Here is a 72,089-nt window from a genome sequence, read left to right as displayed (position 1 = left end):
GTTTACATCATAGTAGTTATTTCCACTAACTTTTATGAACCAAAGTTAAATGAAATATGCTCTTGTACATTTCTGAAGGAGAACTATTTTGGTCTTAACCTTTTATTAGAAACAATGAATGGACAAAGCGTTCCCTGGGGTACATTGGAGCAAGTACTCAGATCCCAAGTACTTAAAAGCAAGCATTTAACAAAATCTATCATGGCACTTACTCGTAATGATGATATTTTCAACAAACAAAAGAAGACAGAAACAAAAGAATAAAAAAGACAGAAATAGAAGATACAGTGGAAGGGATAGAGAGCCCATGGATTATTTTTCTGTGGCTAAAGTAATTCAGATTATAAACGGTATTCTTAGTCTTTATATCATGTACAATTTGAATTACAAAGAAAAAGCTAAGCTTGTGAAATGCCACGTACCGTAGGTATGATCGAGTACCAAAGTGTACCCTTTATTGCGTTAATAATTATTCAACAAAATTTCTGAATTGATTTTGTGTGCATGTGTAGTGATATTATTGGACATGCTATAAGAATTTTAATAATGTGCCTTTGGAGTGTCTACCCACGGGATAGGTAAACAGTCTACAACTTACTAAAATCTGAAATCATGGAACTTCAAAGCTCGAGGAGAGAACTAAAAGTCATCTAATTCAACTCGCAAACAATAGAATAATTCCTTCTAAATCATCTTTTACAGGTGTCCTTCCACTGTATTCTTGCTCACATCCAGTGATAGAGATTATTGTACTTACTCAGATCTCCCAGGCCAATCCATTTCTTCGTTCTGTAGTTTTAGTTGCTGGAAAGTTCTTAACAATAAGACACACATGTCATTTTCACACATTTTTCCAATTTGTCATTCATAGAAGAGGACCAAAGGTTTGAAGAAAGTTCCCAGATGTGTTTTAATTGTTTTACTCCAGGCTAAATATCCAAAATCTTTCAGCAATAGATAATAAAGTACACAATTGGGAAATTATTGCCTATTTTGATCAGGACACTTTATTTCTGCAAATGGGAACAACATTAAGCACTGTTAGCTTTTTTAGCAGCTCAGACCACTTTATTGTTCCAACTGTATTTTCATGTATCTAAATACCCTAAATCTCTTTCCTGTAAACTGCCATTTGGCCAGTGATCCCTTTATGCACCTGCACATTCGTATAAAAATAATTGGCATGGATCTGTGCTATTCCCAAACACCATGATTTGTCTTAAAGGTGAGTGAGAAAGAAATGAAGGCAAATAGAGTAAAGACCAGAGAATCTACCACTGAATTCACTCTTCATTTTCTTCATTCTATGTTCCTACTCTTCTTCCAAGAGCAGGCATATGTTATTCTTCATGTTTTCTCCCCACCTAGCAAAGAACCTAGCACAGAGCAGGTGCTCAGATTTTGTTGGTGTGATGATGAACTTATCTGAATTCTCATGCCAGACAATTCAATAGTGGCAACAGGAATCAGGAATGTGCCAGGTGGCAACTGGGATTTCAACAGGACATTAATTTATGGAACATACACAAGACTTACCATGTGCCTAGAAAAAAGGTAGGAGTTGCTTAATCTCTCAATTTTTCCCTCTTCTGTTCAGCAACTACTTTTGTCAAGTGCAGAACTCAGGTGGTTCTTTATAAGAGGCTTTAGCTACATTATAGATTTTTAAAACTTGTAGGCTGTTCAGAGAACATAAGTTTGAAATGTTCTTTTGGAAATACGAATTAAAAACAACTGATGTGCACATGAACTCACGGGCAGTGTATGTATTAATGCAAGACACTTCCCTAAAAACTGATGTGCTCAATTTGCAGCTTATTGATGTCTCTTGATTTTCACTGTTTTTGACGATGACCTTCTGGATTTTGGCAACTTTTGAATGAAAATAAAAAATAAAATTCAGGAGTGCCTGGGTGGCTTAGTCGGTTAAGCACCCGATTCTTGGTTTAGGCTCAGATCATGATCTCAGTTCATGGGATCAAGCCCCGTGTTGGGTTTGCCACTGGCAGCATGGATCCTGCTTAAGATCCTCTCTCTCCCTTTCACTGCCCCTCCCCCACTTACGCTTTCTCCCTCTCTCTCAAAAATAAATAAATAAATAAATAAATAAATAAATAAATAAATAAATTCAAAATTAGTAATATTTAGAAAATTGCTGCTAGTGGCAGGTGGTAAACATTTATGTTTTATTATCTTTGTATCTGATTCACTTCTTGCTATATTTCCAACTCCAAATATTATTGGCAGATTGTCAGTCAGGGTTCTTCAGAGAAACAGAGCCAATAAGAGATCTATATCTAGATAGATAGATATAGATAGATGATAGATAGATAGATAGATAGATAGATAGACAAAGAGGTTTATTATAAGAATTGGATCACACAGTTATGGAAGCTGACAAGTTCTGAGACCTGCAGGGTGAGTCTGCTGGCTGGAGACCCAGCACAGGCAATATTACAGGTTCTAGTTTGAGCCCAAAGGCCTAAGAACCACAAGAATCAATAGTATAGTTTCAGTTCAAGACTGACACGCTTAAGATCTAGGAAGAGCTGATGCTTCAATTTGAGTCTGAAGACAAGAAAATACCAATGTCCCAGCTAGAAAGCAGTGAGGCAAGAAGAATTTCCTCTTATTTAGAGAAGGTCAGTCTTTTTGTTCTATTCAGGCCTGCAACTGATTGGATGAGGCCCAATCACATTAGGAAGGACAATCTGCTTTACCCCGTCTATTGATTTAAATATTAAATTCATCCCCAAACACCCTCACTGAAATGCTCAGAATACTTGACCAGATACCCAGGCATCCTTGGCTCAGTCAAGCTGACACATAAAATTAACTATCATACAGATCAAAATATTTGGACCAAAGGATTAAAAATGAGCATAAGGAAAACTGAGGAGAATTCATTCATTCACCTATTCAACAAATACTTAAATGTGTATTGTGGTAAAAGGTAAATAAGACATAGATAATTCTCTTTATTATGGAGCAAAGAATACAGATTTGAAAACAAAAGTTTGTGTTACAGAAAGATGCTGTTGGAGGAAATAACAGGGAAGCCACCTGGACTGGAAAGCGTAGTGGGGAGACTCTAGGAAGAGGGTCTAGGATGCTCAAAGTCCTGGCAAAAGTGAGTATCAGAACACTGAGTAACTCAAAACCCATGGAATCTGGATTAGGAGAATAGTAGAGGGGTGAGTGAGGGCTGACGTCAGAAAGGTGGGCAGAAGACAGGTCTGGAAACCTTGTGGGTACCTTAGAGGAAGGGGACCATTTCCTGAGGGTGTTGACAAGTTACTTAGAGGATTTAAGCAGACAAAGAACTGATCCACTCTGCATTTTTGAATGAAAACCAAGAGAGGACAAGATGAAAGGTAGAAAAACCCAGTTATGAGGCTGTAATATAAAAACAGCGAGGGGTATATGGTTGGCTGGGCCAGGACTGATGGTGGAGATGGATTTACATGCATAAATCTGAGAGACATTGAAGAGGCTCAACAGACAGAGGGTGGTGATAGGATGGTTGTGCAGGTAGAGGGAGAGGTACGGATGCAGTTGGCCGTGAAGTGAATGTAGACTCAGAGCCTTGAGGACGTCTGAAAGCCAGTGTAAACAAGAAACCTTCAAGAGATGGGGGGACAAATGGTCAGATAGGCAGGAGAGCCAAAGAATGGGGTCTGGCCAACAACAGAAGAGAGAAGGAGAAGGAGGATATGTTTGGTATCCAACTCCACTTGAAATTAAAGCAAATGAAAAACAGAATCAATGACCATTGTATTCCAAGATATTCAGGATGGGGGAGTATAGGCAGGGATAGGAGGATGTTCAACTGAAATATACTGAGTGCAGCTTGGGAAAATGATGACAATGGCATATGTGACTTGTCTTAAAAGTGGCTATAAAGTAGAGGGAAAGGACTGGCCTGTAGCCAAAGAGGGGTAAGGGCTCAAGGAACAATTTTTATCTTCTAAATTGGGATGTTTTTGCATATATAAAATGTTGGTGGGAAGGAACCAGGACAGAGATTGAAGGTACAAAAGAGGAAAGGCATATAAGGTCTTATTACAGCATGATTAGGAATAGCTGATAACTACCAACCTTGATGAGAGCTCACCATTTGTTTTCATTTTTTAATTTTTTTTTAATGTTTATGTATTTGTGAGAGAGAGACAGACAGACAGAGTGTGAGTGGGGGAGGAGCAGAGAGAGAGGGAGACACAGAATCTGAAGCAGGCTCCAGGCTTTGAGCTGTCATCACAGAGCCTGACGCGGGGCTTAAACTCATGAACCGTGAGATCATGACCTGAGCAGAAGTCAGACGCTTAACCAACTGAGCCACCCAGGCTTCCCTCACCATTTGTTTTCTAAGCATGACATGTATCAGTTTGTTTAATTTCCACAGCAACCCAATCATAGGTACTATAATAATCTGCATTTTTACATACGCTATTACTGGCACATGCAGGAGTTAAACATCTTGCCTGAGGCCGCAGGCAGTAGAGCCAGGATATGGACCCAGGCAGTCTGGATCCCAAGCTGCATTCTCTAAAAACCTACCTAGGTAAGTGGAGGAAAACGGAGGAGGTGAAGGAAAAGGGACAGGTAGAGAAGGAAAAAGAACCCAGATTGGCATTACACGAAATGTACCTGCTGCCCAATTTATGCAATACAATAAAGAACCCAGAGAAAGCATCTGAAACCAGTTCTACTCAAAGAGAATTCAAATTCATGTCTATTGATTAACTTTTGTAATTTTGATTCAATTGTGTACTCGTTCATTCAGTAAAAATTTATTGAGTATCTACTATAGAAAGGGCACTGAGAATGCTCTGGTATTAAAAAACCAAGCAAGTCTGACATGGATCCTCCCCTTGATAACCCTACCTTATTGTATTTGTCAGCTCTGGCTGCCATAACAAAACACCATAGACTGGTTGGCTCAAACAACAGAAGAAATTCACTTTCTCTGTTCTGGAGGCTAGAAGTCCAGCAGGATTGGTTTCTAGTGAGAGGTCTCTTCCTGGCTTGCAAATAGCTGCCTTCTCACTGTGTCCTCACGTGCCAGAGAGAGAGCAAGGACTCTGTTGTCTCTTTTTATAAGGACACTAATCCTTTCAAGATGGGGTCCTAACCTTATGACCACATTTAAGTTTAATTACCTCCCTGAAGGCCCTATTTCCAGATATAGTTACATGGGGGGTTAGGGCTTCAACATATTAACTTAAGGTGGGGGTGGGGGGAGGTGGATAAATCCAGTCCATGGCATATATTCTCTCTTAATTCCCACAATGACCCTGTATGGTGGTGGTTGTTGTTATTACTATTATTATTAATCTACAGCTCATAGATGAAATCATTGAAATCTATCTGCCACCCAGCTACTCAGGAACAGGAATGAAACTCCATTTCAGCATTTTTTTAAGCAACGCATCAGTCTCTCAGAAAGTCCAAGGCAGTATGACTTTTTGGGGGGCGGGGGGGAAGACTCTGAAAAAAGGACGATCTTGTTTGCTTAATCCCTCCATAGTTACATAAATCAATCATCACTGGTTTTTATTCTCTCTAGAGATAAGTTCTATTTTGTCCATGCCTAATCTTAACCTTTCTTAGTATTTATACACAGATTTCTAAGTGAGCACCTCCCCATTTTTATTTTTTTTCTCCAGAGTCTACTTCTTACCCAGAAAATTAGCTGTCTGGAAACATTGGATCGCAGACACTGTGTCTCCAGGACTTTCTGCAAGTTGACACAGAGGCTTTAAAGGGCAATGCTACTCAGAGCCAATTCACTTAATTTCATACAATATATTTTAAGATTGGTGTTTAAAATAGTTGACCAATGGTATTCGAGAGTACAAAATCAGTTTTCAATGTATTACAACTTTTGCTGGGTAATCACATTTCCATTAAGTCTATAGGGTGTTCATTTCCATTTCAGGAACATGAATTCCTAATATTATTTCTAGATGATCTATAAATAACTCCAGATATGCTTGCCAACGTGATGCTTTGCTTTTGATGGCATAAAATCGAAAACATAAATAACAAGGTATTTTGGTTTTTTTAGCCAAAGGAAAGAATGTTTTTTAATCCAGAAAATCATATATTACTTTGGAAGCTGCGTGCAAATCAGGCAATTTAGACACAATATCAGAAGGAAAGGTGATCTCCTAGGAACTGTTTGCAGCTTAAATGTTCAGTATGTTCTTTCTTCAATTAAAGCACAGTACAGTAAGGGGACACATCCTCTGAGTCACCCTTGGTGTTAAAAGTTATCAGCCGGGGCGCCTGGGTGGCGCAGTCGGTTAAGCGTCCGACTTCAGCCAGGTCACGATCTCGCGGTCTGTGAGTTCGAGCCCCGCGTCGGGCTCTGGGCTGATGGCTCAGAGCCTGGAGCCTGTTTCCGATTCTGTGTCTCCCTCTCTCTCTGCCCCTCCCCCGTTCATGCTCTGTCTCTCTCTGTCCCAAAAATAAATAAACATTGAAAAAAAAAAAAATTAAAAAAAAAAAAAAAGTTATCAGCCTTCCCAAAACACTAGAAATAGTCTGAGTGAAAACTTCTCGTTGAGGCAGCTAGGTGGAATCTTCGCAGATAAATAAACTCCAGATTTTTAAACTTTACAACACAAACCATATTTTGGAGCTAATATGTTTAATTTAATGGTAAGAAATTCTGTCAAGCGTCAACTTACTGCCCCCAAATCATTTCAGGAGGTCAATAGAAACTTCTCAAAATGGAAAAGGTCAGCGCTTGAAGTGAGCTATTCAAAATGGCCTTTCTACAAAACCACTTTCTTTTCCAATACCAAACTTTCTTGAATAGGCGCATTCACTAAAGCAGATAAATGTTGATAAATAATTTGATAGTCAACTCTACTCTGTAACAGTGCGGGCCAACAGAACATTTGTTTTGTGTTTTGGCCTCTCACAAAATACACTTGGGAAAAGGTTGCCCTAAATATATCAACTAACAGTCAGCCTATGCCATGGTTCACTCTGATCATCTTACTGTTGGTAACTCTGCAAGAAAAGCATGGCTTTTGCCCGCGATTTCAATAGTATTCAAACAGCTTCTCAAAATTTAGGAGTGGCTTGGATTCCTCCTTCTTGCATACCTTATGTGCAGTGAGGGGTCGAGAAAGTCAAGAAACTCCTCTGAACTTGTCATTTGCATTAATTCCTTTCTATTCCCTCAGCCTCCAGAGGGAACAGGAATGAATGTACTATAAGAATCTTCTACGTTATCTCCCTAACCCCAGTGTCCATACCGCTCAATATCTACACTAAAAGGGCTAAACTTAGAGGACAATATCAGGAGCTACATCTTCCCATTATAGACCCAATACCTGCAGTTGACTTTCAGCAAAGCTATATCATCCATCATATTAAATTATTTTTTGTTATTGTTTTATGGTTTGCTTTATATTAATGTATAGATGTGTTTCAGTTTTATAGTTGCATTGAGCTATAAACACAAGGTATCATCCTTATTTTATGTTTATTCATTATTTAATATCCATGATAATTTTTTCTTCTCTTTTGTGGGAATTTCTGTAAGTTTCTTTCATGTAAGTGTCAGCAATACACTTCTGCAATTTCCAGTCTTCATACACTGTTTTTTGGAAGAGCTTGGTGCTTTAAATCATGGCTTTATCTAAACAAAACTGTCACACAAAACAGGCAGTGATTTCAGGTGGAGATACAGCTGCACGTCTGACCTGAGCTTAGCATTATAGAAGCTCTTCTTACCACTGCATTTCTTATGCTCCTTATGAACCTGGGAGGACACTAGGAGAGAATAAAAGAATGGAAAAAATAAACTGTATAAGCTTGAAATTAAAGCAAAATCCTCTGTATCAACTTATCGTAAAGCTCTTAGGAAACCAAAACGTTGAAATGCAAATATAAGATTTTGTGCATTAGAAGGAAAGGAGTGTAAGTGCAAGTTTCACTTATCAGTGGGTGTATGGGACTAGAGTGAAAGGAGAAGGTGTAAAGAAAGCCCATCAGTGTTCGGAAACAATAGGATGTCCTTCCCTATATCTGATGGTGCTTTTTTAGAGTCCCATAATCTCCTAATCTCTTTTTGTTGTTGTTGTTGTTATTTTCATTTTTCTTTCTTTCTTCCTTCTTTCTTCTTCTTTTTCTTCTTCTTCTTCTTCTTCTTTTTCTTCTTCTTCTTCTTTTTTTTTTTTTTTGTATACATCAGTAGTTTATCACATTTTTTTTAAATTTAAATCCAAGTTAGCTAACATATAGTGTAATAATGATTTCAGGAATAGAATCTAGTGATTCACCACTTACATGTAACACCCAGTACTCATCCCAACAAGTGCCCCCTTAATGCCCTTCACCCATTTAGCCCATCCCGCTACCCAATACCCTTAATCTCTTTCTTTTTAAAGGCTTTCCTCTGTTGTTGGCCATCTATTCTCCCTGCCCCCTTCTCCCTCTTAGGTGTTGTCTGTAGAATTTACTCAGCTAGATATGGTACCAAACACTTGGGCCCCACCGTGATCAGTTACTGTTTGATTAACAAATGACCCTCTCCTGTGGGGTCAGTCCCTATTGGCATCCAGATAAATGGAGGTTTAGATTAATCTTGTCTTTTTGTGCTCAGTCCTCCTTGAATTCTTCTTTTATTGAGCAAATAAATGGTGATACAAAATTTGTGCAGGGAGATTGTGTAGGTAAATTGTAAATTGAGCATGTAAGTGTGTAAACTAACTCTTCAATTCACTTCCCTTTAAAAACTGGCTTCAAATTAGAGAGGGAGATTTAATTTTTTTTCACTTTATTTATTAGAGAAAGAGTGAGATAGAGGGTGTGAGCTAGAGGGGAGAGGGGCAGAGGGAGAGAGAGAGAATCCCAAGCTGGCTTCATGCTGAAGGCAGAGCCCAAAGCAGGGCTTGATCCCATGAGCCTGGGATCATGACCTGAGCTGAAATCAAGAGTCTGCTGTTCAGTCAACTGAGCCAGGAACCCCTAGAGAGGAAGATTTAGCTATGATTTATCAGGGATGAAAAATTATTCCATAAACCACACTAACCAAGAGCATTAGCCTTTGCTGTGGCTTCTCTGTTGTGTAGGAGACAGTACTTTTCTCTTTCCTCCCCATTGTCCCCACCACCCATGGGCCACATCTAACTTAATTCCAATGCTCAGAGGCCCTTCTTAATAAATACTTTTTAATATTGAAGAAGACCAAAGCGGGGGGCATCACAACTCCAGACTTTAGCCTCTACTACAAAGCTGTAATATCAAGACAGCATGGTATTGGCACAAAAACAGACACATAGACCAATGGAATAGAATAGAGACTCCAGAATTGGACCCACAAAAGTATGGCCAACTCATCTTTGACAAAGCAGGAAAGAACATCCAATGGAAAAAAGACAGTCTCTTTAATAAATGGTGCTGGGAGAACTGGACAGCAACATGCAGAAGAATGAAACTAGACCACTTTCTTACACCATTCACAAAAATAAACTCAAAATGGATAAAGGCCCTGAATGTGAGACGGGAAACCATCAAAACCCTAGAGGAGAAAGCAGGAAAAAATCTCTCTGACCTCAGCTGCAGCAATTTCTTACTTGACACATCTCCAAAGGCAAGGGAATTAAAAGCAAAAATGAACTAATGGGACCTCATGAAGATAAAAAGCTTCTGCACGGCAAAGGAAACAATCAACAAAACTAAAAGGCAACCGAACGGAATGGGAAAAGATATTTGCAAATGACATATCGGACAAAGGGCTAGTATCCAAAATCTATAAAGAACTCACCAAACTCCACACCCGAAAAACAAATAATCCAGTCAAGAAATGGTCAGAAAACATGAACAGACACTTCTCTAAAGAAGACATCCAGATGGCCAACAGGCACATGAAAAGATGCTCAACGTTGCTCCTCATCGGAGAAATACAAATCAAAACCACACTCAGATATCACCTCACGCCAGTCAGAGTGGCTAAAATGAACAAATCAGGAGACTATAGATGCTGGAGAGGATGTGGAGAAACGGGAACCCTCTTGCATTGTTGGTGGGAATGCAAACTGGTGCAGCTGCTCTGGAAAACGGTGTGGAGGTTCCTCAAAAAGTTAAAAATAGACCTACCCTATGACCCAGCAGTACTACTGCTAGGAATTTACCCAAGGGATCGAGGAGTGCTGATGCATAGGGGCACTTGTACCCCAATGTTTATAGCAGCACTCTCAACAATAGCCAAACTATGCAAAGAGCCTAAAGGTCCATCAACTGATGAATGGATAAAGAAATTGTGGTTTATACACACAATGGAATACTACATGGCAATGAGAAAGAAGGAAATATGGCCTTTTGTAGGAACATGGATGGAACTGGAGAGTGTGATGCTAAGTGAAATAAGTCCTCCAGAGAAAGACAGATACCATATGTTTTCACTCTTATGTGGATCCTGAGAAACTTAACCGAAGACCATGGGGGAGGGGAAGGAAAAAAAAAGTTAGAGAGCCAAACCATAAGAGACTCTTAAAATCTGAGAATAAACTGAGGGTTGATGGGGGGGTGGGAGGAAGGGGAGGGTGGGTGAGGGGTATTGAAGAGGGCACCTGTTGGGATGAGCACGTATGGAAACCAATTTGACAATAAATTTCATGTAAAAAATAGATACTTTTAAGTATATTTTTTACCTATTGGGATTAGGCTTAAAACAAAGGAAACCTGCATAAATGATACATTTATTTATCTCAAAATTCCATGCTTGTTAAGACTTCCTTTAAAGTCTGATTGGAATTATGCTGTCCTTCCAAGTTCATTGATGAGAGTAGGTATTAAGTACCCTTTCACTATAACCACAAGGAAGTAGGTAGCTGCATCCTTCACAAACAAATTCTGTCCTTCATCAAGCATATGGATAGACACCTGACTGGGATGGGAATGGAGAGCTGAGACACTCCCATCAGAGGTAGAGAGGCAGAGAATCCGGTAGGAGTGGCTACAGGGTAAGACTGGAATCGGGGTGGGGGCGCCTGGGTGGCTCAGTAGGTCATGAGCTCACAGCTCCTGAGTTTGAGCCCCTCATCAGGCTCTGTGCTGACAGCTGGAGCCTGCTTTGGATTCTGTGTCTCCCTCTCTCTCTGCCCCTCCCCCACTTGCGCGTGCTCTCTCTCTTTCTCTCTCTCTCTCAAAATAAACATTTAAAAAAAAATTTTTTTTAAAAGGCCAGAATAGGGGTCAGGCTATTTAGAGATGTGTATTCTACGCCAAGATTGGATTTATCCTATGGATGTTTAATCGAAATGAGAGAGTGAACTGTCTGTAAGCAGATACGGATTTTAGAGGATTAGTCTGATCAGCAGTGGGGGAGAATAGTGAAACCAGGAGGTCGCTGTGATAATCCAGGTAAGAAATACTGAGGGTCTGAGTAAGGCTGTGGCAGAGTGGACAGGACAGTTATTTGGAAGGTAGGTTCTGGAGACTTCGTGGGTGTGGTAGAGGAAGGATTGGAGGGGCTGGGATGGCAAAATGTTTAGTCTTAAGCATGTGCCAGATGAAACACTGTGTCATCCTCATTCTTTCCCTTCTCTTTCTTTCTCTTCCTCCCTCCCTCCCTTCCTTCTTCTCTTTCTTTCTGACATACAACATTATATTAGTTTCAGGTGTACAACATGATTCACTATCTGTTTATATTGTAAATACATAGGAGTTACTAGGTAACTCTAGTTAACATGTATATAGTTACAAGTTACATCTTGTGGTGAGGACTTGTAAGATTTAGTCTCTTAGCAAGTTTCAAATATGCAATACAGTCACCATGCTGTACGTTATATCCCCATGATTATCTTCATATTTTTGTCTAATATTTTTGTCTTAAAATGTAGTAGTGTTAAGACTGACAGAGTTGCCACGTGTAAAAACTCCCCCATGACTTTACTGTATTCTGTTTAAAACAAATAGCTGGCATAATTTATTTTTCCTGTTTTTAATTTTACTACACATTCATTTTGCCAGATGCTGGCTTCCCTCCTCTTTTAAAGGGCTGTGTGTATATTGTGTGTGTTTAAAGACCAAAGGTGCCTAACAACCTTGTAAGTTTGTGGTTCAGAATGGGGTGAGGTTGGAGAGCACCTCAAAGTATCTGTGAATGGAAACCGACTCATCTTGGGCCACCTGAGGTCACAAACCTGATCCCTGGAGGGGCACTGGGGCGCTCCGGGGTCATTCCTTGGCTCACTCCCCAGAAATTGCGGCTGTCAGAAAATCCTTTCATTAGCACAAATACCCTAATATTTTCACAGCGACTGAGAGGCACAAAGCAACAATTGTAAATTAAATGGCTTTATAAGGAATCTCTACACAACGCAGATCTGGGCGATTTCGATCTGCTCCCAGGAAGAAATAGCAGGATTTAAAGTCTGGGGCTGGCAAGTTCCAGGACCTGGGGTCAGCAAATAAGCAGAAGCGGCACCTCCGGGCCGGGTGCGCGGTCTGTCTGCTCCCCCTGTTCTATTACCCGCCTTCAGGCTGCTGCACACGAGGTTTCAGAGCATGTATTTTCAGCAGGAGAGGGAAGACAGGTCTCCTAATTGCCGCTTGCAAGAAAGCACTACGAGCAGGCCTGTGTTAAGGGCACTTTTCAGGAAGGCACAGATGGCTATGACTCCTTCAGTGGACCCTAATTTTCTACCCCCGTAAGTATGTGTGCGATCTGACTCTGAGCCTATTTGCAGACCGACCCCGTTCTACAGTTTCTCAACCTCCACGGGAGTTCTAACAGGGGAAAGTCCTGGTACCTGACCTACTTCCACATGGGGGGAAACAAAGAGTGAAAAACCCATTCAGCCGTGGGTTATAGCAGTACAAACAAGAAAGAGGGAAGGATTTAGTAATAGAATATATCCCTGACTGGTTTTATGGTTGTATAGAAACACTTTTTCTACTTGTCTTTCTTATCTGTTATCTCAGAGTTAAAAGATATCCGCATTAAAACAAATACAGCATCGTAGAAAAATAACATAATAATATTACCTAATAAATGATAATATAAACATAATACATATAAATATATTAATAACTTTCTTGTTTTAGTCTAGGGGTTCTTTTGATTACTTCGCAAGGTATATTAAGGGATTTATACAGTTGAACTCTTTAACATTTGTTAATAGATAAGCATGTATCTGAAAGTAATTTGCTTAAAATTTTCAAACAGAAATTTGCAAGTCTTTCATCTTTTAAAACGTCCCTGTTTTCTTTTTGAATGTATTTATCATTCAGTGGTCCCTAAGCAATGGTTACATTAGCACATTATAGTAGCATATTTTTAAAATATGCTGTTATAAGTTTATAGAGTATGGATATGGTTTAATTCTAGGAATATTAATTATTTGTGAATTTTTATCATTCAAATATTAATGTAGTCTGAGAGCAATATACTTTAATGCTGTACTTTATTATTTTTTAAGTTTATTTATTTTGAGAGAGAGTATGTAAGAGCATGCAAGTGGGGGAAGGGCAGAGAGAGGGAGAGAGAGAACCCAAGAAGGCTCCCAGTGGTCAGCACAGAGCCCAACACTCACAAACCATGAGACAATGACCTGAGCCAAAATCAAGAGTCGGTTACTTAACCAACTGAGCCACCCAGGCACCCCAGTGTTCTACTTTAAAGTTCAAAGAAGTTAGTTCAATTTCGTTGTCTATAACATTTTATTTTCAAATGGGTATGCCCATTTAGGTGTGCAAATTTCAAAAACTACAAAAGAGAACAAGAAAGCAAATAAATCAGATTAAAGTGTTTTGATACATTCAATACTGCATTGCAATATTGATAAAAAGTAGAAGTTTGGGGTTCGAGAGTGAACGGCTGTAAAAGAATTCTTGAGACGTTTTTGGTGCAAACAGGTGATTTTGTTATAGCACAGGGATGGGATGTGTGGGCAGGAAGAGCTTTCCTGGGATTGCAAGGAGTGACTGATGATACACTTGTAAGTTTGTAGAGGGAGGGGATCGACATAAAGTAACTTTCTAGGCCATTTTGACCCTTTTAGGACCTTGAGGGGCAGCTGCTGTTAAGATCAGGTTACTTTGAGTCTTTAATGAAAAACATGAAGGCACTAAGGCAGCCAGAGCTCCCTGAAGAAGGTCATGCTCTGTGTGTTTTAGGTGCCTGTCCATGGGCTGCAAGCTGTAAGGAGATTTAATTCAAACTGCATTTTTCTTGCCTTTGTTCTCATCAATATGCTTTTAATGCTTACATATTTTCTGTGAAAATTCATGGTTAAAACTAAAGAAATTGCTTGCGTTTAGCAAAAAGCAACTAATTGAGACATCTCAACTGATTTATGTATATTCATCATTAGATATTTTGATAAGAGTTTCTTGTCATTTATGTATCTTACTAGTTAGCCAACGTGGTAGATACAACGATTGTTAATTAATATTTGCTCCCCCCACCCTACCCTCATGGGTATCCTGAACTTTTCTGACCCTTGACTTTGGGCTTGGCCATGTGGCTTGCTTTGATCAATGGGAGATTAGGAGGATGTGATCGTCAGAGGCTGGAAAGCACTTGTACAATTCAGTTTGTTTTCCTGCACTTTTGCTGTCGACAGGAGAACATGCCTGGGCCAGCTTGTAGGTAAATGGAGCCCATCAGCCGCTGATGAGCTGCCCCAGATAACCCTAGCTAACCCCAGCCATCCGCAGACACATGAGAAATAATACATAATTGCTTCTTGAGGCACTGAGTTTGGGGACGGTTGGTTGCACACCATCCTTTCGGCAATAGCTAATGTAGAGGCCACTTGCAGGCAACCAGCTTGCACGATGGAAACCTGAGTAAGAAAAAGGGCCCACAGCCACCACTGAGCTACGTGCAAACAGACAGTGCAAAGGGGCTCATTAAGCAACCCATCTCTAAATAGCCGTAGGCCACAGCTCACCAATTAAACCAGGCGCAGTTCCCAAGCTTACCAAAATAGGGTTAATTCCATGCCTTCCCTTATTCCCTCACCCCACCCTATAATTGTGGCCCCTCACCACCACCTCATTGCAGACCGTCTCTCCTTTACTGCTCTGCCAACCGCTCCCCTGCTGTGTATTCAATACACTTCTGTCTCTTTTGTTCTGCGTTGGGTGAATCTTTCACCACCTGGGCTGCCAACCTCCACCCGTTCAGAGAGCCCACAGACAATCCAAACGGACACCAATAAGAAATGCAAGGGAGGGGCGCCTGGGTGGCTCAGTCGGTTGAGCGTCCGACTTCGGCTCAGGTCACGATCTCGCGCTCCGTGAGTTCGAGCCCCACGTCGGGCTCTGGGCTGACGGCTCAGAGCCTGGAGCCTGCTTCCGATTCTGTGTCTCCCTGTCTCTCTGCCCCTCCCCCGTTCATGCTCTGTCTCTCTCTGTCTCAAAAATAAATAAACGTTAAAAAAAAAATTAAAAAAAAAAAAAAAAGAAATGCAAGGGACAGATTGCCGTGCCTGGGTTTTGAGTCCCACCTCTGCCACAGACTAGCTGTGTGACCTCGGCCCGTTTAATCTCTCTGAGCCCGTTTTGCAGCCTTTTCTAACTTGGAACATAAAAACGGAAGGCTCCGGAAAGCAGCTTCTCTGGGAGAAAAAGAACTTTGCACTAATTGGCAAGTTTGACAATGTAGAAATTATACTGAGAGACTAATTGAGGCTGTAGGAGGATTTAATGGTAGTTATGAAGAAAAATATATAAATGAAAAAGAAAGGAGTCAATGATCACCTTCATGAAAAGCAAAAGTTATATAAAAAGGAACCACATAGTACATGACTCGGCTCAACAGTAAACAATCAAGATAATTTCAATGCTGAGTACTGATATAAACAAAAATCGTGCTAAGTTGAAAGGAAGGAGCAACTGGAATATATTTATATTTACCCTCAAATTTCTCAATATTAGCACTTTAGACATTTTGGGCCACGTAAGTCTTTGTCGTGGGAGACTACTTTGTGCACTGTAGGATGTTAACCTCATCGCTGCTCTATCTACTAGAAGCCAGCAGCACTCTCCCCATGGTGAAAACCACTGGTGTGCACTAAGAGAGCAAGACGTAAGGTCTAAAACTGTTGAGGTCCTTAAGCTATAAAAGTGTGTTTGGGAGCCTCAGTCGGAAGAGCATGTGACTCTTGGTCTCAGGATCACGAGTTCAAGCCCCACATTGGGTGTAGAGATTACTAAAATAAATAAATAAAACTTCTTTAAAAAAGATAGGAAAGTGTGTTTCAGTTACTGATTTTGTACCATCTGTTCCGCATGCAAGAAGTCCATTCCCTCTTCCCTTCTCCAGAATCCTGGAGCACGAGAAATGCCCACGTTCAACTGTGCTGTGTAATCAAATTTAGACTGACTTACCATTTAGTCAGGCTAAAATAAAGGATCCTTAGATTAATAACAATATGACTACATCAGTTTCCTAGGGCTACTGTAATAAATCACTAGAAGCTTGTTGGCTTAAAACAGCAGAAATATATTTTCTTACAGAAATGACCAGAGCAGGAAGCTTTTATACCTCTTAGACAAAGAAACAAGCTTGCAAGGAACGGACAAAACAAAGGGGTGGGGGCTTCAGGTAGTAAATGGCAAAGAAGCAATTAGAAAGATAAGGGTTTGTTTAACAAAATCTATTTGTAGATTTCTCTAGTTTTTGGATTGATAAAAGTCTGTCTCCAACAAAAGGAAAATTTATTTCCTGCCTTTGGGTAGAAAAGGGGGAACTTTTTCTACATTTACCACTTCTTAATTGCCGTCAGCCTGAAAAAAAATTTTATGTCAAAGAGGGATATTTTGAGGTGACATATTCTGGTTTCCCTCACATGCGTAGAACCTTCTCTCCCTTGCTTGTCTCTCTCTTGTACATCTTTCCAAAACTCCAAAAACCTGGAAAATTCTGCTGTGTCTATTCCATCATCCAGCAGCTGATGATAGGGAGAAAGGAGCTAAAAGGACGGATATTTAGTTTAGCACTCAGAATTCAAGTGCACCGCAATGCTGGCAGGCAATACAAATACTTTCCCTAGACAAGTAGTTCTCTTACTATTTTATAATCTTTTGTGTTTCTGGACTCAATTCCAAGATGGGGGGGGGGGGAGGCTTCTGCACACCACAAGCGATTCTTATGACACTAGCAGGGTGTCTGAAAATTCAGTATAATTTAACTTAATTCTGACACTATCTACCAAAAGATAGCATTAGATTCCACAGATTGAGGGCTTGCCCTCACCCCACCCCCCTGCAGATGCCAGTCACAAGCCCAGATTGTCACCTGTGCTTCTAACTGGCTATAAGATCAGACGTTCCAATGACCTCCTCCTCAGGTTTGATTAATTTGCTAGAGCAGCTCTCAGAACTTAGAGAAACATTCTGCTTACTAGATCACTGGTTTATTATAATAGGATATAACTCAGGAGCACCAGATGGAAGAATGCACCAGGCAAGGTATGGAGGGAGGCCAGAAATGCCATGCCCTCTCAAAGCATGCCGCTCTCCCCTAATCTCCATGAGTTCACCGACCTGGAAGCTCTCAAATCTTATAGTTCGGGGTTTTTATGAAGGCTTCATTAAATAGACAGGATTGATTAAACCACTGGTCGTTGATTCAATCTCCAGTGCTGTCCCTCAACCCTCTCACCACAGAGCAGGTTCTCCTGGTAACCAGCCCCCATCCCTACATCCCGAGGCAAATTCCAAAAGTCACCTCATTAACGTAATAAGAGACACATTGGTTGCTCTCATCACTTAGGAAATTCCAAGGATTTTAGGAACTTTGTTCCAGAAATGGGGGAAAGACCAAACATATATATCTTACTATGAATCACAATATCGCACATAGCTCCTCCTGTTTCCTCAAAGCTCTGATACCCCTTCTCCTGATACCCCTTCTCCTATCTTCTCATCAGATGGCGACCTTGCTTCTTAGGCACTAAGAAAATAGAGGCAGTCAGATGAAAGCGTTCTTATCTTCCTCCCTGCTATCAACCAAACTATCAGCCTCCCTACATTTACAAATCCACATAGTCTGGCTTTCCTCCTATTTTTAAGAGTAAACATCTGGGTTCCAGGATAAGGCCAACCCCTCACTGGTGCATTGTCCCTGACCACTTCTTATAAGCTTCAAGGATTTTGCTCCTACAGTAATCCCCTTACCTCCCGTGTCATCAAATTTTCTGTCTCCACTAGATCATACTTATCAGTTGACATACTTGAATAGCACCCTTCTTTAAAAAAAATAAGATAAAGAAGACAAAATAAAATGCCCCGGGACTTCACAACTGTGTCTACTCATTGCCTGTTCCCTTCACGACAAGACTCCTCTGAGAACAAAGTCTCCACCCTGCAGTCTACATGTTCACAGTTCATTCTCTGGTGAATCCACTCCAGTGAGGTTTTGTCTCCACTGTTCATGGAAATTGTAAGGTCACCAAAGACCTCCAAGTGACCAAATTGGTAGCCAGGCAGTCACGTCTTACCTGACCTCCCCAGGGCAAGGGCGGCCATGGCACCAACACCGTGCTCTCCCGGTTCCTCTTTTGCGCACGTTTGCAACTGTGTGTACTTGACTCCACTCGGGTCTCCTACATTCCTCCCTCCAGTATATCTTCAACAAAGCCGCAGGGCTTGTTTTGTTTTGTTGTGTTATTTTTTTGTTTTGTTTTGTTTTTTGAGAGAGAGAGAGAGAGAGAGCACACAAGCTGGGGAGAGGGGCAGAGAGAGAGAGAATCCCAAGCAGGCTCCACACTGTCAGCACAGAGCCTGACATGGGGCTTGATCTCACAACCCTGGGATCATGACCTGAGCTGAAATCAAGAGTTGGCGGCTCAACTAACTGAGCCACCTAGGCTCCCTTCTTTTTTTTTTTTAAGCACATATATTAGTCCTTTATTTGAAAATCTCCAATAGCTCCCCGTTGGTTCACCTAAAATGTCTTTGTTCAACGCCTTGTTTCCACATGGGAGGCTGACTGTGGCAGTCTGCACCCAAGAGCTAATGTTTAAACCTCTGCCTCCTGGGGTGCCTGAGTGGCTCAGTCAGTTAAGTGTCTGACTCTTGATTTCAGCTTGGGTCATGATGTCGCAGTTGGGAGTAGACTGGAGGCAGGCTCTGCACGAATAACACAGAGCCTGCTTGGTATTCTCCCATCCCTCTCTCTCTCTCTTCCCCTCCCCTGCTCACACTGTCTCATTCTCTCTCAAAATGAATAAACATTTTAAAAAAACATATAAAAAATAAACTTCTGCCTCCCTAAAAATCTTATCTGAAGAGGGAAAAGGACCAAGTGTGGGGACAGGAATTCCTTCTTTAGCCTTTCCAAGGCCAACCTTCCTCATCCCAGCTTCTGGCCCAGACCCCTGTCTCTTCTTCAGGGACTGACACTGATATTCACTTCTTCAAAAAAGACCTCTTTGTCCAAAGCACGGGAGTGTGGCTTTACACTGTGCCTTCACCAGGGCGCACAGGTCAGAATAGAAGCAGTGGTGGCAAATCCTGGGCTCCAATCCCCACTCTGCCAACTGCCAGCTATGTGATGTTGAGCAAGTTACTAAATCCCCCTGTCCTTCCGCACCTGCCTTTGTAAAATGGCGATAATAGTAGTATTTACTAAACAGGGTCCATGTAAGGAGGAAGTGAGATAATAGATGTGGAATTCTGGAAACAGGGCTCCGGACACAGCAAGAGCTCCTAACATTAACTAGCTGTAATGCAGAGATATGCCTGCGCCCATTCACAGGACACGCACGGGTAACCAGGAGAAATGTTCTCTGGTGAGAACCCTCATCATGGAAGACCTAGTCAGAGTCTCTTTGTTAGGCTGAAAAAGGACATGAACCCAGCGTGTGGCAGAGCCTTGACCTGCACATGAAGTAATCCCCACACTGCTCTGCAAAAGCTCATTTAGGAATGACGGTTTCCACCTTCCCTCGTCCCAAGTCCCCTGCCTCATCCCCATTGAGAGTTCAAAGCTGTCGACCTTCCCTCTTCACCAGGATCCTTTGAAGTTCAAGTTTTACTCTAATCTTTAGTGGAGCCTCAGGGCCTCAGTAATTCATCTGTTCCTTTTATTATGCCTCAGTGTTTCTGATCAAACAGAATTTGAGCAGAAGACAGAATCCATCCTGTCAGACAGCAAACAAAGAAACTCTCATAATAGCCCAGTGTTCTCCCATGGCCTCCAGCCTTAGGTGTCCTGGAATGCTCCTGCCCTGTAGAAAGGCACTTAACTGTCTTGAATATAGAAAAGGGACAAGCATAGTGAAAGGGCAGTTGAGCTGTTAAATGTATCTGTGTCATGAGTATACTGATTGCTAAGTTTTCAAAAATGCTTTACAAGTATAGCTTGGTTGGTAGATAGGTCAGCAAGTTTTTTCTATCAAAGTCTGGATAGTAGGTATTCTAGGTTTTCGGGCTATACTGTCTGTCTCAACTACTCAGCTCTGCCAGTGTGAGGGAAAGCAGCCATCGGCAATAATAACTGAATGGGTTTGACTGTGTTCCAATGATAGGCTATTTACAAAAGGAGGAGTGTATTTGGCGCAAGGGCCATAATTTGCCAAACACTGGCCTAGTATAAACTTTCTCAAGGTGGGGCGCCTGGGTGGCTCAGTCATTTAAGCATCTGACTTCAGCTTAGGTCATGACCCAACATTTCATGGATTCAAGCCGCGCATCAGGCCGTGCACTGACAGTGAGGAGCCTGCTTGGGATTCTTTCTCTCTCTTTCCTTCCCTCTCTCTCACTCCTCCCTGACATGAACTTTCTCTCTCTCTCAAAATAAATAAATAAACTTTAAAGAAAAAAAAAGAGTTGGTCAATCTGGAGTCATTGTCCATGCCACCTTCCTGGTTTTTTCAAAACCTATGCACCTCTATAATCATATTGATTATGAAATTATTAAAGCTTACTCTGTTTTTAAATAAACTGATTATAAAAAAAAATTAATATTACTACAGTAAAAGGAAAACAAGTATTCTTAGTACCCAAAAGGTAACCTTAAAAAAAAACTAAGTGAGGGGCGCCTGGGTGGCGCAGTCGGTTAAGCGTCCGACTTCAGCCAGGTCACGATCTCGCAGTCCGGGAGTTCGAGCCCCGCGTCGGGCTCTGGGCTGATGGCTCGGAGCCTGGAGCCTGTTTCCAATTCTGTGTCTCCCTCTCTCTCTGCCCCTCCCCCGTTCATGCTCTGTCTCTCTCTGTCGCAAAAATAAATAAACGTTGAAAAAAAAAAAAAATTTAAAAAAAAAAAAAAAAAAAAAAAACTAAGTGAAATCAATGAAACCAGAAGCTGGTTCTTTGAAAGAATTAACAAAATTGATAAACCACTAGACAGTTTGATCAAAAAGAAAAAGGAAAGGACCCAAATAAATAAAATCAAGAATGAAAAAGGAGAGATCACAACCAACACAGCAGAAATAAAAACAATAATAAGAGAATATTATGAGTAATTATAAGCCAATAAAATGGGCAATCTGGAAGAAATGGACAAATTCCTAGAAACATATACACTACCAAAACCGAAACAGGAAGAAACAGAAAATTTGAACAGACTCATAGCCAGTAAAAAAATCAAATTAGTAATCAAAAATCTCCCAAACAACAAGAGTCCAGGGCCAGATGAATTTCCAGGGGAATTCTACCAGACATTTAAGGAAGAGTTAACACCTATTCTCTTGAAGCTGTTCCAAAACATAGAAATGGAAGGAAAACTTCCAAACTCTTTCTATGAAGCCAGCATTACCTTGATTCCAAGACCAGACAGAGACCCCACTAAAAAGGAGAACTATAGACCAATTTCCCTGATGAACATGGATGCAAAAATCCTCAACAAGATATTAGCCAACCGGATCCAACAATACATTAAAAAAAGTATTCACCGCGACCAAGTGGGATTTATACCTGGGATGCAGGGCTGGTTCAATATCCATAAAACAATTAGTGTGATTCATCACATCAGTAAAAGAAAGGACAAGAACCATATGATCCTCTCAATAGGTGCAGAGAAAGCATTTGATAAAATACAGCATCCTTTCTTGATAAAAACCTTCAATAAAGTAGGGATAGAAGGATCATACCTCATGATCATAAAAGCCATATACAAAAGACCCAATGCTAACATCATCCTCAATGGGGAAAAACTGAGAACTTTCCCCCTAAGATCAGGAACATGACAGGGATGTCCACTCTCACCACTGTTATTCAACATAGTATTGGAAGTCTTAGTCTCTGCAGACAACACAAAGAAATAAAAGGCATCCAAATTGGCCAGGAGGAGGTCAAACTTCCAATCTTTGCAGATGACATGATACTCTACATGGAAAACCCAAAAGATTCCACCAAAAAACTGCTAGAACCGATTCATGAATTCAACAAAGTTTCAGGATATAAAATCAATGCAAAGAAATCAGTTGCATTCCTATACACCAACAATGAAGCAACAGAAAGAGAAATCAAGGAATCGATCCCCTTCACAATTGCCCAAAAACCATAAAATACCTAGGAATAAATCCAACCAAAGAGGTGAAAAATCTATACACTGAAAACTATAGAAAGCTTATGAAAAAAATTGAAGATACAAAAAATGGGAAAAGATTCCATGCTCCTGGATAGGAAGAACAAATATTGTTAAAATGTCAATACTACTCAAAGCAATCTACATATTCAATGCAATCCCTATCAAAATAACACCAGCATTCTTCACAGAGTTAGAACAAATAATCCTAAAATTTGTAAGGAACCAGAAAATGCCCCAAATAGCCAAAGCAATCTTGAAAAAGAAAACCAAAGCAGGAGCATCACAATCCCAAACTTTTAGCTATACTACAAAGCTGTAATCATCAAGACAGTATGGTCCTGGCACAAGAACAGATCAATGGAGTAGAATAGAGAACCCAGAAATGGACCCACAAATGTATGGCCAACTAATCTTTGACTAATCAGGAAAGAATATCCAATGGAATAAAGACAGTCTCTTCAGCAAGTGGTGCTAGGAAAACTGGGCAGTGACATGCAGAAGAATGAACCTGGACCACTTTCTTACACCATACACAAAAATAAATTAAAAATGGGTAAAAGACCTAAATGTAAGACAGGAAGCCATCAAAATCCTTGAGGAGAAAGCAGGCAAAAACCTCTTTGACCTTGGCCACAGCAACTTCTTACTCAACACATCTCTGGAGGCAAGGGAAACAAAAGCAAAAATGAACTCTTGAGACCTCATCAAAATAAAAAGCTTCTGCACAGCAAAGGAAACAATCAGCAAAACTAAAAGGCAACCGACAGAATGGGAGAAGACATTTTCAAACGACATATCAGATAAAGGGTTAGTATCCAAAATCTATAAAGAACTGATCAAACTCAACACCCAAAAAACAAAAAATCCAGTGAAGAGATGGACAAAAGACATGAATAGACACTTCTCCAAAGAAGACATTCAGATGACCAACCGACACATGAAAAAATGCTCAACATCACTCATCATCAGGGAAATACAAATCAAAACCACCATGAGATACCTGTCAGAATGGCTAACATTAACAGCTCAGGCAACAACAGATGTTGGTGAGGATGCAGAGAAAGAGGATCTCTTTTGCATTGTTGGTGGGAATGCAAGCTGGTGCAGCCACTCTAGAAAACAGTATGGAGGTTCCTCAAAAAATTAAAAATAGAACTACCCTACCACCCAGCAAGTGCACTACTAGGTATTTATCCAAGGGATATAGGTATGCTGTTTTGAAGGGACACATGCACCCCCATGTTTATAGCAGCACTATCAACAATAGCCAAAGTATGGAAAGAGCCCAAATGTCCACTGATGGACAATGTCCAAGAAGATGTGGTATATATATTCAATGGAGTATTACTCGGCAATCAAAAAGAATGAAATCTTGCCATGTGCAACTGCGTGGATGGAACTAGAGGTTATTATGCTAAGTGAAATTAGTCAGAGAAAGACAAATATCATATGACTTCACTTATATGAGGACTTTAAGACACAGAACAGATGAACATAAGGGAAGGGAAACAAAAATAATATAAAAACAGGGAGGGGGACAAAACATAAGAAAATCTTAAATATGGAGAACAAACATAGGGTTACTGGCGGGGGTGTGGGAGGGGGGTTGGGCTAAATGGATAAGGGGCATTAAGGAATCTACTCCTGAAATCATTGTTGCACTATATGCTAACTTGGATGTAAATTAAAATAATAAAATAAAATTTAAAAAACCTAAGTGCAATTAAAACAAAACATTGCAATCAAAATGTTAGTTGAAATTTGAAGAATAAGATTTACCACTGAAGGGAAGTCTCTTTAACAAAGCTAGTCTCATATCGTGCCTCCTTGTTCCAACTGCCCTCTCTACCTTAAGACCTCTATAAAGCCCTTTCTTGAATTATCCCTGCCACCATAGTGTGTGTGCATGCTATTTTGTGTGTGCAGTGTTTCTACACGTGTTATTTTGCCTACTTAGAATGCTTGTTCCTGCTTCTATTCCCTCTAACCCATCGGGGAATATTTTCCCTTGAATAAGGCAGACCTATTATAGCTCTTCATAGACCAGCAGGCCATCCGTTGACGTATATGTCACAAATGCCATTTTATATTGGCTGGGAAATTATTGGATTATTTTCTGACTCCCCTGCCATATGGTCTTCTTTTTGAAGTCAAGGGATCAGGAGCTAAGACTGTAACTTACCACAGCAGCTTCTGAGAAATAATTATTACACTGGAGGAATATATGAAACAACTAAGATTTTTAAGAATATAAATCAGTCAATTCTGGTTGTAACTTTTCTTTTTTTGTAATCTAAATCTACATTTTATCTGCGAGGCTCTGTAAATTCATATTCTTAAAACTAGTTAAGAGCCATCACCTTCTTAATAAGGGGGAAATGGTTAGCTATTTCCAGCAAAGCCAGGGATTAGAAGTATTCCCTCAAAACAGAAAAGAGAAAAGTTGAGTGATTCTAGGCCACTTTGAGGTTTAGCTTTCTTTAAATATTCCCAGATGTCACCATTCCAATGTCAGGATCCCTTTCTTTCTTGATCAGTACCCTTACATCTCATGAGACCTACTGAGAAGTAGGTCTTTAAAATAAATGCCTTAGGGGCACCTGGGTGGCTCAGTCGGTTGAGTGTCCAACTTCAGCTCAGGTCATGATCTCACACTCTGTGAGTTCGAGCCCCGTATCGGTCTCTGTGCTGACAGCTTGGAGCCTGGAGCCTGCTTCAGATTCTGTGTCTCCCTCTCTCTCGCCCCTCCCCTGCTCATGCTCTGTCTCTCTCTGTCTCAAAAATAAATAAAAACATTAAAAAAATTTTTTTAATAAAAAAGTAAAATAAATGCTTTAAAATAAATACACAATTCTTAAAATAAAAAATGTTTATGTTCATACTATCCAAAATGATCTTGCATTTTACAACTGTGCCATGCATACTTGGGAACAGTGGCAAGTTAAACAGCGAAATTTTGGTTTGAGGCTGACATGGGTTAGAATTGTAGTTCTGCTGTTTATCGACATCTGTAATCCGTGTTTCTGTTTCCTTACCTATGACACGTGGTAATAAGAGCTACCTCACGGGAGTCAAATAATAAAAATTCAACTGAAAATTTCAAAGATCTCGTGGTTTTATTAATTAATTCATGGATCAGGCAGCATTGAACAAGTAGAGGGGAGCTCCAAAGGGCTATAGAAAGGGAAAGGTTTTTAAAGCCACAACAAGGAAATCACAAAAAGGAAGAAGGATTATTTCAGGTGTGGTCACCCTCCTTTGGTGGCAAAAAGGTCTTACAGGGTGGATTACCTCATCTCGCTTTGGGTGATCAAAGAAGGTCCATGTGACAGACTACCTTATCGATGCTGACCAGAAAATTCCTGACTGACCTATTTAAGAGTGCATTTTGAGCAGTGATTGAAATTGCAATTAGGTTAGGTATTAACCTAATTTGGTTTGGTGCCATGACCTAGCACAAGCGACTCCATTTTGGGCCTCTGGTTTTCTTTTTAACACAGGACTATTCTAGGGATTTTGTTAGAATAATAACGTAGAATAAACACTAAGCCCAAGATCTTACCAATATATGATAAGCACTAAATAAATACTCATTATTGATGCTAGTGTTACTTATATAATTTACATGCGACATTATCTTCAATGAAGATGAAGGAAAATGTTATGCATATCAAGAACATTTTTTTAATTGAAAGAAAAGGATTATCTGACATAGCTTTCCTGACTTAAAATATAGCATCATTTCCTCAACATTTCCTTTTGCCTTCATTGAGTACACAATTTAAAAATAATTCAGAAAACAATTCTATGATAATAAGCTCATTTTCATATGTAAGCAACATACATACAAGTGAAAAAGAACAGAAAAGTAAACACTGCTAACCTGTAGATCTAGGGTTGATGTAAAAAAGATGTGGTGCAGAGAAACTTGTGTCACTCAGTATTTTTTAAAAGTGTTATTTTAGGGGTGCCTGGGTGACTCAGTTGGTTAAGCGTCCGACTTTTTATTTTGGCTAAGGTCATGATCTCATGTATTTACTACTCTTGTACTTAATTTTTTTTTAATGCTAAACCAAACATAACTCAAATTCACCTAAAATGCACCAAATTATAAATTTTTTTATAAAAGCATCAAATGATTTAATGTCTTTTCCTTATTTCTACTAAATTGGTATTTAAATCATAGCACACAGCCAAAGAAACCCATCAGCCAGCCTTTGACCTGTCTGACTATTCTTTAATGGAGTTTTTCTTATCTGTGAAGAATGTCAGAAACGTTGAAAATGGTAACACCCAGCAATTACTGTGTTTAATATCTTCCGTCCATTGTTCCAAGAATTTGTCAATTATAACTCATTTTATCCCCTTAACAACCTTATTGTTATTCACATGATACAGCCAAAGATATTGAGAAATAGAGAGTTTGAACAACATGCCCAAGGTCACAGGTAGTAAGTGGTGGATCTAGGATTTGATCTAAGCCATCCAGCTGCAGACGCTGCCCTATTTACCACTCAGTAACCAGTTCTTCTTCCAGGAGAATTCTTAAGATAGTTGAAACAATAGATAGCACACATCATAAGGCAGTCTTTTTTATGGGGGAAATTCTAGGTATTTGAGAGTTTTTGTTTTTAATCATATTGAACCAGAGTCGGCTTCCCTGTCTCTTATACCAGTGGTCTTCATACTTCTGTCTAGAACAACATAGAAGTCGAGAGTCAGAGATCTTTGAGAGAAAAGAAACCTTAAGTTCAGACATCCTTCAGGTGTTTCTTCATCTAAATGGAATTTAAACAAAGCTATCATCTCCCTGGTTACCGTGCAAGCTTCACTCCTCCAATTTCTTCAAACTGAGCTTCTTCTTTGGGAAACACCGCAGTTTGTCAGTCTCTCTTTTTTGATACTCAGAAACCGAATATAACGCTCAAGATTTGGCGTACTGCAAAATCAAATATTGCAGATAATATTACGGTTTGTTAGAAAAGACAACCCTGCCCTGCCCATTTGTGTGTATCTCGTACTAACGTTGGACTATTGTGTTATGACACAGTTGTCCTTGTAAAGCCAAAGTGTGCTCTCATGCCAATCACAAGAGTAGAAATCAGGGCCTCACTGTGATGAGGTAGTCGTTCCCAATGTCAATAGTTAATGGAAAAGATACATCCAGGGAGTAAAATTAAGCCCGAAAGGGATCTATGATGAGAAAGAAATGGACCATCTTCCTCACTCCACATGAGGTCTTTAGAAGTGTTTGGAGGACTCTTGGTTGTTGGGGAAATTAGTGCACAGGAAGGCAACTGCACGGTTAGCAAGGAAACCCAATGTTATGGCTGGGCAGGCAGGGGGTCACACCCACCTGGGATCCTGAGGTGAGCCAAGGTTCTGCTATTAAAAAAAAGCCATTCCCAGAGGCTGATTGTGTAACATAGTCTTTGTGTGCAAATTCTCTCCAGTTTTCTAGCACCTTTCATTAAATTATAGCTTGTGCCAGAGTAAGGATATATAGGGTACGGCTGTTGGTACCAGTGTAATCTCTTTTTTTTTTTTTATGTTTATTTACTTATTTTTGAGAGAGAGAGAATCCTAGGCAGGCCCTGGGCTGTCAGCGCAGAGCCCAGCACGGGGCTCAGGTTCACGAACCTCGAGATCATGACCTGAGCCGAAGTGAAGAGTCTGACGCTCAAATGACTGAGCCACCCAGGTGACCTAGTACCAGTGTAATCTCTTAAAGGGTAAGAGAAAGGCTGTGACGTCCCACTGCTCATTTCTATCTGGAGACTCTCTATCTACTGCCAAGCCTGGGGAATTAGTTATTCTATTAAGGGAGCTGGTGAGCTTCCTGGCAGCATGCTAATACTTTTAGCTTTTCAACAGTTACATTATACCTTATAATTATGATAAAGTTCAAATCAATTAAAATGCTCAAGAGCTTTTCAGACATCTCAGCTATACATATACTATACCAGTTTGGCTTATATATTTTTTAAATGTTTTTATTTATTGTTGAGAGAGAGAGAGTGAGCAGGGGAGGGGCAGAGAGAGAGGGAGACAGAGGATCCAAAGCAGGCTCGGTGCTGACAGCAGAAAGCCAGATGCTGGGCTTGAACTCACGAACTGTGAGATCATGACCTGAGCTGAAGTTGGACACTTAACTGACTAAGCCACCCAGGTGCCCCCAGATTAAAGCTCACAGTTTTTCAATTAAATTTTTTCCCCCTGATGTTCAGCATGTCAAGATCATGCAGCCAATCTTAGTTTGATTGTAGTGCTCGTGAGCTCTCTTAGCTTTGGTCACATTCCAATTGGACAAATGTGTTATTATGTTTTCAATCAAATCATTTGTGAGAAAGATAAATAAGATAGGGTCAAGGATAAAAACCCACTTTTTGATCCGCTTTGATATGAATTCACTTCATATTATCCAGTACATGTTTCATCATCAAGTCCTCAAGGAGGCTTATCAAATGACTTGCTGTACTTACAGTACACTATGTTTATATCATTCTCTGTTAACTTAGTAATAGTTCTTGAAAAATAGAAGAATAATCAGTCAGGGGTGCCTAGGTGGCTCAGTCGGTTAAGTGTCTGACTTCGGCTCAGGTCATGATCTCATGGTCCATGAGTTCAAGCCCCGCATCAGGCTCTGTGCTGACAGCTCAACATGCTCCATGCTCAGCATGAAGCCCAGTGCAGGGATCAATCCCACGACCCTGGGATCACGATCTGAGCCCAAATCAAGAGTCTGACTGAGCCACCCAGGTGCCCTCCACCCTGTATTTCTAACAAACAGCAGAGTTCGGAGCTACCATGCTGTTACCTCTATTTTTTTCTTGGATACGATGCAGCAAATCATTTAATTGGAGAACTAATATGATTATTGTATTTCATAGATTCCAAGACATTTTTATGCATGTTAATATTTTTTATTATGGTAGGTCTTACAATTGATCATTTACGGTTTAATGGAGAACTTTTTTTTCTTTCTTGCTGGAACTTAAAATCATGTTGCATCTTACAAAGACAGAGTATTCAATTCAATGAAATATGGTGTTACGAGTTGTAAGTTAATTTCACTGTCTCAGAATCAGAAATTTAGCCTTTAAGTTCTTGACAAATACCTGCCATTGGTTACAAGGTGGAAGTAGCTGAGGACATGGAGGAGGAACTTCACATTTCCTGAGAATTACTGGAAGAAGTCAACGCTCTTTGTACTGCAAGAAAAGCCAATAGTGTCTAGGGTTTGGGGTAGCAAAAATTGAGGAAAAAAAAAAGCAGCGTTCATGAGGAATTATAGGCTATTCTAACTTCTCAGCTTAATGTGGTTATGAGTGAGTTTTTAATAGTAGTGACTTGAAAATTATGTTTGGTAAGTTACAGAGGATGAAAGTTTATTCCTTTGTAGCAGCCTTTTATTGTCTTGCCTTCAGGAAAGCTTCCTAAATAAGGGTAACGAAAGTAATGAACAAGGGCCAGACTGTGACATGGTGACGGGCATGTACATCCGTGTAGGTTGCACAATGAAACACAGTCACAGCAGGAAAAAAAAGTACTGACCAGGAACACTTAATTGTATGAAGGAAGAAAATGAAAACGAGTAGCAAAAAATATCTAGTGACAAAGCAGGAATGGGAAACCTGGAGCTTGGCTCAGAACCCAGTATCCTTCAACTCTGTCAACCTGTGAGGCTGCCTCTCCTGACAGCTGAGCAAAGTGTGCAATTTTTTTGAAACTTGAAAATCAAGACTTTTTTTACAAATTAAATTTTTTCAGGGGCACCTGGGTGGCTCAGTCGGTTAAGCATCAGATTCTTGGTTTCAGCTCAGGTCGTGGCCTCATGGTTCGTGAGATCGAGCCCCGGGTCGGGCTCTGCGCTGGCAGTGCAAGGCCTACTTGGAATTCTCTTTCTCTCTTACGGTCTGCCCTTCTCCTGCTTGCTCTCTAAATAAATAGATAAATAAATAAATAAATAAATAAATAAACAAACAAATATTTTAAAAAGTAAAATAAATTTAAAAGAAATTAAATCTTTTTTAGTAACCTAAGAAACAAACATCTTCCAGTTCCATGTTGCTAATTACACTTCAGTGAGAAGTCTGCTTTTTCTTTTCTTTTTATGGAAGTACAGATTTTTTCAGCAAAAATATCTTATCTTGGGGAAGAAGTTTGACCTCAGGCATTATCCCTCTCATTTCCTGACAACTATTTAAAAAGAAAAAAGGAAAACAAAAAACAATTTAAGTTGCTTTCTCGAGACTATGGCAAAAATTCAAGACTGTGGTTGAATCTTGTAGTGGCCTTGGTTTAAAGATCATTAAATGCATCTTAAAAAGTCTGCCTTAACAACAACAAAAATTTAGAGAAATCTTTTATCATAGATTCCAGACACTTAACATGAAGATGTATATGTGATGGAAAAGGAAACATTCTTCTCAGGTTTTACTCCACTCGGTTAGCACTATTTACAACCAGTAGGATAAGGTGACACTGAGGAACAATGGTCTTAATAAATGGTGCTAGTTAAATTGTATATCTACAGGAGTGCCTGCGTGGCTCAGTCTGTTGAGCGGCCGACGTCAGCTCAGGTCATGATCTCACCGTTCGTGAGTTCGAGCATCACGTTGGGCTCTGTGCTGACAGCTCAGGGCCTGGAGCCTGCTTTGGATGCTATGTCTTCCTCTCTCTCTGACCCTTCCCTGATCACACCATCTCTGTGTCTCAAAAATAAACATTAAATTGTACATCTATAAAGGATATCCAATTAATCTTGACCCTACTTTTTACCATAGAAAATAATAAAATCTAGGGAGATGGCAAGTCTAAATATGAGAATTAAAACAATAAAAATTCTAGAGGTTAACAGAATTTATTGATGACCTTGGTCTAGGCAAAGATTTCTTATGCAGGACAGAAAAGGCACTATCCTTAGAGAAAAAGATTGATAAATCAGGCTACATTAAAATTAGGAACTTCTTCAACAAAACTAAAGGGCAGCCTACGGAATGGGAGAAGATATTTGCAAACAATATACCAGATAAAGGGTTGCTGTCCAAAATCTATAAAGAACTTATCATACTCAACACTCAAAAACAAATAACCCAGTTAAGAAATGGACAGAAGACATGAATATACACTTTTCCAAAGACATCCAGTTGGCTGACAGATGCATGAAAAGATGCTCAACATCACTCATCATCAGGGAAACACCAATCAACACCACAATGAGGTACCACCTCACATCTGCCAGAATGGCTAAAATTTGCACAAGAAACAACAGGTGTTGGTGAAGATGCAGAAAAAGGGGAAACCCTCTTGCGCTGTTGGTGGAAAAACAAACAGGTGCAGCCACTCTTGAGAATAGTATGGAGGTTCCTCAAAAAACTAAAAATAAAACTACCCTACGATCCAGGTATTGCACTATTAGGTATTTGCCCAAAGGATACAAAAATACAAATTCGAAGGGGCACATGCACCCCAATTTTTATAGCAGCATTATCAACAATAGCCAAAGTATGGGGAGAGCCCAAATATCCATTGAATAATGAATGGATAAAGAAGAAGTGGCATATATATATATATATATCCCATAAAAAAGAATGAACTCTTGTACTTTGCATGACATGGATGGAGCTAGAATGTATTATGCTAAGTGAAATAAATCAATCAGAGAAAGACAAATACCATATGATTTCACTCATGTGTGGAATTAAAAAAAACAAAACAGATGGACATATGGAAGGGGAGGTGGAAAAGAGAAAAGAGGGGAAACAAACCACAAGAGACTCTTAATCATAAAGAACAAACTGAGGGTTGATGGAGGGAGTGGGTGAGAGATGGGCTAGATGGGTAATGGGTATTAAGGAGGGCACTTGTTATAATGAGCACTGGGTGTTGTATGTAAGTGATGAATCACTGAATTCTACTCCTGAAACCAATATTGCACTGTATGTTAACTAACTAAAATTTAGATTTGAAAATAAGGGAAAAATTATAAACTTCTGATTTTTAAAAATACCCATTAAGAGAGGAAAAGTGCAAGCCACCAGACTGGAAGAAAATATGCTGATAGGCATTTAGGCTGGATTAGTGCTTCTAATGGGCATATTGGAACCCATTCTTTGGTGCACATTCTACACATTTCTCCTGGATATAACATAGGAGTGGTTAATTATATAAATTAGTGAGATTATAGTATAGTGTAGTTAATATAGTATCATGAATATGATAGTCATACCATAGAATATTATACAACAATGAAAATTAACAAACTACCATTATAACACTGAATGAACCTCACAAAAATAATGTTCAGAGGAGAGAAAGGCAGCCACAAAAGGGTATATTTTACTTTTATAAAATTATACGTAGAAAAACAAATCTATGATGATAACAGCCATACAGTGATGACCTTTGATGAAGAGGACAGCGACTGGACAAAAACACAAAGGTGTTTCTATGTGAGAATGCTTTGAACTATAGATTCTTTGAACTGTAGATTGTAGATTTTTCTGAATGTATGCTATACTTCAATAAGACAATTATTATAAAAAGGAAAAAAGAAAATTATAGTAATAATCATCAATTGTGGAAGTAATTAGGAACTGATAGCGCTGTAAGCTACAGGTGATCCAAAAGAATCACTGAATTTCAGCTAAAAAAAATTACCTGATGCAACTCTACATATTTCTATTAAGGAGGACATTTATTAGTATACTAATCTTATTCCAGATAAAATTTGTTTTATTTTTTAGGTAATTCCCATTACTTTGTTTATCAGATGTCTTTTAAGTTTTTTTTATTTATCCTTATTTTTTTATTTACCTTACTTCTATAACCTAAACCAACCCTATGCAATTTGATGAATTGTAACTCTTCTTCAGAGCTGTTTTTTCCTGCTAAATTTTCTCACATTAAAGTTTTTAGTAGGAATTATATTCTATAATCTGCTTTGACCTTAAAATGAAAATTTTAGGGGCACCTGGGTGGCTCAGTAGTTTCGGTGTCCAATTCTTGATTTCAGCTCAGGTCATGATCTCACCATTCATGCCCCTGCATCGGGCGTGGTGCCTCCTTAAGATCCTCTCTCTCTTTCTCTCTCAATAATAATAATGATATGAAAAATGTAATAGTTCACATGTTCAACAAACTATAGAACTTATTGTTTTGATCTCATCTCTCTAGGGAATATGTATTACTGCATTCCCTTTTGAGTTTGATGGAAAAATAAAACACAGACTTCACAAGTACATTGGCCAATAACAAAGGCATTCCTTGGTCAAGTGTTAGTCTTCAGAGTCCCCACAGGGGTACAAAGATGGGCTGTGGGACACCTGTAAGGAAACTACTTTGTGGAGTGTCATTGTTGTAAGATCACGAGAGGGGAAAATAATGAGCTATCAAGTTAGAAATGATCTCTGAAAAAGTAACAAATGTATTATAGAGAATGTGCTTCTAATGGAATAATTTTCTTAGAGATTGGAATGTAGTTGAGCAGATTCCTAATATGGATGACATCCTCCACATTTAGGGGATGGCTGGCAACTCTTCCCACCCTCTAGGAACTGATGCCTAGGGAGAATGAGTAATCTTGCCCTTATCACAGTCAATGGTAATTTCCAGGTCTTCACTGATCTTAAAATACATATCTTTAATCCTAAAGCACTCAATGTTTATTAAATGGGAATAACAAACTTCACCCAGGAAATATAATTTGAGGAAATTATTAGCAGTGATAAAGTAGAAGTTATATACAAACTAAGTGAGGAATAACCCTAATGATAATAATAAATAAGCTAATGAGTTGCTAATTATTATTAATATTATTATTGTCATCAGGGAGCACTTCCTCTATGCCAAGCATCTCACTAAATTCTGTCATGCTTTCGCTCATGTTATCCTCATCAGAATTTCTTGATTGTACTGGTGAAAGAGGCATAGACAGGAGTTGACATTTACCTGGGGTCCAGAAGTGTTCAGAAGTGTGATCCAGATCTTAAACCTGCATTTGCCCGATTCATAGCCATGCTAGCTAGCTATGCAGCAAGAATAGTAGAGTTAGCCGTACGTCTCCTCTTTTCTTCACATTTTGCTCCGTTTAGATATATATCTTCATTTGATGGACTTGTGAGTTGCCGTGACACATCTTCAGATGGATAGAATTAATTTGGGCGGGGGTGGTTACTTTCCCAGGTGCCATGTGTGATGGCTATCAAAGGGCTGTTTTATCTTGGGCAGAGCCTCCTGATGACAGCACGGGGTGGAGGAGGGAGACTCTCTGGAAGACCCTGACATCTTATGTCAAATCATGACCTTTTCACTCTCTAAAGTGTTTTCCATCTACTATCCATTACCTTACTTTGTTCTCATGATAATCACGTGTGTCACATAAGACATTTATTAACATCTTTTTATTAGAGAAGAAATGGTTGCCGCAAATACTAAGTAATTCCTCCCTGATAAATCCAAGGTAATGGTATATTAATCATGTTTTTTTAATTTTCTGTGTATTATCACGTATTGACATCTTGAAACACCTTTCTGGCTGGGGAGAGACTGCTCCTCCCAGGGCTAGCTAATTCCTAGAGACAGCAAAGGGCATGCTATTTGATAAGCAAATGAAGCAATCCAAAGCTTTCTCTCCTCTATCTGGTCTGCACACCCCAGTGGGCGATATTCCTCTGTCTTAATCGTACCAGGGCCAGGTACCAGGCAACTAGAGACCACCCCTATAAATCTTTTTTTTTTTAATTTAAGTTTTACTTATTTTGAGATAGAGGGAGGGAGGAGGCGGGTGGGGTGGCGGGTAGAGAGAGAGAATCCCAAGCAGGCTCCACGCTATCAGCACAGAGCCCAATGTGGGGCTCGAACGCACAAACTGTGAGATCCTGATCTGAGGCAAAGTCAGATGCTTAACCAATTGAGTCACCCAGGAGCTGGAGACCACCCTTATAGCCCCAAGCCTGACAAAAATGGCCTATACAAACTCTTGACCCTGTCCTGCCTTGCCTTTCCCACAGAAACCCCAACAAAGGCCACGACCTAAGCGTTCCCCCACCCACACCCACTCCTGCCTCTGCTTCCCAACACAAACCTCCTGTTCCTCACGTGTCCATGTGTGTGAGCCGTGCCTCTTGTTTCTAGTAGAACTGGGAGTAACAGTAACCTTTTCTTTCAATGGTATTGACCTGTCCATGTAGTCATTCACTCATCCACACAAATGAAGACCCAGACCCCAAACAAACCTTTCCCTGCCTCTTTTCCTACTTGGCACCCTGCGATCCCCATCACTTAACATTCAGCCCTGGTGTCTCTTTGTGCCCTGTACCCCGCCAGGACAGATCCCGCTTTCTTCCTCATCCCACCCCCTTCTCTGATGCCTTCTCAGCTCAGGGAAAGACACAGGACATACTTCCAGCGTCCCTGTCCCCTGAATTGCAACATTGTCACTGTGAAAACCACCTCCAGCCTTGCTGCATCCCACCTGTGCTCACCTCCTTGACTCTGTGGGGCTAGTAGAGATTGGTCCAACATCACGCTCAGTTCTTTCTGTCTGCTCTGGCTCTCTCTGCCTTTCTCTTTCTCTGTGACCTTAAACAAGGCACGCAAATGTTTCACCTCCTGCTGGGAGGCAGATGAAAAATGTTCCACTTCATGGGGGATTTGCGAGGACTCGTGACAAGTTCCTGAGGTGTTTTCGAGAACCTGCCTGGTCTCAGGCAGAGGAAGCAGCCTTGACAGCGTGGCTGCGCATTATCATCGTAAACATGGCAGTGCGTAACAAGCTCCTGTGACTGGGCTTTTGAAACGACTTCCTCAGGGTAGGAACGGACTGAGATGAAGCTGTGGTGTGGTCAGCTGTCACTTCAAAGGCGGCCATAATGCAAGGAGCTGGTAGCACTGTATTCTGTCTTGTGTCCACAGCGCTGCGAACATAAATGTAGCAGTTCCTTTGTCCTGAATTTCTCATTTAGAGGCTTTCATGTAGGAAATCCGATGGTTAATATAGGCAAGAGCTCATATGAGTATTTTTTTTTATGGTAAAGACGTGATCTATGAGATTTCAGACAAAAGTTTCTCTTAGGTTGTTTGGTTGAAAGAAGTAACTTGCTCATTTATATCTGTAACTTTTCCTGTGACATACAGTCTAGCCCAAAATACATTGTATAGTCAAAACGTGGTTGAGGGACACTAAGAAAAGCAGATGATGCTACCCAGAAGGTCCATCTGGGTGACTTGCAATATACTATCTTCAGCAGGAAGATAAGATTACATCCACCGTGGCAGAGAGCATGAGACAGTTTTCAAATTGGAAGAATGAGTCCAAGAGGTTTACAGGGCTGTGGCTGACGGCACCCTTAGCCCAAATCTTGAGAGTGGTGGGATGGTCAGGAAGTTGAGGCTGGCAGGCCCCAAGATCAATCTTCTGCTTCTGTTCCTTATTACTCTTTACCATATTACTTCACAGCATCAACCTAAATAAACAAAAATGGCAGAAATTAGCTGCCATGGTTTGAATGTTTGTGTCCCCCTGCATCTCAGATGGGGAAATCCTAACTCCCCCACAGATTGATATTAGTAGGTGAGGCCTTTGGGAATTGCTTAGCTCATGCGAGTGGAGCCCTCGTGAATGAAACTAGTGTGCTGATAAAAGAAGTTCCAGAAAGATTCCCTAGCCTTTCCACCATGTGAAGACACAGAGAGGAGGGGCCAGTTGTGAATCAGGAAGAGGCCCTCACCAAAACATGACCATGCAGGTGCATTGATCTTGGGTTTCCCAGCCTCCAGAGCTGTGGGCAATAAATTTATGTTGTTTATAAGCTACCCAGCCCGTGGAATTCTATTATAACAGCCCAAAGAGACTAAGATATCAAGTAAGATACTTTCTTCCTATAACCTTGAGCTGGGTAGATAAGCTCATTGACAGAGGAAGATATAAGGGAGGAAATTCAGAAATGTAAACAGTGAAGTCAAACTAGCTCCAACTGGAGTCATTTCCCTCAGGCAGGAGAAGCTCCCTAGTTGATTATAACCTGACAAAATTCCTTAAAAGAAATGAAAAGAAACCCACCATGTGTGTGTATAGATCCCAGAGAAACACCTAGCCTCCACTCCATGAGCACCATTTTAGAAAATGTTTTATTTTTTGCTGTTCCTTTTCCCCCCCTCTTGTTCTCTGTCCTCCCCCATGCTCAATTTTCTCAACATACAAGTGAGACCCGGGGCAGTCACAGCTTTTGCTTAACACAATTTTATGTCACTCGGAGGTAACAGGGGCACTCGTTTCTAGCGTGTTCCAGGGGAAAGTATTTTACTTGGTCTTGACAGTAGCTCAGCAGTGCATTGAATTCCCTCTCACAGACACATAAGGGCCTGCAGCCAGGTCAAGTGGTGACATGTGTCACTTGCACACAGAGGTGTGTGCAGCCAGGATGGTCTGAGAAGCAGCCTCATGGAAAGAAGTCAATCAAATGTGACTAGACCATCCAAAGGAAGCATCAGCCTGAGAGGCTGACCAGAGAGGGTGTGTCCAGGCACATTGGACATAATTGGAGCTCATTGGACATAATTGAAGAAGACTAGCTTAGGAGGAAATTTAAAACAGGGTAGGTTGAGGAAAGAGCCTGACATAAGGCTGGCTCTATGTCTGCTCTCTGAGGAATTCTGGCTATGTCTCAACCTATCTAAACCTCAGTTTCCTCATCATGGACACGATGACAGCTTCTACCTCACATGTTATGAAGTGAAACGTGATGATGCATGCAACACACTTAATACAACACGTGCACAGAGTATATGCTCGTTCTATTCCAGCTATTAGAATTACCAAAACTATTATTACCATCGCTATTTACCCTAAATGAAGGGGAGGGTGGCTGTATCCCCTTTCATCGGGTGTTCCATAAACTTGGTGTGGCAAGGAGGGTTGAAAGAAATCCTATTTGGACAAATACAAGGTCCCAGCACATGCCGACTTTCATCTGCCATCCCCATATCAAAAACGAGGAGACGGAGGTAAAAGGAGATTACAAAACTTATGCAGGGTCATGTAGAAAAATAGCAGAGTTCAAATTCAAGCCTGAGTAGTTTTCTCTGTCTTGATAGCTAAACATTTCCAACATAACCCTTACCTTCTTAGAGTCATCCACACGCATTACCGGAACTTCCCCGGTTATGGCATTTCCCTTTTCAGTTTCTATCTTGGTCCTCTTCTCACCCTAATAAACTGCTGCTCAGTCTTCAAGTTGTAGCTCCAATGTTATCTTCTTGGGGACTTATGAGGTCTTTTCTAAGCCTACCAGGAAAGTGGGTCTCTCCCACCATTGGACTCACATTGGATTTGGGGTTTCGTTGAAGATACGGTCCACTCATTTATGCCAGCACTCTTAACCTGGGGTCTATGGCGGGGGCATCAGAGGGAGGTCTGTGAATCAGGCATATGGATGTGCGTTTGAACGTACACTGGGACAGAAATGCACACACAACAGTAATTTTTATGTGATTTTTTTCCCCCAAACACCTTAGTGAATACGTTATTTCTGTGTCTATTATGGCTGCTCCTGTAGACATGCCCTGTATCCTCATCAGTGTTGGCATATGTCAGAACAGCTTTCCACTGGTAGGAATTAAAATATGTGCCCTGCCATTATGATGGTGAGCATCTGTCTTTGTTTACATCAGGATTGGCTTAAGTTAGAAAATGTCAAAGAAAATAATAAGGAAGAAATACCAAATATTTTTTGGCTCTGCTTCCCCCTACGTGTGACAGAACACCACAGCCCGCGTTGTTTTGGCAGGATGACTTCTTGTCAGTGGAAGGAACGCGAAACCAAAAATGCAGGACTAGTATCTCATAATTTTTCTTCCAAAAATTTGCAAGTGTAGATCTTTTCTAAGAAAAGGAGACTAGGGTTGAAAAGGCAAGACTTTACCAAAATTGGGTGGGCCCTAATGAGTCAGCCTGCTCTTAAAATAACAACAAAGTAAGTGGTAAAATCTGGGTACCCCCAAAATGGTCAAGTTAGTATATGGTTTGGGGCAAAGGAGGCAGGTTAAAGCAGTACCTCCAAAAAAATGAAATTATTCCATGATGGTCGACTTTTTAAAAATAATGTTTTGAGGCATCCAATGGAGGAATTGGAAGCTGCTTTGTGCAGCCAGCTGATGCCTTCAAAAATAAACTCCTATTTAGCAAGTCCATTCAGAAATTTCAAATCCATCAATATCTTTGAAATGCTGAGAAGTTTCTTCTGCAAATATAACTCGTTGGGCACTTTGTGAATAGACAGAACATCTGTGGTGCTTGTGACACAGCTTAGAGGAAGAATCTTTATGCAGTAAGTTCTACACCCATTGCTTTCTCTGGCCCTGCTTGTCTATGGTAAGGTATCAACTTTGTTAATGCTGGTGCCTTGAATCATTGCCTTTTCAAAATGTTTTCTCATGAAATGAAAGCAGAATATGAACTCCTTCTCTTTTACAAATCTGTGATACAGAAATATGCTGACAACCTGAAACCCCGCAACTCTTTAAAGTACTTCTGATCAGACAACCTGAAAATTGAAACATGAACTCTTAATCTTCCCTCTGCTGACATCAACAGCATTCCGTTGCTGAAGACGAAACTCAGTGATGTGAAGCCGGTGGAAATTAAACAACATAAATCCACTATCCACGTCAGATAATCTTGGAATATCTTGGCGTTCTCTTATGATAAGCCCACTGTGTCTTTTGTGAACATGAACTGATTCTGTTTGCTACAACATGCCATTGTGAGTGCAGCTTTTCAGCCTGTGTTCCCGTCAAAGCAGAAAGTCTACAGAAAGGTACCTAGACATCACGCCAGACACTATTCAGTAATTTCAGCTTCTCATTCAAGCCATGGGAGAGATGCCTTCTCATTGAAGTTTATTTTTTAGCAAAGACAGACTTTATGGTTTAATTTTATTTGCGCACATTGGATTTCTTTCTTTCCTTCTTCCTATTTTTTTAGAAAGTTGCCTGAAATTAATTTTGCATGTAAAGGAGGATGGAAAAGGCACAATTCTTTATAAAAGTGTTTTGATCTAATGCAACAAAAGCAGCTATATACATAATTTTGTTTTTCGTTGTATATAAATATCTCTGAGAAGAAAAGCTAGCTTTCACCAGATTCCCAAAGCCTCTATGATACAAAAAGGGTTAAGAATAATAGCATGAAGTTAAACATATCTTGAGGTCAGAGAATCTTTATAATCCGCTCCCCTTTCCACAGCACCTGGGAGAGTGACTGCAATTAATGCCCAGAATGTTGGTCATGGTAGTTATGGTTTTCCCATTCCCTAAAGGATGTTGACCACAAGAGACAGAGTTGGCTGAATGAGCAGGTACACTCGTGAAAATTAATTTTAAAACTGAGTGCAAATCTCTATTCCTCATCAAGACAAGGAAGAAAGCTTCTTTATTAAATATCTTATGGCCTGGAAAAGGAAAATCTGACTGGGAGGATGTAAAATGAAAATTTGTTTCCTTTTGTTGATACTACAAAATGGTGGGGGAGAATTTTTTTTTACTTGTACTGCATTTCCATACTGGATTCAAAGTCAAAGTCTTTAACAATTAAAGTAAACATCATTAGGATATTGATATTTTCGTGGGCCATATTATGTCCCTTCGAAATTCATACACTGAAGTCCCACCCCAGTACCTCGGAATGTGACTTTATTTGTAGACAAGGTCCTTGCAGAGGTAATCGAGTTAAAATGAGATCACTAGGGTGGCTTCTAATCCAATATGACTAGCATCCTCACAAAGAGGAAATCTGAACACATACAGGATGGATGGAAGACACGGGGAGAGGATGGCCATTTACAAGTCAAGGAGAGAGACCTGGAACAGACCTATCTCTTATGCCCCTTGGAGGAAACCAATCCTGTGGACTCCTTGACCCGGACTTCTATCCTTCAGAACTGTGGTAAAATAAATTTCTGTTGTTTAAACCACCTACTCTGCAGTGCTTTGTTAGGGCAGCCCTAGCAAGCTAGAACATACATACAGAACAAATCCCAGGAATTCCAGACAAAGACCATGAAAATAGGCTAGGGGGACCCTGGAAGTAACACTGAACTGGGACACAGAGGCAGATAGGATTATTAATCCCTATGACCACCGCCTAAGGAAGGAGAAAGCTCTTCAGCTCTAACATAGATCAGCAGCTCAGAGCTTCAAAGTTTTAAGTTCTTCCATCATACTTTAAGTCTATCAGATAACGTGATGCCTCTGGTATAGGAGTCAAGATTTGTGTGTCTAATTAGTAATTTTTTTTTCATGCACAGAAGTGTAAAATGTAAAATCTCAATGTGAGGGGTAGAGGAAAAGGAGGAATTAAAAAAGCAGCCTGAAAAGTAAATCCTTACTTTATTGGGTTCCGGCTACAATCGACTTGGCTAACCTGCTTCTGCTTTTTGCATAGCAAGTCTTCAGTTGCTTTTCTCTGCCCCTATTCCCACCTCTGGAGGAACGTGGGTGTTTCCTGGCTCCTCTCCCTTTATACCCTCTCATGGTTTCAGGTATCACCTTAATGGCCTTGGACTCCTGTTGTCCTTCAGGCTTGAGTTTGCATCCTGGCTGTGCCCTTTACTTCCCGTGGGTTGCTTTGGGCAATCTGATCAGCCTTCCTGAGGTCTGAGTTTCTTTATTTATTTATTTTTTTTTTATATATGAAATTTATTGACAAATTGGTTTCCATACAACACCCAGTGCTCATCCCAAAAGGTGCCCTCCTCAATACCCATCACCCACCCTCCCCTCCCTCCCACCCCCCATCAACCCTCAGTTTGTTCTCAGTTTTTAAGAGTCTCTTATGCTTTGGCTCGGTCTGAGTTTCTTTAGATCGCAACAGTATCACCATCACAGGGTGTTATGGAGCGTGAGCGAGAAACTGCCTCTAAGCTCTCAGCATAGGTGTGGCCCAGAGCAAGTGTGCAATAAATGAGAGCTGAATTAAAAATAACAACAATACAACAAACCGGTATATGGTACTTACTATGTGCCCAACACTGATCTAAAAGCTTTACATGTATCGACTCATTTAATTCTCACAACAGATGAGGAAACTAAGGCACAGAGAAATTATGCAACTTGCTCAAACTCACACAGTCAGTAAATGATGGTTCTTCATTACTCAGGTAGTCTGACTCCAGACACTATCTTCTCAAAATATTAGGCATACTGTATCTCTCCGACTATTAGTATTATTTATTAATGACACAGCCCTTCTTTTCTCCCGTGAGCTTCCAAATCGTATGGCTTAAAAACAAAAATAAAGGGGTGCCTGGGTGACTCAGTCAGCTAAGCGTTCGACTTCGGCTCAGGTCAGGATCTCATAGTTCGTGGCTTCGAGCCCCACATCAGATTCTGTGCTGACAGCTCAGAGCCTGGAACTTGCGTTAGATTCTGTGTCTTCCTCTCTCTCTGCCCCTCCCCTGCTCTCTCTCTCTCTCTCAAAAATAAATAAATATTAAAAAATTAATAAAAACAAAAATGAAAACAACAACAACAACAAAACTCTCTGGATACCTCACAGTCACCTCAGATGCAACATGCTCAAATGAGTCCCCACTCTGCTCACCATCCCTGCTCCTTTCTTGGGAGTGGATGGCATATAGCCCAGCGAGAAACCTGGTGTCACATCAGATTCCTTGTTTTCCCTAACCTTCCCACACCCCAGCGATCTACTGATTTCTATTTCTATCCTCTTCTCTCCATCCCTAAAACTTCCCTTGAAGTTCAAGACATCATCGTCTCTGCTCTAGATAATAGCAACAGCCTTCCAACTGGTTTTTCTGCCTCTAGGCTCAAAGAGCCCGTATCTCCTTACCTCACCTTCTCCACGGATTTGTTTTTAAGTTTATTTATTCATTTTGAGAGAGAGGAAGAGAGAGAGAATCCCAAGCAGGCTCCGCAGCACTGTCAGCACGGGGCCCCATGTGGAGCTCCGGTCATGAACTTTGAAATCGTGACCTGATCTCCAACAGTTGGGCACTCAGTTGGACGCTCAGCCGACTGAGCCACACAGGCATTCTCCACAGATGTAAAATACAAATCTGACCGTTTCAATGCTGCCTAAAGGATTAATTTGGGGTTCATTAGCATAGCCCAGAAGACCCTCATATATGACTGCTATCTACCTCTCCAGCCTCAACTCCCCCTCCTACCAAGTCCCATACTTCCCTGAACTTGACTAATCTTCTGTTGCTCTCTTCATCCTGCTATCCTTCCATCCCTGTCTCTGTCTCTCTTTCGGTCTCTCTCATACACCATGTTGTTTCACGACTAGTATATTAGAGTCTACATTTTAAAAAATTGCTCAGCTTATCCACCGGGAATACATGAAACAATCACAGGAAGATATGATCACTAACGTTCCCACCCACCATTTCTCTCCCTGCCAAAATACTCACCAAATTAAATTTGTTACTTGAAGAAAAATAAAATCGCTTGAAAATCAGTTTTATAAGTAAGCAAATTTTTAGAGAATCATCTCTCAAAGACATAAAACTTCTAAAGCAACCACACACCAGCCATTATTTATATTCTGTTTTTAGCATCTTAATACCTCATGTTCTATCTGAAAGATAAAATGACTGGTTTTCTCCTGGTGACATAATGGACTAGCATGTGACCAGTTATCATTTCTCTTCTCTGAAACCAAAAGCTTCAAGGACATAGAGATGGAATTGTTGAAAAGGCCTTGGGATTGACACGGTTATGCGCCTGCCCCTGCTGCTGAAAATGTACAGTTTGTCACTGTGTGTCACGAACGTCAGGATGAGGCACACTTGCGGTAGCCCATCCAGTCTCCCTCTTTCTTTGAATGCCAGTTTCCCATTTAATCCATAAAAGTTACATATTGAGAGTACAGATGAAACTGAGTGCCCCTTGATCACCTGCGCTCTGGGTCGAGCACTCAGAAAAATTCTCAGTAGTTGGTAGATGGTGCTGCGGAGTAAAAAGAAGAAATCGGAAGCAGCCCTAAGTTCTACGTACCGTTATTTCATCTCCTAACCTGAGGGGAGAGCAGTATTGTGTAATGGCAGAATGCACAGTCTTGGAAGTCAAAGTCACCAGAGTCTTCTTTGCAGCTGTACCTATGTGACGATGGAGAAGCACTTAATCTAAGGCTCTGTTTCCTCATGCGAAAATAAATAAATAAATAAATGGGAAGTTGTGTGTAAAACATATAATTAAATATTGAATAACAAATGGAAGCTCTTCTTATTTATGAAGAGTGATCGGGCAGTGATTGACAATTTCAGGAAAACTAGTTCTTAACATCAAATGGGAATGAGACATTACTAAAATCTTTAGTCACTGAAACCTCTCACCATTCAAGTATTTAAGTTTTGTATATGATTCAGGAAGTATACCTTTGGCTGCTCAACTTCCAAAAATATGTATATACTACATACTATAATCTTAATGATTTTTTCTACTTCTATAAAATGACTAACCCAGAAATCTTTTCTCTGATCTTCAATTAAGAGAAAAATAAAGTAATCCTTAATGATATGTTCTCCAAAAATTACATAATTATATATTAACCCAAGCCCATCCTTGTCCTTATATCTATTATTTAGGATTAGCAAGTTGGTGTGGGGGAAGAAATCTATTTCAGTAAAAGCTGTATGTGCTACCTTCTACTCTGAAGTTTGTTATTAAAAATGTGTTGTAGTGATGAAATAATTGGAAACCAAGTAAGTGAACAAAGTTGGATTAACACAATGTGTTAAAACTTTATAGGGTCTAGTTAGAAACACAGCACATCAGTCAAAAGACAGACACTCCTAGATGTATTAATTTTTTTCTGATAATAGTTGCATATTGGCCTGATAACTCACTGTGCCAGAAGTAGGCAATTTGTTTTCAATCAAATCAAACCTACTTATCCTTTTTAAGTAAAGAACAATTATAAATACGTCTTATTGAATATAATACTCCTCAAAATGAAAATTTTAAAGCCAGTCTTAGATTCCAAGTGTAAACTCTAAATCATCTAATAGAGGGAAAACTCAGGATCTTATATAAAGCCTTCAGATAAATAACGATCACTTTCCAAGTACCTACCATTCTGATGACAAGCACTGCACTAGCTAACTTTTGTTTATTTTTTTCTAGTCTTCTCAAAAACTGGCTTTTCACATTTGAGGAAACAAAGTCAGAGAAGGCAAGGGACTAACCTAAATTCAACAACTTGCTAAAGTTTAATCTGGGATTAGCTTATTCTTGTATCTTCCTACTAGGGGTTAGGCTTCCCATGAAAAACTGTCTTATTTTATTTAAAAGATACTTCTTACAAAAGAGTTATTTGCCAAAACTTCATATGGCTGTATAGCTCATGAAAACAATGAGATTCAGTGGGTAGAGGAATTTGTAGCTCTTCGTGACTAATGTACTTTTAAAATATACTAACGATCACTAAAGCCAAATACCCCATGAAAAATAATAGGCAAAAGAAATAAAGTGTTCTTTTAAAACCTGGTCTTTGGTTTCCTGTTTCATATTATAATTGGTTGATGTCTGAAAAAGTCTGTGTTCATTTTCAGAAATGGCAACAATCTCCTAAAATAGAGTCTGGGCATAAATGAGAAACAAAACGAGCTTTACTCTTTAAAAAAAAAAAAAAAAAAGAAATGTCTTGGCAAGAAAAAAGAATGCCCTTAACAAACTATGAAAAAACATGAACTTCAGTATTTAAGAACCAAGTTTATGAATGATTGGTAACGACAGAACTTGACAATGCCCAGTGTTGGGAAGGAAAACTTTCTTTGTCTCATTCGCTATTGCTGAGTTCCTTCGTTGAAGCAGACGTGTTAGAAGAGAATTCTGCAGTGTCTGTCTACATGGAAATGCACATACCCTTTAAATTAGCAATTCCACCTCAGCCTGGCAAAAGTGTGCCAATACATACACACACACACACATATACATACAAATGCTAACTACATTTTTGATAGAGGAGACAAAATCTTGAGAAAATGAAATGTCCACCAATAAGAATTTGAAAAGAATTGCCAGATAGGGTACAGTGAAGCACATTGTGGTTACTACAGATACTCGAAGTACATTGTCATGTGGGAAAAGCAAGTTGTAGACCATTGTGGACACCATAGGCCTATTTATGTTAAATATATTGTCAAATTAAACAAAAATGCCTTTAGACTGATGTGGCTCCATTGCGGTGGCAGCCTATAGAGGCAAACCAAAATCTAAACCTACAAATGCCTCAAAGTCACAAAATTAAAACACTAGGGACAACCAGTCATAAACAGCCAATAGGCATAAAGCTTTAGCCAATCAATAATTTCCTTTCGTTGCTTCCCTTCTTTTCTCTGTATGAGTCTTTCCCCTGGTCCTTGTCTGCGGAGCCCTCCTAACCACTTCTGGTTTGGCGCTGCCCGATTTGAATCAGTTTTTGCTCAAATAAACTCTTACAATTTTTAATATGCCTCAGTTTATCTTTTAACAGTATACACGCACATTCGCTTTTATATTTCTAGGAAATTTCTGGAATTACATAGAAGAAACTGTAACCGGGAGTTATCACTGGTAGAGAGAGGAGGGAAGAGGACTTTTAGTTTTCCACTGTGTAATTTTGTATTATTTCACCATAAGCAGCAATGACTTTGTAAGAACAAAAAGGATTTTAGAACAGCATAATACAAAAGACTGTACAAGTGATTCTATTTAACAAAATTATGAAGGGCACCTGGGTGGCTCAGTTTGTTACGCCATCAGCTCTTGGTTTCAGCTCAGGTCATGACCTCCCAGTTTGTGGGTTCAAGTCCTTCATTGGGCTCCACGCTGACAGTGTGGAGCCTGCTTGGAATTCCATCTCCCTCTCTCTGTCCATCCACCTCCTTTATCAAATAAATAAACTTTAAAAAAAAGTTATTAGAGCTACAGGAAGTGAGGTCCCCACCTGCTAACATTCGGGATGGAAGTGAGCGTTGCTGGGGCCCGGATGTGAGGAGAAAGGGACTGACTGTAGGCAGAGCGTGTCTCCACCCAGCCCTTGGATTCCGCTCCTTCATTTCCAACCTGGAAGAAATTTACATCTATTCCCTGGACCATGAAAAGCTATGACAATCCCCCTGTGATAAAAACCACCAGATCAGAGCCTAAAGGATTCCTTACCCTCTTATCAAGTGCAGAAAGAATCATCCTGATGTCGAGAGCAAAATGGTTTCGACCATTTTGACTTGTCCCTTCAGTGCTCGCCACCAGGTACATCTGGCGAAATCAGTCATCATATCTTCAGCTATGACGATAAAAGTCATATTGAGCAGGATGTTGTCAACCAAACCAGGAACCTTGCTCTCTGGCTGAGAGCAAATGGCAGTGTCCTCCTTGGGATGGAGACTGGGATAAAGATCTGGGGGAAACAGACCAGCACCCCATTTGTCTGGGGGCACAGCCAACTATGTGGCAATAATAACCCTGCAAACAACATCGTTGTGGAACATGAGAGTAACCTGGCTTCAGGCATGCGTGCTCTCTCTGCTGAATGTTCTGCCATGGAAAAACAATGGAAATGTACGGCAACTGAAGATCTATCTCATCAAATGCCAGACCCTAGAAGTCTCTTCTTCCTGCTACCAGTGGGTTCTTCATTTTTCCCCCTCCTAATCTAGTCATAGAAAGATAAACTGCCTGTGACTTTAAAAAAAATTTTTTTTAATTATTGAAGCTTAAAAATGTGCAATAATAATTTGAATCATTTTGAGTACTTTTACAGCTCCATCTTGAATCAAATATTAAACAAAGTTTAGTAATACAGAGGTAAGATCTATCACAAAAAACTTTCCTTTTTCCTTACAGGAAATTTAATGCCTCAAAGAGTTTACCTTAAGATCTTAGTGACTTTGTACCAGGGGCGCCTGGGTGGCGCAGTCGGTTAAGCGTCCGACTTCAGCCAGGTCACGATCTCGCCGTCCGTGAGTTCGAGCCCCGCGTCAGGCTCTGGGCTGATGGCTCGGAGCCTGGAGCCTGTTTCCGATTCTGCATCTCCCTCTCTCTCTGCCCCTCCCCCGTTCATGCTCTGTCTCTCTCTGTCCCAAAAATAAATAAACGTTGAAAAAAAAAAAAAAATTTAAAAAGATCTTAGTGACTTTGTACTATAACCTGTGAGTACACAGCAGATTGGATTTGACACATCCCAAACAATACCACCATTTTGAGGCTTCATCCTTTTTACTTCTTAAAGGAAGTCTGAGGCAAGAAGAGGCAATGACATGTGTGACATTTGTGACATCTGGGCAGATGAGTTTTTTTCTTCTCTCCCACCTTCTCTCTCCACCTCCTCCCTTCCCTCTCTCTTTGGTTGCAAACAGAGGAGAAAAAAACAAAGAAGAAACATATAATTATGAACAAAGAGAAAAGCATTTGTTTTGGTTTTTTTGTTTGTTTGGTTTGTGTTTGTTTTTGAGAAAAAGCACAAAAGGGGGAGAAGCAGAGAGAAGAGGGAGACAAAGAATCTGAAGCAACCTCCAGGCTCTGAGCTGTCAGCACAGAGCCCAACGCTGCTCGAGCTCACAAGCTGTGAGATCGTGACCTGAGCTGAAGTCTAGATCGTGACTTGAGACAAGGTCAGATGCTCAACTGACTGAGCCACCCAGGCACCCCTGCATTTTTTCAGCTTTTTATCGAGCACCTTCCCTGTACCAAGAATTATGCTATGTCACAGTATCCAAAGCACATACTTTGCCTTCACTGAGTTTAGCTGGGAGTGGGGTGGAAGGGATGTAGGCCAGAAGTCACTCTTCCATTGCAGTGCGAAGTTACATGGCAAGTAACTCATAGTCCTCAAATATCTACACAAAATAATATGTACCTAACTGTCCTCTTCCTTAATAGGTCAGACACCATCCAAAGATCACTATTACTTTACCAGCAGCCAATTTATAGAAAAATTGGGGAAATTAATTTCTTTCATGACTACCTCATTAATAAAGATGAGCATTTAGGAAATATTTCTCATTTTGTGGACTTCTACTCTTTGTTTTGTCCTAATCACTCCTATGGGATGTCATTTTTCCTGTTAGCCACTTTTATGTCAGCAAATGTTTGCTGTATTGAATCCAACAATGAATTCTCCTAGATGGATATATTTATCCAAAGTTCACTGCCAAGAGTTTTTTTTTTTAATTTTAAATTTTATTTTATTTTTTGAGAGAGAGAGAGGGCATGTGCATGTAAGCAGGGGAGGGGCAGAGGGAGAAGGAGAGGGAGAATCTCATGTAGGCTTCATATCCAGTGCAGAGCCCAATGTGGGACTAGATCCCATGGTTGTGAGATCATAACCTGAGCTGAAATCAAAGGTCAGAAGCTCAACCGACTGAGCCACCCAGGTGCCCCAAGAGCTTTTTTCTTTTTTAAACACCATTTCCTGTCTTCATCACTACTCAGCAAGTACCCTTAAATTACTACTCATGATCTCTTAGTAAACGTCTGCTTTCTTCCAACAATATAGAATGTATCTATATAATAAACCAAACGGTCTACTTTATATCCATACTCCTTTCCAGTTCACTTTCAAAAATAAAAGCAGGTACCTTCTTTAATAACTTTGAAACTAAGCCCTCTGCTGTACCTGTGAGACTGGTTTTGTATGACACTTGAGAGTTTAGGGATGCAATCTGTATCTAACAAATGAATTCCGCATCTTTTGAAGCTACATTGCTCAATTCCTTTAGCATACTGTGTTAACAGGATGAAACTATGTTTCTATAGCTCTCCCATCTTTAAAATGTTTGTACATGTCACATTCTATGGACAATTTCGGTTGACATATCTATCATCCCTATCAGTGTGCAAGTTCCTGAAGAGCAGGGATACCATTTGTGTCTCAGATACAAACAGGATCCTTAGTGAAAATACGGATCTAAGAGGAAATCCAACTTTGCTTCTGTAAACCTGATCGTATATAAAGTTGTGCATTACATAAATTGTTCCTGCTAACTCTCTTTTTCTGTTTAGTGGTCTCTTTTCTTACTGGGTTCATGGCCAAGTCTGCTATGGAAGAAGTCTACAGTTTTGACATTCCACTTGACAACAGCAATACAGATACCTTCCCACACCCAATAAAAACATATCCACCTCCTTCCTCCTACAGACACTTACACAGTTAGTTCTGAGGCCAAATACTTTCTGTGAATTATATCAGTCAATCCTTTCAAGAATCCTAAAAAGTGTACAGCATTGCCATTATATAGAATAGAAGGTTAGTTCCCTCAGGCTTGTATAGTGAGTAAATAAATGTTGGAGGCTGGGATTTGCCCTTACAACTGTCCAACTCCAGAATCCATGCCTTTTCCAATTTGTCTTGCAGCCTCCATTCTTTCTAAGTCCTGATCATCTGAAAGCCATTTATGTATTCTAAGTAAACTAGTCCATATAGAGTATCCTTCCCAGATCATTATCAAATTGTCTCTTTTCATGGTTTACTTACGAAAACATGGTTTTGACAGTAGAATTGTGATTGGAGGCGAGAATAAAAGACAGAGCTAAGGAAAAGGGCAACATTGGTCCAAGAGGGCCTACGTTGTGAAAAGCCGCCATGACAACTCCCGCACTTAAAATTCTTTAGTGGTGGGGTGCCTGGGTGGCTCAGTCAGTTAAGTGTCCGACTTGTGATTTTGGCTCAGGTCACTATCTCACAGTTCGTGAGTTCGAGCCCCTCATCAGTTTCTGTGCTGCCGGCCCAGAGCCTGTTGGGATTCTCTCTCTCCCTCTCTTTCTCTCTCTCTCTCTGCCCTTCCCCTGCTCATGCATGCTCTCGCTTTCTCTCTGTCTCTCAAAATAAATAAAATTTAAAATATTTTTTAAAATAAATAAGAATTTAATAAAAGGACACTTTTAAAAATTCTTTCGTGGTTCCCCATTGGCTTTTATTTGTTTAATACATAATTAGTGGGTCCCTACTAAGTCCCAGCTACTGTTCACCAGAGGAAAGTAGACAAAACAGCTGCCCTCATGATGCTTACATTATAGGGAGGTGATGGAGAGTAAAAACAGATAAATGTAGCATACTGGGATAGGTAGGCATGGAAAAACAGGGCAGGTTAAGAAGTCTGGGAGTGTCTTCCTTGTAACGTCCAAACTTTCGTTTGGCAGACAAAAGCTTTCACCATTTGGTCATCATCTACTGTATGCCACGGTAAAAACTACACTCAGTCTTTCCGAAGTTCTTTTTGTCTTGTGCCCCCACTCTAACTGTTCTTCAGTCTTCTGAGTAGTGGACACATCATTTCTTTCATGACGTCCTTGAATTTTTCCTCTGGCACCTCCAAATTCTTATTTGTATGCCAGAGCATGCTGAACTTCCATAATAGCATTTATCACAGACTGTTGTGGGAAATTGTCATTTCCCACTGTCAATATCTGTCTTCTTCAAACAGACAACAAACTCACTGATGCAAGAGCCATGTATTTCACCTTAAATCTGTGACACTTCATACCAAGCCTGGCAGGGAGTAAACACTCAGTAAATACTTCATGAAGGATGGGAATGCACGCTCAGATGAAATAAGGCCATTTAAGCACACAAGATTATCAAAGACCATCATGAATGAAAGAAAATAAGGCTATTGTTTATACTTGTACTGAATACCTATTAAACCATGTACCAAGTTGACAGGATAATCACTGTTTCAAGGTTACCTTTTTATAAAGCATAACTCGAACAAACTGTCAAGATGAAATGGCTAAAATCCGTAGTTCTGTGCTTGAGACAGACAAATACACTTAAGATATTACATTTTAAAAGATAAAGTTTATTACCAGGGCACCTGGGTAGCTCAGTCGGTTAAGCGCCCGACTGTGATTTAGGCTCAAGTCATGATCTCCCCGTTTGTGAGTTCGAGCCCCATATTGGGCTCTGTCTTGACAGTGTGAAGCCTGCTTGGGATTGTCCCTCTCTCCCTCTCTCTCTGCCTTCCTGTGCTCTGTCTCTCAAAATAAATAAATAAAAACTTTTTAAAAAGATACTTTATTACCATAATAATTTCTTGACATGTTTATTACAAATTACAAACTACTTATAAAGACATTCATTTGCAGTGAATTGGCATTATTTAAATCTTAACTTGTCTCAGTGGAAAACTGGCCTCTAAGTGTTATAGGCCTTACATTCAGTCTTTGGCAGATTGAGCCAAGAATATAGCAGATACCTGTTACTTCTACATATACATTCTCTGTATGTAAGATATTTGCTATAGATTCATGGCAATTAGAAGATACAAAGTTGGGGGGCACCTGGGCGTCTCAATCGGTTAAGCATCCGACTTCGGCTCAGGTAATGCTCTCGCAGTCCGCGAGTTCGAGTCCCGCATCGGCCTCTGTGCTGACCCGGAGCCTGCTTCGGATCCTCTGTCTCCGTCCCTCTCTACCCCTCCCCTACTCGTGCTCTGTCTCTCTGTCTCTCTCTCTCTCTCTCTCTCTCTCTCTCAAAAGTAAATGAACACTAAAAAAAATAATAATACAAAGTTGGATATCATCTTACAAAACAAATTCTCTGTAACATTAATAACCAATATTCTATTTTGATTTCCAAAATCAAAATGTGATATCCATGGATTTAGAAGTAACACTATCCTGACTACAATTTTGAAAATTAAAGGTGCTAGCCAACACATCCTTTGTTTAGCAATTAATGATAATCACAAGTTCAATTTAATCATGAAAAAAGCAATCTGTGCTCATAAAATCAAAATACTATCTTGGCCATGAGTTTTGATTCACATTTTAAATATAGATTTGCCAGTATATAGGCATTATCACTTGCCCAAAAAAATAATCTAAGCTAGCTAAACTACTAAATATAAAAATGTGAGGGGCATCTGGGTGGCTCAGTTGGTTAAGCATCTGACTTTAGCTCAGGTCATGATCTCACAGTTTGTGGGTTCAAGCCCCGGGTTGGGCTCTGTGCTGCCAGCTCAGAGCCTGGAGTCTGCTTTGGATTCTGTGTCTCCCTCTCTCTCTGCCTCTCACCATCTCTCTCTCAAAAATGAATAATATTAAAAAATTAAAATATATATGTATACAAATGTGAAATATATTAAAACAATGTATGTAGATAGAAAATTTAATAAGCACTTAACTTGTACTTGAAGAGGTTGTTTATTTTTGTTTTGTTCTGTTTTGAATATATACAATCTAATAGCCCACTTGGGTGGTTTTGGAGTCGGCTCTAGTTTCTCTAGCTAGAAATCTGGCTTTGCGGCACCTACTGAGATCTTGACCAGGAACACACGGAGATGCTGTGGAAGGTAGGATGGAGGATAAGATATTGCCGAGAGTGTCATGTTTCTTCCACCTGGAATGGTAATCGCTGGGTTCTGCATTTAGAAATGCATCTATACAGATATCTTCAGCCATACATACTTTAACGGTATGAATCTTAGCCATATCAGCTCTCTCCTTACAGTTGACATTGGCATAACAAAGGCAATAAAATTTGTTGGAAAATTCCTGCAGGTCTTCAAGTGTGGGTTTCCCATGTACTGTGTAGTTTCCACTTTTCTCAAGTTGAATAGAAAAACTGACTGGGTTCAGGTGAAGATAGTCGCTTGAATTCCAATTTTTCCTTGCACACACTCCTCGCTCCTGGCAAAGCACTTGGTTACACATTTTGGCTGCTAGGGTGACATTGATTAAGTAAGGATTCAACGTATTCTTCATGTAACTGTCAAGCTCTGTGCAAGATTGCTGTAAAATTATAAGAAGGTTAGAATATCAAGGGACAAGTTAGCTCAGACGTGGATTAATTCACTGTGTAAGCGGTTTCTAAGGAAACATGATAAAACAAGACCCAGCAAGAGGTAGGAAATAGTTTATCTCTTTTACCCTCTCGAGCGAGCTTATGCCAACTGTTTTTGTACGTTTGTAGGGAAGTTTCACGTGCCATTTCATGTCGCTGAATAACGGACCGGTCGAACCTTAACTTTAACCTAGCCTTGGACTTCTTCAATAATTCAGAAACTAATGGGGCAGGATGGCAGAGCAAGTGGTCAGAAAATGGTCTCTGAGGCCCCTCTTCCCTGACTGGTCACAGTTCTATTAATGACTAGCTGTATGACCTCGGGACTCTCTCAAGCTTTCTAAGTCTTAGTTGCCTATCAATTAACAAGTCAATTAACCTGGCTATGCTTCAGCTTCATCATTTGTAAAATAAGGATAATTATAGCAGGTACCTCATATGGTTGTTGTGAAGATGGAAACATACAATGTATATAAAAGTGCTTAGCATGAGGCCCAGTGTATGTCATTGGTTAGCCCTGAATAAATTATAAATAAATATAATAAGATTCATATTTGTGGGACAACTTTAAACAGAATGAGAAAGAGAGGTTTCTCAACTGCTAACTCAAAACAACTAAACAGGTTCAACTGAGTATACTTTATATTAAATGTTACGGGTGAATTATGACAGCTCTTTTACAAATATACGTATTTGTCAGAGCACGCATGATGAGTAATGAACATGATTCATCTCGAGACTGGTGCGTTCTAAAACTGGGACACTGTCTTTTTAAAAACACAGAAGATAGTCACTTTCTTTCATGATCCGCAGTTTCATCGAGTGAGCTGGCTATGCCAGTCCCCAGCAGACCAAAGGAAGTGGTGGTGGTAGGTCAGAAGGCGAGTCGAAGAATCTTGGCAGCTTCCATTTGAATCTATTTCTTGTTATCTTCCTTGAGATGATGCCATAGATGGTAGGAAGAATAGGGTCTTCCAAAAATGTCTATACCCTATTGCCCTGGATACTGTGATTATTACCATACATGACAAAAGGAACATTACAGATGTGACTCACAGATAAGCGTATGAACCTTGAGGGGCACCTGGGTGGCTCAGTAGGTTAGGTGTCCGGCTTTGGCTTAGGTCATGATCTCACGGTTTGTGAGTTCAAGCCCCTTGTGAGCTCTCTGTTGTCAGCACAGAGGCCACTTTGGATCCTCTGTCTCCCTCTTTCTTTGCTCCTTCCCTGCTCATGTGGTCACTCTCTCTCTCCTTCTCTCTCTCTCAAAAATAAATAAACATTAAGAAAAAAAAGAGGGACGCATGGGTGGCTCAGTCGATTGGGCGGCCGACTTCGGCTCAGGTCATGATCTCGCGGTCCGTGAGTTCGGGTCCCGCGTCAGGCTCTGTGCTGACAGCTCAGAGCCTGGAGCCTGTTTCAGATTCTGTGTCTCCCTCTCTCTGACCCTCCCCTGTTCATGCTCTGTCTCAAAAATAAATAAACGTTAAAAAAAAAGTTAAAAAAAAAAAAAAAAGAAAAGAAAAAAAAGAGTATGGACCTCAAGATGGAGAGATTATCCCGAGTTATCTGGATGGGCTCAATCTAATCAATGAGTCCTTAAAAATGTAGAAAATTTTCCAGTGGGGATTAAAAAAATGAGATGGAAGAAAGAGAACAAATTCCAAGGTAAAGGAGACTCAACCCAGCATTGCTGGCTTTGCAGATAGAGGACAGGGTCAAGAGCTAAAGAATGTAGTGGCCTCTAGAAACTGGAAATGACCCTTAGCCATAGCCAGCCAGAAATAGACATCTCCTTGCTGCAACCATGAGGAAATGAATTCTACCAACAGCCCCAATGAGCAAGTGAGGCTCCTCCCCTAGAAAGGAATGCAACCCTACGAACATTTGGATTTTAGCCCCTTCAGATCCATGCTGGACTTTTGACCTATAGAACTGTAGCATAATAATTCTCTCTTGTTTAAACCAAGCGTGTTGTCACTATTATGGCAGCAATAGAAAACCTCTTCTTAATCCTAGTTTTGCATGGTGTTTAGAATAAAATTCAACTTCTTCCAACTTATATACAGCCTGATGTGAGGTAACCCCTCCTTCCTCTCGAGCGCCCCTCCCTTACCCACTCTGCCTTAGGCATACTAGTTGTTTCATAAGCATGGCACATTCGTTTCAAACTGCACTTACTTGTCCCCCCTGCTTGGAGTGCTCTTTCCTCTAATGTTTAGCATGGTCACTTAATCTTGTCGATCAGACTGCAGCTTTAATTGAAACTCAGGCACCTTTCCTATCTACTTACATCTATTTTAATTCTCTGCATAGTACTTATCACATCAAATATTTTTCTTGTTTGTGTATGGTTTCTATCCCTCCAACTTTAATATAAGCTCCATGATTGCAGACACTTTGTCAAAATTCTTCAACACTGTATCCCCAGGGCCAAGATACAGGAGAATTTACAGAGTTCAGAAAACGGTCTGGGTGACCACAGAGACCAGAGCTGGGCAAAAAGAGGAGTGAAGGATGAGAACGGTTTGAGAATCATTCGCGCACACAAGATGTAGTCTTTGGAAGGATCTAAAACTGGCTTTCTAAAAGATAGGACCTGGTTTTTAGAGTTTGTCAATATCCATGGTGCAAACACATATACCATGGCCAATTTTAAGCTATCAACCTGAAATCACTGAGTGAAGAATTGGGAATCAAGCATACAGAATGGAAGTATGGTGAGGAGAAGCACACTGGTACATACCTTTTCTGCTTATACAGATGCAACAGATGTACATAACCTCAACAGGATGGATGATAATAAAGTGAAGTACGTAACTGATACATTTTGAGTATTTGTTACTTTTGTTTTTAATGTAATTAATTTCATTCTAAGTCTTTATAATTTAATTTTTAATAATGATTGTGTTGGGGCGCCTGGGTGGCTCAGTCGGTTAAGCAGCCGACTTCAGCTCAGGTCACGATCTCGCGGTCCGTGAGTTCGAGCCCCACGTCAGGCTCTGGGCTGATGGCTCGGAGCCTGAAGCCTGCTTCCCATTCTGTGTCTCCCTCTATCTCTGCCCCTCCCCCATTCATGCTCTGTCTCTCTCTGTCTCAAAAATAAATAAATGTTAAAAAAAAAATTAAAAAAAAATAATGATTGTGTTTAACAATCAGTTCACAAAATTTCCGAATATTTAACAATCAGGTCTCATGAGCTGGGACCAGTAGGAGCTGCCTGGCACACCACTGGATCTAACAAAATGGAATAGAAGGAAATAGTTTGCTTACATCGAATAACAATCGTTTTAAGTCATTTTTGGTCATTAAACCTGCAATTACCAGTTTCTCCAGTTGCCAGTGAATCAGAGGAAATAAGACAAGTAATCCATGATTCTATTGATTACAAATGGCATAGCAAAAAAGCGGAAGTAATGATAGAACTAGCATTCAGAATCATTCAAAATAATCATAAATTGGGGAAAGTAGCAGAAATACATAAAACAAAGTCCACAGGGGATAATTTCAAGGCAGTGTCATTAGGTAAAAATAACCATATTTAAGTTGAAGAACTGTCCCTGTATGACTAAAACTGAAGATGATCTGACAGTCATGTAGAACAATGTAAATCTAATATTAAAGTGCAATAAAAAAAAAACAGGGGTGACAATTAAATAGTATGTCACACCATACTAATAATTGGGGAATGCCTGATTCATTCCTCATCAGATTAAGGGTGGAGTTCTCAGTTCTTAAAAAAAAAAAAAAATGGAAGTAGTATGGAGAATTTATAAGTGATTCCATCATAGAATTAATAAGATCCTTGAGAAAAGAGTTTAAAGGTTTCAGAAACAGTGACTGAAAATTACAATATATTCGGGAAAACTATAATTTTTAAATAATTTTCTGACATGAACTATTTGCAAAAGGGACATATACCTTTCTCCAAACTTATATTTTATGTTATTTCTCTTTATGGGTGATCAAGTCAGAGATAACAGAGTTCTACCAATATAACAATATAACAAAGTAACAATATAACGAGTCTATCTGAAGGACAAAAGATCAAAAGGTCTCTTCTGGTCTTAGAGTGCCGTATAAAGTCTCTTCTCTGTAGATCCTAGGAGAAGACCCTGGGCCGTGAACTTCATGGGATGTTCTCCCTGGCACCTACATGGCTAGTATTTCCACATCTGTTAGAGAAGAAAAAGTTCAGCTCCAATTCAGCAGTATCCAGACGACAGCTTTACTCTTGTTTTGACTCAAGAGGATTGAAGAGGTGGGGGAGAAAGACCTGCTACAGAGAATTAAACGAAGTTGAAAATAAAGGAAGCGGGAAAAGGATTAGGTGATGACAGTTAAAGGCTTTTTGAACTAAAGAAATGCATTAGGAGAAAATGAATACAATTCATCTATAGTGAACAAAAATAGACATGTTTTTCCTAATGGAACAAGTTTTACTCAGATTTTTACCTAAAATAGACGATACTAAATATAACCTGTGGAAAATAAGACTTCCTTTTCCTCTCCCTTAGAGGAGTTTTGAACAATTTGGTAATATTTCTAAAAAGTAATTCCCAATTGCCTATGCACCCTCTTGCCACTCCCGGCTCTTTCCTCCCTGTCCAACCCCCACCAAACCATTCTTACTAAAGTCTTTCCCATCTCAGAGGCAACTCCTTCAAGCCAAAAGCCTGGGAGTCATCTTAACCACTTCTCTTATCTATCCTTGTCACCTGATCCCTCAGTCAATCCTCTCTGTTCTACTGTTAGGTTATATTTAAAACACATGCCAGCACCTGTGGTGCACGCCATCAACAACCTGCTCTCCCTTCTCCCTCTCCTGTCCGGCTACCATCAGTCTTCAACTCAGCTAAGAAATGTTTGCCAGAGATTGCAACTCTTCTGCTCAAACCTCCTAGTGGCCTTCCATCTCAGAGTAAAAGCCACATGGTGGCCTAGGAAGCCCTATATCCAACGCTCTGCCTCTCACTTGACCACACCTCTTACCTCTGTCTTCCTTGCTCACTGCACTCCAGTCACACTGACCTCCTGGGTCTTCCTTGGCAAGCACATTCCAGCCTGAAGGTTATTGCACTTACCACCCCCAGGCATCCAGAGACTTGGTCCCTGATTTCCATCAGATCTCTGCTCCAACAGCACCTCATCAGACTGCCCCATAACACCATTTTATCTCTCTGTATCCTGCCTACACTGCTTCATTGCTCTTTATGTTTATCACTGCCTGATGTATCCTCTCTATGTTGTATATCCACTTGTGAGGATGCAGCTCCATGGTGAAGGGAGTTTGCTTCGTTCTCTACTATATTTTTAGCACCTAAACAATTATCTGGCATTAATCATAAGAGATGTTCAATAACCCAAGGGTCAGCAAAAGTATTCTGTAAAGGGACAGACAGTAAATATTTTGGCGTTTTGAATGATACAGTCTCTGCCATAGCTCTTCAATTATTTATTGGCACTGCAAAAGCAGCCATAACACCTAAACTAAGGAGCATGACTACGTTCTAATAAAACTTTACTGACAACGCACTAAAATTTAAATCTTGCATAATTTTCATCTCTTATAAATACTGTTCCTTTGGGGCTTTTTTCCCCCATCCATTTAAAAAGGTAAAAATCAGGGGTGTCTGGGTGGCTCAGTTAAGTGTCCAACTTCAGCTTAGATCATGATCTCACTGTTTGTGGATCCTGAGCTGTCAGCACAGAGCCTGGAGCCTGTTTCAAATTCTGTGTCTCCATCTCTCTCTGCTCCTCCCCATTCATGCTCTGTCTCTCTCTCTCTCTCTCTCTCTCTCAAAAATAAACATTTAAAAAATTAATAATGATGGGGGGAGCACTCAGGTGGCTCAGTCGGTTGAGCATCCAACTTCAGCCCAGGTCATGATCTCATGGTTTGTGAGCTCAAGCCCTATGTCGAGCTCTGTGCAGACAGCTCAGAGTCTGGAGCCTGCTTCAGATTCTGTGTCTCCCTCTCTCTCTGCCCCTCTCCTGCTTGCACTCTGTCTCTATCAGAAAATAAACATTAAAAAAAATTTTTTTAATTAATAATGGGGATAGATGGTGGAGCAGCATGGAGACCCTGAGACTGTCTTGTCCCTGAAATGCAGCCAGATCAGCACCAAACCATTTTGAACACCTAGGAAATTGATCTGAGGATTAATGCAAAAAATTGCATAACTTGAGCCACAGAACTTGACAAAAAGAGAAAAATATTTTTTTACTTTATTTTTTATTTTAAAATTTTTTATTCCATTTCATTCTCTTTATTTCATTTTATTTTATTATATAATTTTTTTAATTTTTAAATTTTTTCTTACCTTTTCTTCCTTTTCTTTCCCTTTTTTCTCTAATCTATCAAGATTTTTTCAATAAGCAGACCAAAACTCACCCAGAATCTAGTTTCCTTTATTTGATTTTTTTTGTTTTGTTTTTAATTATTTAATTTTAATTTTATTTTATTTTTTCCTTCATCCAAAATGACAAAATGAAGGAATTTACCCCACAAGAAAGACAAGGAATAAATGAGAGCCAGGGACTTAATCAACACAGATATAAGCAAGATATCTGAACTAGAATTTAGAACCATGATAATAAGAATACTAGCTAGGGTTGAAAAAAAGCATAGACTCCCCTTCTGTGGAGATAAATAAAATCTAGTCGGGACAAAATTAAAAATGCTATAACCGAGATGCAATCTCAAATGGATGCCACAACAACAAAGATGGACTAAGCAGAGCAGTGAATCATAGATTTACAAGATAGAATTATGGAGAATAAAGAAGTAGGAAAAAAGAGGGAAACAAGGGCAAAAGATCATGATACAAAACTCAGAGAACTCAGTGACTTATTAAAAAGGAATAACATCTGAATCATAGGAATCGCAAAAGATAAAGAGAGAGAAAAAAGGGCAGAAGGTTTATGTGAACAAATTATAGTAGAAAACTTTCCTAATCTGGGGAAGAACACAGACATCAAAATCCAAGAAGCACAGAGAACTCCCATTAGATTCAACAAAAACTGACCATCACCAAGGCATATCACAGTCAAATTCACAAAATACACAGACAAGGAAAGAATTATGAACAGTGGGGGGGGGGGGGGGGGGACACCTTAACCTATAAGGGAAGACAGATCAGGTGTGCATCAGACCTATCCACAGAAACTTGCAATCCAGAAAGGAATGTCAAGATATATTCAACATGCTGAATTGGAAAAGTATGCAGCCAAGAATATTATCTTTTATCCAGGAAGGCTGTCACTCAAAACAGAAGGAGAGATAAAGAGTTTCCCAGACAAACAAAAACTAAAGGGGTTCATGATCACTCAACCAGCCCTGCAAGAAATTTTAAGGGGGATGCTTTGCGTGGAGAAAAGACAAAACAAAACAAAAAAGACCAAAATCAACAAAGACTAGAAAGGACCAGACAACATCACCAGAAACACCAACTCAACAGGCAACACAATGGCTTTCAGTACTCACTCTGTCAATGGACTAAATGGTCCAATCAAAAGACACAGAGTATTAGAATGGATAAGAAAACAAGACCCATCTATACGCTGCTTATAAGAGACTCATTTTAGACCTAAAGACACCTGCAGATTGAAACTAAGAGGATGGAGAACCATCTATTATGCTAATGGTCATCAAAAGAAAGCTGGAGTAGCCATACTTCTATGAGACCAACTAGGTTTTAAAATAAAGACTGACAAGAGATGAAGAAGGGCATTTTATCATAATTAAGGGGTCTATTCACCAAAAAGATCTAATAATTGTAAATATTTATGCCCCCAATGGAAAGCACCCAAATATGTAAATCAATTAATCATAAACATAAAGAAACTCATTGATAATAATACCATAATAGTAGAGGCCTTCAACATCCCACTTACAGCAACAGACAGATCATCTAAGCATAAAATCAACAATGAAACTCTGAATGACTCTGAATGACACACTGGACTGGATGGACTTAACAGATATATTCAGGACATTCCATAATAAAGAACAAAATACTCATTCATCTCTAGTGCACATGGAACATTCTCCAGAATAGACACATAGTGGGTCACAAATCAGCCCTTAACAAGTACAAAAAGATTGAGATCATACCTTGCATATTTTCAGAACACAATGCTTTGAAACTCGAAAGCAACCACAGGAAAAAATTTGGAAAGACCATGAATACTTGGAGATTAAAGAACATCCTACTAAAGAATGAATGGGTTAACCAAGAAATTAAAGAGGAAATTTAAAAGTACATGGAAGCCAATGAAAATGAAAACATGACAGCCCAAAACCTCTGGGATGTAGCAAAGGCAGTCATAATAGGGAAGTATATAGCAATCCAGGCCTTCCTAAAATAGGAAGAAAGGTCTCAAATATACAAACTAACCTTACACCTAAAAGAGCTGGAAAAATAACAGCAAATAAATCCCAAAACCAGCAGAAGAAGGGAAATAATAAAGATTAGAGCAGAAATCAATGATATCGAAAAACAAAATTAAACAAAACAATAGAATAGATCAATGAAACCAGGAGCTGGTTCTTTGAAAGAATTAACAAAATTGATAAACCACTAGCCAGTATGATCAAAAAGAAAAAGGAAAGGACCCAAATAAATAAAATCACACAGGAAAGAGGAGAGATCACAACCAACACTGCAGAAATACAAACAATAACAAAAGAATATTATGTGCAATTATATGTAGGCAAATACATAGGCAGATAAATTAGGCAATCTGGGAGAAACAGACAATTTCCTAGAAACATAAACTACCAAAACTGAAACAGGAATAAATAGAAAATTTGAGCTGACCATAGCCAGTGAAGAAATTGAATCAGTAATCAAAAATCTCCCAACAGGGGCACCTGGGTGGCTCAGTAGGTTGAGCGTCTGACTTCAGCTCAGGTGATGATCTCGCAGTTTGTGAGATCAAGCCCCGTGTCAGGCTCTGTGCTGACAGCTCAGAGCCTGGAGCCTGCTTCGGATTCTGTGTCTCCTTCTCTCTCTGCCCCTCCCCCACTTGTGCTTTGTCTCTATCAAAAATAAATAAATGTATAAAAAAAATTTTTTTTAATCTCCCAACAAACAAGAGTCCAGAGCTGGATGGCTTTCCAGGGGAATTGTACCAAACATTTAAAGAAGAGTTAACACCTATTCTTTTGAAGATTTTCCAAAAAATAGAAATGGAAGAAAAACTTCCAGACCCATTCTATGAGACCAGCATTATCTTGATTCCAAAACCAGACAAAGATCCCATTAAAAAGGGGAACTACAAACCAATTTCCAGGATGAACATGGATTCGACAATTCTCAACAATATACTAGCAAACCAGATCCAACAATACATTAAAAGAATTACTCACCACAATCAAATGGGATTTATTCCTAGGATGCAGGGCTGGTTCAATATCCACAAATCAATCAATGCAATACATCACATTAATTAAAGAAAGGATAAGAACCTCATGATCCTCTCAATAGATGCTGAAAAAGCACTTGACATAATACAGCAACCTTTCTTGATAAAAAGCCTCAAGAAAGTATGGCTAGAAGGATCATACCTCAAGATCATAAAGGCCATATATGAAAGACCCATCGCTAATATCATCCTCAATGGGGAAAAACCGAGAGCTTTCCTCCTAAGGTCAGAAACATGACAAGGATGTCCACTCTCACCACTGTTATTCAACACAATGTTGGAAGTCCTAGCTTCAGCAATCAGATAACACAAAGAAATAAAAGTCATCCAAATCGGCCAGGAGGAAGTCCAACTTTCACTCTTTGCAAATGACATGATATTGCATGTGGAAAACCCAAAAGACTCCACCAAAAAACTGCTAGAACTGATACATGAATTCAGCAAAGTTGCAGGATATAAAATCAATGTACAGAAATAGGTTGCATTTCTATGCGCCAATAATGAAGCAACAGAAAGAGAAATCAAGGAATCAATACCATTTACAATTGCCCCAAAAAACAAAAAATACTTAGGAACAAACCTAACCAAAGGGGTGAAAAATCTATACACTGAAAACTGTAGAAAGCTTATGAAAGAAATCAAAGAAGACACCAAAAATGGAAAACGTTCCATGCTCATGGATTGGAAGAACAAATATTGTTAAAATGCTGATACTACCCAAAACAATCTACATATTCAATGCCATCCCTATCAAAATAACACCAGCATTCTTCACAGAGCTAGAACAAACAATCCTAAAATTTGTATGGAACCAGAAAAGACCCTGAATTAGCCAAAGCAATCCTGAAAAAGGAAACTAAGCTGGAGGTATCACAATTCTGGACTTAAAGATGTATTACAAAGCTGTAATCATCCAGACAGTATGGTATGGCACAAGAACAGACACAAATATCAATGGAACAGAATAGAGAACCCATAAATGGACCAACAACTGTATAGCCAACTAATCTTTTACAAAACAAGAAAGAATACCCAATGGAAAAAAGGGTCTCTTTAGCAAATAGTGTTGGGAAAACAGGACAGCGACATGCAGAAGAATGAACCTGGACCACTTCTTACACCATACACAAAAATAAACTCAAAATGTATGAAAGACCTAAATGTAATACAGGAAGCCATCAAAATCCTAGAGGAGAAAACAGGCAACAACCTCTTTGACCTTGGTCGCAGCAACTTCTTTCTGGACATGTCTCCAGAGGCAAGGGAAACAAAAGCAAAAAATGAACTATTGGGACCTCATCAAGAGAAAAAGCTTCTGCACAGCGAAGGAAACAATCAGCAAAACTAAAAGGCAACTGACAGAATGGGAGAAGATATTTGCAAATGACATACCAGACAAAGGGTTAGTATCCAAAATCTATAAGGAACTTACAAACTCAACATCCAAAAACCAGATAATCCAATGAATAAATGGGCAAAAGACATGAATAGACAATTTTCCAAAGAAGACATCCAGATGGCTAACAGACACATGAAAAAATGCTCAACATCACCCATCATCAGGGAAATACAAATCAAAACCACAATGAGATACCACCTTACACCTGTCAGAATGGCTAAAATGAACAACTCAGGCAACAACGGATGTTGGGGAGAATGCAGAGAGAGAGGAACTATTTTGCAATGCTGGTGGGAATACAAACTGGTGCAAAACTCTGGAAAACAGTATGGAGGTTCCTCAAAATATTAAAAATAGAACTATTCTCTTACCTAGCAATTTCACTATTAGCTATTTATCCAAAGGATACAGGAGTGCTCTTTCAAAGGGGTACATGCACCCCAATGTTTATAGCACCACTATCAACAATGCCCAAAGTATGGAAAGAGCCCAAATGTCCATCAACTAATGAATGGGTAAAGAGGAGTGGTGTATATATATACAATGGAATATTATTGGGCAATCAAAAAGAATGAAATCTTGCCATTTGCAACAATGTGGATGGAGTGAGAGTGTATTATGCTAAGCGAAATAAGTTAGAGAAAGACAAGTATCATATTTCAGTCATATGTGGAATTTAAGATACAAAACAGATTAACATAAGGGAAGGGAAGCAAAAATAATATAAAAACAGAGAAACAAACCATAAGAGACTCTTCAATACAAAGAACAAACTGAGGGTTGCTGGAGGGGGTGTTGAGTTGGGGGGTGGGCTAAATGGGCAATAGGCATTAAGGAGGACACTTGTTGAGATGAGTACGAGGTGTTACATGAATCACTAAATTCTATTCCTAAAATCATTATTATACTATATGTTAACTAACTTGGATTTAAATTTTAAAAAATAAATGATAAGAAAAGGAAAATATAGTTGAGTGTAAAGAAAAACATTTAAGTCACCTCAGGGCGCCTGGGTGGCTCAGTCAGTTGAGCTACCGACTTCAGCTCAGGTCATGATCTCACGGTTTGTGAGTTTGAGCCCTGCGTCGGGCTCTGTGCTGACAGCTCGGAGCCTGGAGCCTGCTTCTGATTCTGTGTCTTCCTCTCTCTCTGCCCCTCCCCCGCTCATGCTCTGTCTCTCTCTGTCTCAGAAATAAACATTAAAAAAAAAAAAAAAAATATATATATATATATATATATATTTAAGTCACCTATACTTTTAAACATTTTGCTTCCTGTATCTTCACACTTTTCTTTTTGCGGGGCATAGAAACATTTTCTTTCTATTAAATTTTGCATAGTCTTCAGAAAAAAAAAATAATAAAAATAAAAAGGTAAAAATCATTCTTGGCCCTTGAGCTGTACAAAAGCAAGTACTAGGTCAGAGTTGGTCCATGGTCATCATCTGCTGACCCCTGTAATAAACTGCCATTGAATGACTAAATGAGGAAGTAAAGTAAGTGCCTAATAAACTGGAATGAATGAATGAATGAACTGACTATTCTTTCATTGACTAGTTCATAGGTTTTTTTGAGGAGAGAGATGTCACAGTACAATGCAGAAAAACACACTATGTCAGAAAACTGAGACTGTAGTCCTGTTTTGGCTACTTACTAGGCAGATAGCCTAGAGAACTTGAATAAATTTCACTGAATTTCTGTTTCCTCACTGGAAAACAGGTACAATACTTTCTGCCATATAACATAACCACACAAATGAAGGATAGTTTGATGCAACCAGTATTAATTGAGCACCCATTACTATGTGCCAAGCATAGTACTGATTTCATGATTCAGTACCACCACGATTCTCAAGAACATTAGAAGTAGAAATGTTTTCATCTATTTCCTACCAATTAAACTTACCACATTTTGGCTGAAATTGAGACTTCCCCATATTATCATTCCAGAGACACCCAGAGAAACAGTTTCACCGATTGTATTCACGAGGTCACCCTGGCAAAGTGACAGAAAGAGTTAACAGATAGAAATAAAATAGAAATGTTATGCATAGGACAGAAACATCAAAGCTAAGAATTCTGACTCAATAACAATAATTTAAATATTTTCCCACTATTTATTTCTATCTTTCATGCCACCACTGCCCTACTATAACAAAAATAGATTTTTCTGTTATTATTTTAATTGCTTCTATTGACAAAAGGGCAGACCCATGAAATAAAAAGAAAGGGAACTGAATTACTACATTGTCTGTGCTATCTAGTTTTTTCATTGTTGCTAAGATATCGTATGATTACACTAAAATGAAATATATTCTTATTTTGCATTCACATAATAATGCAGAACTACCACCTGTGTGCATATTCCTAAAGGATATTTAAAGCCAAATTTCACTCCCTTCAAAAATAATGTTGAATTCCCTAAACGCCATTTGTGAACACTGATTCATAGCCCTTACACCTTGATTTACTCACCTCAGAAAGATATTTTAAATCCAAGTCAGTAAAAACTGGACGGGTATAAACAAAAACTGGAAGTGGCTGTTTAGCACTGGATACTTTAGAAACCCGAATGGCTTCCTGAACACGATTACGGACAAAGAGAGAGGCATTTGGAGAAGATTTTAATTTGCTATTCAAATAAATGGATGGGAAAAGGGCCGTGCTTTCATTCCACAACCAGTTGAGTTCATCATTTCTTTTATATTCTACATCAGGGCAACTTCCATTGTAACTGGGGTTTTTAATATTATGATTGTAACAATCAGGAAAAAGATAGTAACCCCATAAATAATTTGGCCGAAGGGATTTTCCCAATTTTAAAGTCTTTAGCATGAAACACTTTCCTGCATTTTCAAAATCTACTTTGGCTCTCTTGGCTGCTTCTGTGTCATTAGGTTGTACATGTTGATGCTGAACCAATTCAATAGACAGACGCTTGTAAATATCTTTAGGTTTCCAGTTTCTTGCCCAGATAGGCCTCCAGTTTTCCCAGTCAATGACAGCCAAGCCCACACCTTCTGTTTCTATGTAATGGGAAATGTCATTCTTGGCTTTGTGCAAGTGCTTTTGTAGGGATCCCAACTGAGGGATTCCTCCGTGTATACTTTGGCCAGTCTTTTCACTTATGTGAGGATAGTAACCAAGTCTATCAGCATAAAATAATGTAATGGCTTGTCCAGTGGCACTTTTTAGGGGGCTTCCTGTTATAGAGAAAAGGCTCAGATCTAGCTGCACATTAAACTGTGTAGCACAACGTTCAGTTGGGACATTCCAGCCCCAGAGGAAAGAAATATTTGGGATTAAAGGGGGTGCTGTGAAATCCTGAGTCAAGCAACACGGAATCAGAAGGAAGGTAAACACTGCCTGTGTTGCTCCACTGGACTCCACAAAGCTCCTAAAGAAGATACGCTTGAACATGAGCATTCCCATTGCAGAGATGAATGACTATGAAAATTTCTTCCTACGCACTTTGGCTTATCCAATATTTCATGCAAGATATAAGCACAGAAAAGAGATAGTGGAATGAAGCCACATTGATGGATAAAGACGTATAATGATCATGTTACTTTTAAATATTACTCTTCTTGCTTCGTGTTTCAAGAATGTTTTGCAAGTTGTTTCATCTATAACTGAAAAAAAAAAGAAAATATAGAATATATTGTTACCTGATGTTTCTGTATCAGAGACTGTAAACTTTACCAAGCTCTTAACATTAAGTGCAGGAGTTTAATTCAATTTTTGAAGATGGAGGGCTCTTGTGTTTGAGTCAATAAAGTTACTTTCTCTTCTGTAGGATACAAATCCTGTAATAGCTAACATTCGTCTCATCTTCCCTGATCATTACTGAGCCTACAGAGAAGTGAATGTGGCTGTTTTTATTTTGCCTTCCCACTTGTGCAGAATGCTGTGTCAAGCAATGTCTTAGCAAAAGCTTGTTAAATAAAAATTAATTTCAGTTGAACTTCTCATTTGGGTTTGTTATTTCTTGAAAGACCACTTTATAGTGGCAGGTCAAAAATTGAAAACAACCTTTCATTGAATCATGAGATTTCTTTCTTTCTTTTTTTTTTTCCTGAAGGGGGGCAGGTAGAGTCACTTCGGCCAGAAGTAATAGATCAAAAGTGTGCTTGAAACTGTTGAATTAACCAAAATCTCCTACTGAGGAACAAATTTAAGTGTTATTTGGAATAGTGTTCCATCATATCTCAAAGTAAATTGAATAGAGGAGGAGTTAAGATGGTGGGGAAATAGGGGGACTGGGATTTCCTCTCAAACACAGTTGTATTGAGGTCAGATCACTTGGAACACCCAGAAAATCAATCTGTGGAGTGGCAGAAGGATCTCCACAGGTATTGGGAGACAGCTTGGTGGGATCGAGGTGTATGTGAACAAGGGGAGATAAAAAGGTGTAGGCATGGAGTGGAGGACCTCCTTCTGTGGAGAGAAACAGGGAGAGAAAGACAGAAACTACGGAATTGCATTATTGTGTTAGCACAAGAAAAAGTAAATTGAGTAAAAGTTTAAATAAAAGACGTACATATTCATAGACATCTGTGTACACACACACACAATTTATGTATAGGTACAAAAATATGTAAATTTTTTATGAAACAAATTTAACTCTTCTTCATACATCTCTGGACAAAGCCTAGGGGCACAGAACTGGAGAAGACCTGGGTTAGCATCTAGAAAACATCTCTTATTTAGAGCATCTAGTAGGGACGTAACACGGGAATCTCATCTCCCTAGAAAAATCTTACCTGACTTAACTCCAGATAATTAGCATCTCTCCACTAGTATGTATGAGGCTTGTTCTCAATTTATACTTGTGAGATTGCTTCTCAAGTGTCCTACTTGCTCATTGTCTGAATAATTGCCCTATTAAAGCACTCCTGCTAAGCCTTTGATATCCCCCTAATTCCTAACAGTAATATTTACCCAGAAGTCCTTTCATAGGCCAACCACCAAACTTGTCTTCAGTAGTGTCCAGGCCAAAAGCCTGTTGGTTTTAATGTCTTCCTAAAGCATTGGCAAGTCTTTAACATTCCTTTAAAAAATCATTTTGTCTTAGAATAAATTTAAAAGCTCAAGATTTGACTACACCCCAAATCCTATTTAATTAATTCTTATTCTTGCTGTAAAGAAATTTTATCACTGGAACACATGCTAGCTAAACCTTTGAACCAGGAATGTTTTATCTGAGAATTAGTCCAAAATTATTTTGTAATGAAAACTATGTAGGTAGATACAGACACTTACAGTGTATTATTAACCACTATGTATTGTGGCATTTGTGACATGAGAAAATATTAAAAGCCACTTCAATCCCCAATGATGAGATGCTTAAATAAATATGGGATTTTTTTAAATTTTTTAATGTTTATTTTTGAGAGAGAAAGAGAGAGCTCAAGCAGGGGAAGGGCAGAGAGAGAGGGAGACCCAGAATCCGAAGCAGGCTCCAGGCTCTGAGCTGTCAGCACAGAGCCCAACACAAGGCTCCAAGTCACAAGCTATGAGATCATGACCTGAGCCAAAGTTGGACGCTTAACCGACAGAGCCACCAAGGCGCCCCTACATATTTTTGATCTTCTAACTTTCTTTCATTCAACTACCATATAGTTTTTCAAATAAAAACTGGGAGAGAAAACAATTTAATGCCAGAATCTTGCCAGAACAGATTTGAAGCTCAGCTTCTCTTTAGTGGAAAGAGAAAAAGAACCATCCGCCTTCTTACTGTTTATTCGCTAGGATGCTTGTTCAAGGGGTTCTTGTTTTACTTTTTGAAGGACTTAGTAGTTGGAATTTTTGAGGTAAGGAGAAGAAAGTCACAGACAGAAAAAATCAAACAAAACAGCTACATTTCTTGGCTTAATTGTAAGATCTGCTCTTCTACAACAAATGCTTTATTTCCAGAACAAATGCTTTGTTTCTAGAAAATCATAATTAATAGATGTAGAAGTCAGTCACAGGGTTGTCTTTGGACACCTCTTGTCTGATATTCTTATTTATTTTTTTTTAGTAGGCTACAAGCCCAACTCGGGTCTTAAACTCATGACACTGAGACCAAGACCTGAGCTGAGATCAAGAGCCGGACATTTAACTGACTGAGCCACTCAGACAGCCCAAAAACTGAATTTGGATACAATTCTCTTACTATTAAAATTATTATAGATTTTGAATATAAATTATTATTATAAATATAAAGGTGAAAAGTCAGAAATGTGGACAAATACTGATAAAGCCAAGATTATAACTTTGGTGAAAGCAAATGAGAACTGAAGGGAGGGGAAAAGAAGGAGAGCCCCACGGTTTAAGATGTCTTTCCACGGCACCTCCTCACTCCCCATTACCCTACTGTCCCCAGAACAACTGAACATGACACATGCATTGTGACAATACTCCTCAAATAGCCCCTAGCCTCAGGATGCTAAAGGTAACTTTAACGTATCTAAATTACCTCCATAAATACTTTGGAAATCATTCTTTAACGTGAAAAGTACAAAGCAAAACTTCGAGTTAGCTCCCAGCCCCAAATTTATTCTTTTTGGAGCCTTTGTATACTAATTACATTTCATAGGCTGTGTATCATTTCTGAAGTTCTACTTGGTCTCTAATTTCAACTCAAAGGCTGACTTGTACCTCCAGTTACAAGTTATACTAATCTAAGCTGAGTTCTGAGCAAACTTAAGAGACCAACATAACATCCCCCAAGCAGAAAAATCCATGTGCAGTTTTCTTCTCTTGCAGCAAAAATTTATTCATGCTTTCAGCAAAGAAAGGCGCCTTCAAGCAAGATTTTTTTTCTAGGAAATTTCTTACTAAGCTATGTTTAATAAATAACTTGGCCAGAAATAGATATGATGATTCACTTGATGAAACAAGAGAAGTTCATACTATTTTTGGAGGCATTCAATCAACTCCTTCTTCCCCTTTCCCTTTATTAGTATTAGTATTAGTGTTTTCA

General features: G+C 39.6%; 1 protein-coding gene and 1 pseudogene across 1 annotated transcript; one reads left to right on the top strand and one right to left on the bottom strand.

Moving 5' to 3' along the window:
- The first annotated feature begins 41,272 nt into the window (after window positions 1-41,272).
- On the top strand, window positions 41,273-48,166 carry LOC115501853 (annotated as a pseudogene).
- A 5,526-nt stretch (window positions 48,167-53,692) lies between these two features.
- Window positions 53,693-68,554, bottom strand: SPAM1 (sperm adhesion molecule 1). The gene is made up of 3 exons (XM_030295527.1): window positions 67,598-68,554; window positions 67,029-67,118; window positions 53,693-54,244 (listed from the first exon to the last, which is right to left on the bottom strand). Exons 1-3 carry the CDS (start codon window positions 68,552-68,554, stop codon window positions 53,693-53,695), a joined length of 1,599 nt encoding a protein of 532 aa, XP_030151387.1.
- Between the last annotated feature and the right edge of the window lie 3,535 nt (window positions 68,555-72,089).

The sequence above is a fragment of the Lynx canadensis genome, chromosome A2 (genome assembly GCF_007474595.2).
Source record: "Lynx canadensis isolate LIC74 chromosome A2, mLynCan4.pri.v2, whole genome shotgun sequence".
NCBI lineage: Eukaryota > Metazoa > Chordata > Mammalia > Carnivora > Felidae > Lynx > Lynx canadensis.
This window is presented reverse-complemented; position numbering and strand designations above follow the sequence as displayed.

Bases quoted from the DNA above. Each gene is read 5' to 3' on its own strand.
- SPAM1 (XM_030295527.1), bottom strand. From the start codon at position 68,554: ATGGGAATGCTCATGTTCAAGCGTATCTTCTTTAGGAGCTTTGTGGAG. The intron at 67,119-67,597 runs GTGAGTAAATCA...TCACTTTGCCAG, and splicing joins ATTTAAAATATCTTTCTGAG to GGTGACCTCGTGAATACAAT. The intron at 54,245-67,028 runs GTAAGTTTAATT...ATAATTTTACAG, and splicing joins TCAATTTCAGCCAAAATGTG to CAATCTTGCACAGAGCTTGA.